The sequence below is a fragment of the Zingiber officinale genome, chromosome 2A (assembly GCF_018446385.1).
Source record: "Zingiber officinale cultivar Zhangliang chromosome 2A, Zo_v1.1, whole genome shotgun sequence".
Lineage (NCBI taxonomy): Eukaryota > Viridiplantae > Streptophyta > Magnoliopsida > Zingiberales > Zingiberaceae > Zingiber > Zingiber officinale.
In genome coordinates, this window is record NC_055988.1 from 27269841 (window position 1) to 27341929 (window position 72089).

Sequence of the window (72089 nt, forward strand, 5' to 3'; positions counted from 1 at the left end):
GTCTTGGGTATATCACCCTCTTTAACTCTCACTTGGTGATATCCCGATCTGAGGTCAATTTTAGAGAACATTGTTGCTCCCTTTAGCTGATCGAACAGGTCATCTATCCTGGGAAGAGGATACCTGTTCTTAATCGTGACCTGGTTTAATGCCCGGTAGTCTATACACAGGCGCATGCTCTCGTCCTTCTTCTTCACGAACAATACAGGCGCTCCCCATGGTGAGTGACTAGAGCGTATGAAGCTCTTGTCAAGCAGCTCCTGTAGTTGCTCCTGAAGTTCCTTCAGTTCTACTGGAGCCATGCGGTAGGGTGCTTTGGAGATGGGATTTGTACCGGGGACGAGTTCTATCTCAAATTCAATCTCCCTGTCTGGTGCTAGGCCTGGTAACTCCTCAGGGAAAACTGCTGGATAGTCACATACAACTCGGACCTCTTCTAGCTTTTGGTCCTTGTCCTGACTGATATTGACTACATGCGCTAAGAACCCCGTACAGCCTGAACCCAATAGTTTTTGTATTTTCAAAGCTGAGAGAAACTTCTTAGTCTTTCTCTTTGGTTCTCCGATATACTCAAACTGTACTCCTGCTTCAGGTTGGAATACAACTTTCTATTTACGGCACTCTATAGAGGCACCGTACTTGATTAGAAAGTCCATTCCCAAGATGACGTCGTAGTCAGTCATATCTGTTGGGGTTGCAAGGTTGCAAACATAGTCCCACATTGAAAACACATGGAAAAGATCATGGGTTTATAAGAGAAAGATATCTTCATTGGCATGAGGCCTTTTGGGTAGAGCCCAAGAGCAAAACCATGAGGGCTTAGGCCCAAAGTGGATAATATCATGCTATTGTGGAGATATCTAAATTCTTTTCGATCCTACAATTGGTATCAGAGCCCGGATTGCCAGAAGGTTTAACCACTGACTGTGCACAAGAGCTATGGTCTGATTGAACCATGTGAGTACAATATTGACCTCGAACAAAGAAAGTGGGGGCTCCTATGTTCGGATCAAGAGGACCAGACATCAGGCAGAAAGTCCTAGTTGCGGCTAGGCAAGGAAGTCCTAGTAGGTCGGGTGGACCGAGGGGCAGGAAGTCCTAGTAGGTCGGGTAGACCGAGGGGCAGGAAGACCTGGTTGGTCGAGGATCGGATGTGGGAAGCCCGTGGTCCTTTGTTTGGGGGGGGATTGTTGGGGTTGCAAGGTTGCAAACATAGTCCCACATTGAAAACACATGGAAAAGATCATGGGTTTATAAGAGAAAGATATCTTCATTGGCATGAGGCCTTTTGGGTAGAGCCCAAGAGCAAAACCATGAGGGCTTAGGCCCAAAGTGGACAATATCATGCTATTGTGGAGATATCTAAATTCTTTTCGATCCTACAATATCTAGCACTATCAGATCACCAAAAAGCTCTCTGTCTGCTATAATGACTGGCACTGCTTGAAGCCAGTGCGTGGATGCCATGATTTCTTCTGACGATAGTGTCGTAAGAAATTGGCCACTAAGTGCTTCTGGAGGTATTGCTAACTTTTCGACGAATGTCCTGGATATATAAGAATGGATTGCCCCAGTATCGAATAAGACAGTTGCACTTTGCTGTAAAATACTGATCTGACCCGTGACAACTGTCGAGGCATTCGCTACGTCCTCTCTGGTGAGTAAGTAGATCCTCGCGTTCGTCGTGGCTGAGGGGGCTTCTAGTCTGCACTGACTGATGTGTGGTCCATCTATAGCAGCCTGCATCTGATGTAATTGTGTTGGGTTACCTCCATACTGAATCGGCTGTGGTGTAGGAGCACTGGTCTTGTTCGGGCATTGTTTAGCCATATGCCCCTCCTGGCCACATTCGAAGCATCCTCGTGTGCCCTTGCGACAAACTCCAGGGTGGAATTTCCCACAAGTGGAACACTTGGGATAGCTAGGTTGTTTACTAGTTGGTCCTCCTTTTGGGTAACTCCCTGATTTACGTTTGTGACCGGAGTTCCCTTTCCAGTTAGAGCTGTGGCCCTGGTGTTTCAGAGTACCTGAGCCTCCTTGGCCCTTAGACTCTGAAACGGCTTGCTTCTGCTGTTTGATGCTGTTCTGGTAATGCTCGGTGATCAGAGCACTACTTACCAGTTCTTCAGTAGTTTGTGGCCTATGAACGCCGCTGGCCACATTCATTGCTATTTCCGGCCTTAACATTTTAAGCATCAACCAGACTCGTTCTCTTTCAGTGCTGACTAATTCGGGGCATAGACGAGCCAGTCTGTTGAATTTCTTCACGACCTCCTCAACTGAAAGGTTGCCCTGACAAAATTCAGTGAACTCGTCATAGTGGCGGTTTGTGACCCGCATGTGAAAGAACTCTTCAAAGAATTCTCTCTCGAAGTCGGCCCATGTCATCTGGTTTACTGGGCGCTTCACTTTAATTCTCTCCCACCACATACGTGCATCTCCTGTCAGGCAGAAGGAGGCGCATTTCACCTTTTCATACTCTGGCCAGTCCAGAAGCTCCATCGTACTTTCCAGTGTTTTGAACCAGGCTTGGGCATCCCATGGTTCGCTAGTGCCTGAAAATATCTCTAGCTTGATTTTCTGCCACTGGATCAGATAAGCTTCTCTCCTTGCCCCTGCTGCTGGGGCTACTAGTACTGCAGGTTGGACTGGTGGAACCTCTATCACTACTGGGGTTGCTAAGTTAGGTTCTAGAGTGACAGTGGGAGTGTTCTGCTGATTAGCCCTTAGGGTGGCTATCTGCTGTTGTTGTTCAGCTAGTTGTTTCTGTAACTGAGTCACTACTGCTGCAAGGTCTGGGGGAGGCACTGAGCTGCCTGCCTCATGCTGGGGCTCAGTAGCTGGTGTCTTTCTAGCTAGGTGTCCTCGTACCATTTTCTAAGAAAATAATGGACATACATAACTAATAGCATCATAGGTACGTAACTACTATTATCATGTTAGATGTTGTCATATATAAACAAGCTTTAGTTATCGACAATCATGAAAGCAAACAAAACATAAATAAGGTGAGAGGTATTCTTACTTGGAAGCTGCAGGTTCAATGTTGATGTGTGTGTGAGGAAGTATGGAACTTGCTCTGATACCACTCTGTAACGACCCGCCTCCTACTGACTAAGCTGTAAGACCGGGGGTTACAATTGTTGTGCTAAACTTCACTATAAGGTGCGGAAAACTGAACTAATTTAAAACTCTATGCTATTTGCTATAAAATCTGAAATTTATATTCAGAACACATTTCTAAGGTTGTACACCTACTAAGAGGGCTCCTCAATCAATTAGCTGATCGACTCAATGGCGTTCTGTACGCGGGGACTTCTTCCAATCGATCGGCTGATCGATTGAGGACTGCTCAATCGATCGGCTAATCGATTGGGTTTCTGATTTCTACAGAAATCAGACCCGACCTCGTACAGAAACTTCAGAAATCCAACTACAAACACAACACTACCACTAGGCATGTCATTACTCATGATTAGCTATCTAACATCCAAACAATAAGCAATCTAAGCATAACTTTCATGATTCAAGACACTTAAGCATCTAAAGGTGCAGAAAAGTAACTAAAAACATAAATACTAAATCTTTTGGTGAGCTATTTCCCAAGAGTCTTTATTCCAAGTTCCTTCTTACACACATCTTTATCGCATTGTCCTCCAGCCTCCGCTAATCCATCTTCCCTTTACCTTTATCTGCAGTATAAGGAAAAAGGAAACTATAAGCTTGGGAGTTTAGTAAGAAACCATTTACCTCACAAAACATGCATTCGATAAGATCATGCTTTCAAAAGATGTTATTTGAAATACATGCTGAAAATGTTAAAACATGGCATATGGACAATTAGATCATGCTAAACAATTACTGAACAAAAGGCTACTCATTGTATCAACAAGCTAACTAAATCGATACATAAACTAGGCTATGTGTTATAACACTAAGACAATAAGGAAAACTAAGCTGAAGCTAAGCTGTATTCACGTATTTGGTTGTGAAGTTTGAAAACTATTTTCATAAATAGATAAAAATACTAAACATGCTGCTGATGGGTCTGATAACTGTACTTGCTGTGCGTGCATCCCTAACTAGGCCCGAGGTAGCAAGTCCCGAATCTAGTAGGGTACTAGGTTATCTAAACCTAGGGACGACTATGGGAGTCCAACCCAAGGACAACTGAAGTCCAGTACAGTGTCACTGATAAAGTAAAATACTGTTTATAAACTGATTTATCATATCTTGCTTTTACTAGGTTATCTAAACCTAGAGTTAGGTTATTTGAACATAGAGGCGACTATGGGAGCCCACCCATTGGACCGTAGTCCTATATCACTGAAGCAAGGCTATATTTGCTAATTAAAATGCATCTAGGGCATTTAACTGAGCTATTAAAATGCTTACTGTAGCATTTAACTATTCTAGGCATTTTATCGAGCACTTGGTGTGCTCTAATTCTACATATGGCTAAACTGAGAACATAAATGCGAACTAAGGGCATAAAAACATACAATTAGCTACTTATACTGCAAGTGAGGGGTTACTTACATCCTGCGCTAGTTTTCTTACGAATATGATTGCTAGTTTTCTGGAGAAGAAGATCTTTTCGATGATCTTCTTACGTCTATACTTTCTTCTCGCGGAGAGGGATGTCCTCGTGCCAGAGTTGTCGTCGGAAGGTGTTCCTACGCTCCTAGAGATGAAACCCTAGGTCTCCTTGGCCTTGGGCATGAAGAGAGGGTGCGGGAGAAGAGATGGCGTCGGGTGAGGGTGAGGGGAAAAGAGAGTTGTCGTTTGGAAAATAATAACTCCTCTCTTAATTCCCTATTTATATTAAGTGCTTAACACCATCCAACTAAATCTTAAATAGAATTGTTCTCCTCTTCTTTCAGCACACCCCTGCTGGGGCCCCTTGGTTACTGGAGTCATCTATATGGCGTAAAGTCTAATAGGTCTAGGGTTTGATTCCCGCTTAGGCTATTTTACGATTTTATTTAATTTTGCTACTTTGGCTATTCTAAAAATTCCAGAAAAATATCCTAAAATTCCAGAAAAATAATAGAATATTTCTAAAATAACTTTGAGAATTTTCCTGGCGTTACATGGAGTCTTCAAGTGAGTCATCATCTAGTGATGATGAGGTAATTTCTCCCAAGTTTGATAAGATGTATGTCACCATTGCAATGCTTAACCAATGCACTAGCTAAATCAAAAGGGAAGGCTAAAAAATTACAAAATGAATTGAAATCACTTATGGATGAAATTGTGTCATGTGAAATTTGCATGCTTCATGTAAATGACAAAAATAATTTTGATGATCTTAAAAAGGAAAATGCATCTTTGATATTACAAGTTGATGATCTTAGAGGTGTGCTAGAAAAATTTACTTCAAGCTCAAAATATTTAGACATGATTCTAGGAGCTCAAAGGGGTGTGTACAACAAAGCGGGATTAGGTTTTAAATCACAACATAAGGAAGTTAAATTCATGTCTCTAATTAGTAGAAATCATGATTCAAGGACTAAGTTTGTTCAAGCTTGGGTACCCAAGCAATTTGTTATTGATGCTACCGGACCCAAAGTTTGGGTACCAAAACATTTGGTTCATCGTGTTTAAACAGGCATGCACCAAGGGGGAGCATCCAACAACATGGTTTGTAGATAGTGGATGCTCTAAGCATATGACGGGGGACTCTTCAAAATTTTCATCATTTAGATACAAAGGTAAAGGTACCATTTCTTTTGATAATAGTGGTGAATTAAAAGTTATAGGAATAGGAGATATTAGAATTTTTGAAAAATTTGTTATAAAAAAATGTGTTATTAGTGAAAGGCATGGTCTTTAATCTTTTAAGTGTTAGTCAACTATGTGATTCGGGTTATGGAGTTGAGTTCAATTCATCTCAATGCCTAATCAAGCATAGTGAACTAAACACCAATATTCTCATAGGCCATAGAAGAGAAAATATTTATCAAATTGAACTATTTGGTGCTACTAATGTGTTTGCTAAGTGTCTCATGTCTAAAGAGGAGGAGACTTGGCTTTGGCATCGGAGACTTGCTCACACCAACATAAGGAATATCAAAAGACTTTCAAAGAAGGAGTTGGTGCAAGGATTGCCAAAGTTAAAGTTTCAAAAAGACAAAATGTGTTATGCATGTCAAATGGGTAACCAAACCAAAGCTACTCATAAAGGTATAAAAACATTATAAGTAGCTCAAGTGCTTTGGAGCTCATTCACATGGATTTATTTGGTAGTAGATATTGCTCTGTGATTGTGGATGATTATAGTAGATATACATGGGTATTTTTCTTGAAACATAAGGATCAAACTCTAGATACTTTGATTATTTTTTGTAATAGAGTAGAAAATGAAAAGAATCATAAGATAAACAAGATAAGAAGTGATCATGGAGGTGAATTTGAAAATGATAGATTCACAAGTTTTTGTATGGAAAAAGGTTATAAACATGAATTTTCTACCCCTACGACTCCTTAACAAAATGGAGTTGTTGAGAGGAAAAATAGGGTTTTGCAAGAGGTCGCTCAGAGCATGTTAAATGAATATTCACTTCATAGTTTCCTATGGGCCGAAGTAATTAATACGGCATGTTATGTGCAAAATCGAACATTAATACATAGGTTTCTAGGAAAAACACCTCATGAGTTGTGGTTTGGTAAACCACCTACAATTAAGTATCTTAGAGTGTTTGGATGTAAGGTCTATATTCTAAACACCAAAGATCATTTGGGGAAGTTCTCCGCTAAGGCGGATGAGGGCATTCTTGTAGGTTACTCAAGTCATAGCAAGGCGTATCGAATTTACAACAAAAGATCTAAAATAGTTGAAGAATCATTAAATGTTGTATTTGAAGAGAATCCTTCTTTGAATCATATAAGAGCAACCGATGAAGAATTACAATTTGAGTTAGAGAAATTAACACTAAACAAAGAAAATGATCAAGGGGGAGAAAATCAAGAGAGTGATTGTGAGAAAAATGAAACTTTGCCATTTAAACCTGAAAGTGTAATAAATCAATAATCAAGACCTACTAGGATTCATGTAAATCATCCCTTAGATCAAGTAGTAGGAGACATTACTCAAGGTGTGAGAACTCGATCTTACTTTAGAAATGAAGGAAGTCAAGTAGCCCTAATATCCCAAATAGAGCCAAAGATTGTTGATGATGCCTTGTTTGATCCGGATTGGATTTTAGCAATGCAGGATGAACTATCTCAATTTGAGAGAAGTCAAGTTTGGGATTTAGTTCCTAGGCCTACCAACAAATCAATTATTGATACAAAATGGGTTTTTAGAAACAAACTTGATGATAAGGGAATAGTTGTGAGAAACAAAGCTAGATTAGTTGCTAGGGGTTTCAATCAAGTAGAAGGATTAGATTATGATGAAACTTATGCACCCGTAGCAAGATTGGAGTCTATTAGAATGATGTTGACCTTTGCCGCCCACAAGGGGTTCAAGTTGTATCAAATGGATGTGAAATCAGCATTTTTAAATGGTGCTATAAAAGAAGAAGTATATGTTGAGCAACCGCCGGGGTTTGAAAATTTGGAGTGCCCAAATCATGTATATAAACTTAAAAATGCCTTATATGGGCTAAAACAAGCTCCCCGAGCTTGGTATGAATGATTGTCAACATTTCTAGTATCAAAAGGGTTTTATAGAGGAAAAATTGATCCCACTTTATTCTTAAAAATAGTGGTAATGATATGTTTGTTGCCCAAGTATATGTCGATGACATTATTTGTGGTTCCACAAATAAAGATTTTTTAAATGAATTCATCAATCACATGGAGAGTGAGTTTGAAATGAGTTTAGTTGGCGAGTTGACATTTTTCCTAGGGTTACAAATTAAGCAAACAAAAGAGTGCATTTACATTCATCAATCTAAATATGTCAAAGAGCTATTTAAGAAATTTGGAATGGAAAATGCAAAGGAAATATCTACTCCCATGGCCACTAGTACTAGATTGGATAAAGACATTGAGGGGAAAGAAGTTGACTCCAAGGTGTATCGTAGTGTTATAGGAAGTCTTCTCTATCTCACGGTTAGTAGACCCGATATACTTTTTGTCGTAGGTATATGTGCAAGGTATCAATCTTGTGCCAAGGAATCACATTTGAGTGTCGTTAAGCGAATTCTCCGATATCTTAAGGGAACTCAAAATGTTGGCCTTTGGTATTCTAGAACCAAAACTTTTGACCTAGTGAGCTATACCGATTCCGATTATGCTGGATGTAAATTGGATCACAAAAGTACTAGTGATAGTTATCAATTTCTAGGATCCTCCCTAGTAAGTTGGTCAAGTAGAAAACAACATTGTGTAGCTCTCTCCACAACCGAAGCGGAATATATTGCCATGGGAGAGTGTGTATCACAATTATTGTGGATGACTCATACTCTAGAGGACTATAAACTTACCTACAACAATGTTCAAGTTCTTTGTGATAATGTGAGTACCATCAACTTGACCAAAAATCCCGTCCATCATTCAAGAACGAAACACATAGAAGTTAAACATCATTTTATCCGTGATCATGTAACTCGAGGTGACATCATTTTAAATTATGTTGAGTCAAAATCTAACTTAGCCGATATCTTCACTAAACCTCTTCCCGAAGTTGAATTTAGTTTTCTTAGAAAGGAATTGGGAATGTGTTGTATTGATTAAATCACATCCTCCATGATCACCTCATAGGTAAAGCTCTTTAAGTTTTCCTCATCTTAGTTTTGCCTCTCACAAAAACATAGGATTGTCCTCTTGATATGATTTAGATGGGGGTGAGAGGTTAGGGGCATTTCTCTTGGTCATAATGTTTGTTATGATGTATTATTTTGGTCAAGACAAGTGGTTTTCATATGAAATATTCATTTGTCCAATCATAGGGAAAGCTAGTGTACAATCCATGTGCATTTAGCCAAAGATTATGATTGGAAATTTCTATTTTGAAATACATATCAAACTCATTTTTGAAAAATCCTATTCAAGGATGTGTTTGGATAAGCGTTACTCGTGTGTTGTTAAATATGAACTTATAAAAATCATTGGCGATTTAGATAAGTCCCAATTAGGTGTCAATCCTCGGCCACAGACATAAGTTTCGTCAATATTTATTTTTCCCTGATCATAATCAACGTTTGTAGTGCTCACCTATCATTTCACAATTTTTGCCCTAGTGTAAAATTGTTCGTGCATTTCTCAAATTCACTCTGAATGTATTCAGATCTGCAGCAGAACTCCCAATCGATTGGTCAATCGATTGGGACGCTGTTGTTTCTCCCACAGAACGTCGCTGAATCGATCACTGGATCGATTCAGCATGTATCAATCGATCGGCCAATCGATCGGCTCGATCCATTGGTTTCCTTCCAATCGATCGGCTCGATCGATTCACTTGTTCTCTGGATCGCACAGAATCTTCGTGAATCGATCGATCAATCGATCCACTTGATCTCAATCGATCGAGCGATCGATCGGGAAGTTCAAAATTTGACTTAAAAGACCCTATTGACCTAGGTCTCCTCACACTTCAACTTTTCCCTCTCTCGACTCAGCCCGTGCCCTAAGGCGATTCCTCCGGCGACACACCCACCCTCTTAGGCCATCAACTCCAACGGTTTTCTCTAGCACCGAGTGCCATTTTTCCTCTCCCATTTCCGCTCTTCTCCTCTCAGCGAACAAGGCTCACGGTCCTTGGCTCCCTTGTGTCCTCGTCGCAGACCTCACGATGCGGATTCAAAACCCTAGGTAAATCCTTCACTGCTTCTTTCCTTTTTCTCTCTAATCTTTGCCTTTATGATCTAAATATGGCTAATCTTCCTGTGTTTTTTTGGTGCATCTCATTCTTGCATCATGTGCACGGCATCACCTTCGTTGCATATTGTTGCATTGTGTTGTTTCTATTCTTGTGCATTTTCTTTCCATCCTCATCCTTTAGGAAGAAACAGAAGGTTGGAGAGTCCGGTGAGGGTTCCTCCCGTCCTCAGCCTCCTACTGATCAGCATTTTCCAAATGCTGCCTTGCAACAAGCCTTTAACCGAAACACTTTCAAGTTGATTCCCCCACGTTCCATTGATCGCAAATTCTATCACGACTCCTGCTTTGAAGTGTTTTCTTTAATAGAGCATTATCACCTTTCCTCCGTTGTATATTGTGAATGCAGTGTCAATCCCGGGCTTGTCTTCGAATTCTATAACAACTTGCATACCTCGGATGGCGTTCTTTATCGCACTCGTGTTACCAAGCGCAACTTGGATTTTTATTATCAGATTCTTCAGGAGTTTTTAGGGTGTCGGCCGTCGACGGATGATTTCGTATTTTATCCTACCCTGCCAGAGCTCTTGCCTCCGCCATTCGAGCATATCACCATTGATTCCATGCATCATGCTCTTTTTGGTCGTCCCCGTCCAGATGGTCCACTTGCGCATATCACCACTTTCTCATCTCTTGAATTATCTGCACTGGACAATGCCCTATTCAAAGTCATTATTAATTGTCTTCTGCCTATCGTCTCTCGTGCTTTGGCCCTCCTCCGACCCTCTCACATGTTCTTACTGTTCGCCATACGGCAACGCCTTGATGTAAACATTGCCTTGAACATCTTTCACTGCATCATTCATTTCACTTAGCCTGTGTAGCAGACAGTTCATATGCCTTTTGGCAACATCATTACCGATTGGTTAGAGTCCATGCATGTAAATGTCTCCCGAGGGAAGCTACAACATATGACAGCTTCGTATTCCTGCATCTCTGCACGATCTTTCACAAGGACCGGTATTGAGGCTAGGCCGGATGGCGTCAGATGGATTGACCGATGTGCTCTTGGTGAGGGACCACGAGCTCGACCTCGGGGGGCAGGACAGGCGCCGGCTCCAGAGGCTGTTGATCCTCCGGCGGATGTTGAGGCACCTGCTTCTCCAGATCCTGCTGTGGCTGCTCAGATTCAGATGCTTGAGGAGACTGTGGACACTCGCCTTGAGGAGTTGTCCATGGCTGTTGCTGAGATGCGCACTGAGATTGCCACTCTGCGGACAAGTGTTGAGTCTTTGACTGAGCTGGTGCGCTCTTGGATATCAGGCCGCTCTCCTCAGCCCCCTCCTCCGGCAGAGGATGTGCCTCCTGGTCCTGCTGATTCTTCCAGGAGTCATGTTGCTCTTGCTGATGCTGCTGCTCCTTCTGATTCTTCTGAGGGCACCATGATTGAGTTTTATGTTCCCCTATGATTTTTGGTTTCCACTTTTTGTATGTTTTTGTTGTTTGCCTCTTAGACTCTAGTGTGCCTTTTTGGTACTCTTTTGAGTGTGTATCTATGTTATGACTTGTCGGTTGGACATTTGTGTTATGACACTACTTGTTTTAGTCTATGGTATGCATGATTCCTCTATGTTGCTTTGGTTGAGGAGGAGTATCCCTCCAGTATATTGTCCTTGCTTCATGCACCCATTAAGGGGGAGTGGTTCTAGTTGCTTTTTAATATTTGGCAAAGGAGGAGATATATGTTGAAGTTTATGCTTAATTTAATTAAAAATTTAAAAATGAAATTCAAGCTTACTGCTTATGTTCATGATTACTGCTTATGCTTAATTCAGATGAATTTCATGTGTGGTTGAAGTTACTAGTTACCATTCCATTATTATTATGGTGTGCTGAAAATTAGCCTAAACTTAAATAGATTGTCAAACATCAAAAAGGGAGAGATTGTTGGTGCAATCATGCCCTGGAAGTTTCAATGTGTTGATAATTGTTTAAGTTTAGGTTAATACGTTGGATCTAACATGCATTGTGAGTTTGCAGGAGAAGTCCTTACAGATCGGAAGACCGGATGTAAGGCAAGAGAAGTCCAAGAAAGTCGAGGACTGGATGCTTGGCAGAAAAAGTCCTTGCAGGTCAGAAGACCGGATGCAAGGCAAGAGAAGTCCAAGAAGGTCGAGGACCGGATTCTTGGCAAGAGAATCTCCTGCAGGTCAGAAGGTTGGGTGTGTGTTGACTCACTTATTAGAAATCGATTGGTAAATCGATTTAGACACGGTTGTGAGGCAGAATGCCTCTAAATCGATCGGTCGATCGATCGGGAAGTTTCTGCGCGAAGCACAGAATGCTTCTGGATCGATCAGCCGATCGATTGGTGTAAACCAATCGATCGGGCGATCGATTCATGAAGCTTCTGTGCGAAGCACAGAATCCTCCTGAATCAATCAGCCGATCGATTGAACTTACTCAATCGATCGACCGATCGATTCACAGAGCATTGCGATTCTACAATTCCACAAACGTGTGTCTAAATCGATTTAAGCACTGCCCCAATCAATTGAAGATCAAACGAACTAATCTACACCGTTGATCTTAACGTGATGGCTTCCAATGGATACTTGTGAATCGATTGGAATATAAACTCAATCGATTCACGACGGCGTCGATGTGAGAAACGACTAATTTTCACGACGTTTAAAAAGCTGGAAGAAAGAGGAACAACTTTATCCGAGAAAAATACACTGTTCTATTGCCCTTGTGTGATCAATCTCTGAAGTGCTCAAGACCTCTCAAGGGTTTGAATCTCAAGCTCTCCATCTCGCCACGTTTTCAAGTCTCACGTTGCAAGGAAGAAGGACTTCAAGTTTGTAATCCCTCTTTTATTCTTTATTGTAGTGGGTGTGATCTTTTTACTTTGGAGAGGGAGAGTTGTAAGTCTTGTAAGGTTTCTCCACCTTCGATGTTATTCCGAGAAGGAGAAGTTTGATAGTGGAGGGGTGACGGTGGTGTGGATCCTTGGACTAGTCACCTCCTTGAGGAGGTGGATACCAAGTAAATACAAGAGTTAGCATTGATTCCCAATTTCCGCTGCTCAAAATCAAGTCGATAAACAAAACGAAGTGAGTCATTCACCCCCCCCCCCCCCCTCTAGCTCAACCGATCCTAACATTGCGCTCCCCCACTTATGATTTGGGGTAGGAGGATAGGTGTACTCCGACAGCATCCCGTCCACTCGGTCACTCATCAGGAGCAGTGACGGCAGAGTGCACGGTTGTCATAGCCCTACCCACTCGGTCTCACCATCGTGTGTGAGATGGCTGACTGGCGTCAGGGGTGACCAGGACACGTCATTGGCATCATATGCATGATGCATTTATTGTTTGTGTTTGTTACACTTTATTTGCTGCATATTGGATGGATGCATATGATTAACATGCATACAGGGATATGTATTTTCGGTCTAACGACCTTGTTATCCTGATAGGAGGTCCTGGTGAGTACAGTTTCTCCCTTATCTTCAATTGTGCATTGTTTCATTACTTCTGGAGACTGTACACATATTTATTACTGTTGGTTATTATTTACTATACATGTCAACTAGGTATCCGCTGAGTGTTGGACTCACCCCCCGTTATTACCATTTCAGGTTGAGGCTATCCGGAGGAGTTCTAGTCGCTAGTTTCCCCTCCAGGTTGCGAGGATTCTCGTTTTGGATCTTCTCCTTGGTCTTCTTATTATGTTATCGTCTACGTTTTCAGACTTGTACCTTTTGGCACTTGGATCTTATATAATCCCTGATCATCGATGGGTTTTCGTTTGGATGTATGCTGGTGATTTGAGTTTTATGGGTGTAGTTGAGTAGGATATTTGAAATGATTTCTTTATCGTTGCTTTAGTTTGGTTATTATTATTAAACTACGTAGGTGCTTGCTTATTTTCTTTATTGTATTGTTCTGGTCGTGTTGACCGAGGTATATGTGGCCCTGCGGGCATTGTAGGAAGTTTCATATTGTCACCCGTACAGGGGAAATGCTGCCGAAATTTCTTCTGGCAGGGACTACCTGGGGCATGATATCATCGGTCAACTCATGACCAGCAATTTTAAGCTCCTGAATCATATTCGACATCTCCCTGAGGTGTTGCACTATTGAAATATTTGGACGCTTAATGTAGCTATCAAACTTAATCGTTAACTGTCAAAGTTTGCTCAGACTTCCTCCACTGTATTTCTCCTTAAGGGTTACTCAGACTGCTTGAGTCGTAAGATACGACTGATATTCAAAAACTAGGTCATCCACCATTGAACTAATCAATATTCCCTTAGCAGTGGAGTCCTTCTTCTTCCACGCCTTATATGCATTAAGATCTCATCTGTTCTGTGTAGTGGGATCTATAGGTCTTCCATAACCTGTTTTATAGCCTCAAGAACTTCTTTTTCCTCAAGAACATATTATATCTTGAGTTGCCAGATTTTGTAGTTATCCTAATATAATTTCTCTCTATTATTGAGTTTAGTTATGATGTTTTTATTTGTCATGATCTAACATAAATAAACATATTATTTAGTGTTCAGTGCAATTCATATGCATGCAATTTATTATTGACTCAATATTAACTTGAGTTGGTTTACAAAATCAAGTGATAACTACGTTTCCACTCATCATTTGTATGGTCCAATCAAATCAATATTGATGATCAATACTATTACATACATCCCAACTGATCCGGTAGTAAGAGTGGGCCCCCCCTTTCTTGCAAAGTCAACGCCAAGGGGAAGTCACCGGAACAGCCGCCCACCCAGAGGAGAGTGTGGTCCGACCGGACGGACGGCCGTAGACGGTCGGTCCGATTGGACTACCGGTCGGCCGATGGAATCGAGTACCCGGAGAGGTCCGGCCGGCTCGCACTTATAGTTGGGAGGCACCCTGTCAAATCGGGGTTCCGACGCTCAGTTAAAAAGGTCATGGACCGAGCTGACCTTTTGACCGACCGCAGTCATAAAGCACCCCTGTTTGTTAGTCTCCACAAAGCACAAGTAAACCACTGCGGATGTCCGGTCGGATGTTTAGGTATCTGTCCACTCGGACTACAAGTTTGGAGCAAAGGAAAAGGCCAGAGGATTTCTTTCTTTAACAACCTGTAGGTTTCACGTGTGTGCCATGCTCCAAATCTTGTGACAGGGGATTCTGTTGTCCCATCGAGGGCATGCTTTGACTGTAGCGATATGGGTCAGGTAAACTTTCTGACAGCCGCGTACCTAGGAAAGGACAGGTAAGCTTTCTGACAGCCGCATACCTAGGATAGGACAGAGGACACTTATGCACCTTGGTACGCGTGCCCAAACCTTTCACAGCTCTATATAAAGAACCTCAGGTTTCATCGACGAGGGATTCGGGGTACGTACTCTGAGACTTTGGGAGCCACCTTGTTCATCGTAATTTACCTGACTTGAGCGTCGGAGGGTCGTCGCCGGGAACCCCCTTCCCGGCCCGACTTCTGTGCAGGTTAGCCGGAGCATCGCGCCACCAGTCGGAGATCTACATCAGCGAACCAGGGAGCGCCACGTGCCCAGCGTCTGTTGATTTCTGGTTCGAACAGGATCACCAACAAATGAACTAATCATCGTTCTATCATGATTTCTTTAATTAAATGAACTAATCATTTAATAAAATGAACTAATCATTTAATAAAATGAACTAATCATTGTTCATGTATCATGTAGAATAAACATATGAATGAATATATCATTCATATAAACATGTCGCATATTGTTAACATATAACAAACGGACGTGAACTAAATGGACTAATATTGTTCATACATAATAACAGTAACAATAATAGAACTCTTACAAATTAGATAGGCTGACACCACTTTCATTAGGATAGACACTAGTGCAGTGGCCAATATAATCCCCTTCAACTTGGACTCATTTGAGGCAATCTCAGATAGACCAACTTCAATATTTTAATTTGATCTATCATCGAAACTTCTTCAGAATCCTCTTTAGATTCTTCAGGATCCTTCTCTGGACCTTTTTCAAATTCTCAGGATCTTCCTCTAGGAACTCATGGTGAAGTAGCTCCACACACAACTATGCATATAAGGTTCTCCCTTCAGAGAGCCTCCATATCTGATGTGCTACCACCTTAGGATTCTCCAGCGGTGAACGAATCAACGCCCAAATCCTGTAATTATCCAGGATTGGAAACTCTTCTTATTCGAGTTTCCAGGACTGGTAATCATCCATGCCATCTTTAAATTGAAATTAAATAAGTTAGTACAAAACCAACTTAATTTAATTTATATAGGCATAGAACCAACATTATTAATGAAGAAAAACAAATCTTCTTGATTTTCAGGAGTCTAAATAGACTGATCCATTTGATCAGTTGATTGGGAATCCAGATCCTGAGCTTTGTCCAATGTTCTCATTAGAACTAATCTAACTAGACTAGGATTTCTTACCTATGTTCTGTTAATTTAAACTTATTTAAGTTAATTTCAGACTTATTGATCAAACTCAGGTCAATTTGATCAAACCAATGTCTATTGAATTAAGTCTGACTCATTAGAACAAATCTAATTTTTTTGATCAAATCTGACACAATAAAATTAATCTGGTCATATTTGATCATCCCAACTTACGTAATTAAAAATCACCCCAATTAATTCAATAATAAATTGAACTGGTTAAACCAACAAATGATTTGAACTAGATCTAGGTATCATTGAATCAAACTGATATGCTTAAATCAACTAATGATTTAAAAATAGATCTGGGTTTGATTAGATAAGTTGGCCTAGTTTAATTTTTTAATTAATTAAACCCTAAATTTAATCAAATATGTATTTATTAATTAATAATACATTTCTATATACATTTAATTAATAAATATATTTAATTAAATTGTAATCTTTACGTGTTTTGAGCAGAATTTGATCTTTTCTTTTCTTTTTTAATAAAATCAAAATTTTCTCAACACACAACAATATTTTGACCGTGCTTTAATCGATTACACCAATCGACTACACAATTTTACTATACTTCATCAGTTTAATCGATTACACAAATTTCAAGTTAATTAAGATACATTTTAATCGATTCGTTTAATCGATTAAACTTCTTATTCTCTTCTCTGTCGCAATCGCGACACTCACTTCTTCTGCCGCGACGAACGTGATTGTCGTTGTCTTCGATTGTCAACCTCCCGACGTGGTCGCTGGCACATTCCGACCACGGAAGCCAATAGCTAGCAACCTCTTGGGGCTCGACAACTGTTGGACCCCGTGGTAGTTTTGATGTGATCAACCAAGTTGGTTAGGTCCTGCTGTGTTTGATCCCTGTGTCTGAGTGTGCAGGAGCTTAGGAACACAGGAAGTCGAGCGGAAGACGCAGCTAACGAGAAGGACGGCACGGGAAGGGAGCCGACGGGCTCGGTGCGTCCGAAGGACGAGAGAGCTGCGGAAGAGTACTCCGGTGGGCGTGAAGAGCGTGCGCGGCATTCGAGGGCCGTTAAGTCGGGACGGAAGGCTGCTCGAGGAAGGCCGGAAATTGGGTTCGGGTGAGCCATATTTCGGTTGGCCGAAATCACGCAAACAAACGGAGCTTCGGAAGATAAAGTGAAGAAGAAAAGGAGTCAAAAGAGGCTGGAAGTTACTGTAGCAGAAATTACTATAGCAGAAATTACTGTAGCAGAAATTACTGTAGCAGGAACCTTGAAGGCACCTTAAACACATTGAAGGAGCCTTAAACACATTGAAGGCACATTAAATGGATTGTTTAAGGCGCCTTGAGCAGGCCAGTTTGACCGTTTGCACTGCGGATAAAGTTTTATCCGCAGATCGAGTTGGAGGCGCCTTGAACCCTGTTGGAGGCGCCTTGGACTCTCGGGATAAGATTTCCAGGGCCTATACAAAGGCCCCTGGAGCTAGGAATTCAATAACAACTCAAGCAATCAACTGTGTAGTGTTTCCTAGCAATAGTTCTGAGCTTCCAAAGTGTAAAAGGCTTCTCCGCCTTCAGAGAAGGAGAATTTTTCTACTGCGCTTTTTCTACTGCCCTAGATTAACAACCTTCTTGGTTGTAACCAGGTTAAAATCCTGATCTTCTCTGTATTTCTTTATTTAGTTTTTATTGCTTTATTAATTTATCACTATTGCACTAATTGAGTTGAAAGTACGAGGAGGGTATAGTTTAATTTTTGTTTTCAGCAATTCACCCCCCTCTTGTCGGCCTCCGCTGCACCAACAGGTAGATCGCAACCCAATCGCGATCTTGCTTGACGACGGCGTCAGAGAGATTTTCATTTCGACGAAGAGAAGTGATTCATGCTTAGGCATCGCTCTGATACTATTGTTGATAGTTCTAAAGTATGAAAAAACACTAAACACTTATAGCGATCTCCCGCAGATTTGCAATCGACGCCGACAAGACTTGCTAACGAAAAAACGATCACAGAATTGGAAAGCTCTTAATGGCTCACAAACCAAATCCCTCTTGCGAGATTGGACAAACCAATCTTGAATGTTCTTCTTTGTCCATTTACAATCTTGTTCACATGGTCGAACCTTGCACAGAGACCTTTTCAATATGGGACGAACCCTTTCTTGAACCTCGCATACAGCAAACCCCCTCACACACAACAAGCTCCCTCTTCCTTTTTCTCTTGTGTTCCTCATCCCGTTAGATTGCTTGGACGACCTTATATAGGTGTACAAAGTCTCTTCCCCTTCCTTCATTTATGGAGGAAGGTGATTGGATTGGAAGAGGAAGAGGAAGGGGCACCTTCTCATCTTCCTAACTCCAACACTCCTCCCATTTTTTTGTGTCAAAACTCTCTCATAGCTTACATGTATGATATGTCCAGGAGTTACCTTGCTAAATTTCTAGTCCATTAGGATTTCGATTCTTGCCAAGTGTCTAGTTCAGTTGTCTGTTGATCCATTGGGATTTTCATTATCTAGTATTTGATCACCTGATCTACTATGATTTTTCTACTATTTGGTATCTAGTCATCTAACTTTTCAAGTTTTCCACTCCTGGTCATCTGATCCATTAGGATTTTTTTTTTTACTAAGTATTTGATCACTTGATCTATCAAAATTTTTTTTTTTTGTCAAATTTTCTGCACCTACATACTTAACACACACATCATATCACGTATTACATTCTTACTTTAAGCTTCCTTGTCATACATCAAAATATATATTTAATGTGATGTTCTATGTACCACACTGCTCACACACTGCTCACCCATATCTCGTAGAATATCCAACAAAATATATATTTAATGTGATGTTCTATGTACCACACTGCTCACCCATATCTCCTAGAATATCCAACAGAAGAAAGACACTCTCTAAGTACATTGGATCTATCATACACATCTGGGTCGAGCTGACCTTTGGGCATGGCAGGTGAAGGCTTCTAACTCTTCCCTTGTCAAGCGTCTACTGCAAGCTCGGAACACCATATTTCAGATCAGGCATAGTGAAGCAGGCTATTTCCTTGTCTGATGTCACTAAGATGAAGTATTGATTATGTCATGTATGATGTACCACCCAAACATATGCAGTTAGATGCATGACATCCTAACCAGTTGTATATTTCTCGTAATGCACCAATACAATTTACTTATAAAAAAAACAAAACAAGAGTGAACATAAACGAAGAACATATAGACCCAGATGAGATGAGGATGTAGAAAGATGTTAAAACAACATTTAATCCCTCGACAAGGAAAGGAAAGTACGAGCTTATAATATCTCGACACAAGAAACCACTAGCCCTCCAAATGCAAAACAAGAAAGGTGAACATCAATCCACTCAACTAAGAAATTAGATAATCAGTGATTACCGAAGAGGCAACCTTTATTCTTTCGCGTGACGTGAATTCATAGAAGGTCCGATAGTGCGTAGCAAGTGCTCGGGCTTCTCGTATACTTCAAAGAAGAAATTCGTAGACAGAAAAGTGGGAAGGGGACTGGCTTCTGATCTCTGGGAAAGGAGACCAGTCGACAACCTCAGATAGAGGAAGCCGAGCCTAACTAAACTAAGGTATTTGCCTAACTAAGTCGAGTGTCGGGTAAGCTAGGAAATGCCTAACTAAGCTATGTTCGCGAGGGACTTTAAAGGGAGGAAATGCTAACCTTTCAGGTGAGCTTCTTTGAAGCGAAGGGCTAGAATCAAAGAGGAGAGAGGTGACCATTAGAGTAGGTAGGATTCCCAATTCCAATAGTTGTGGGATCCTTTTTAATCAGTGAATGACCACCTAAAGGCATCCGTAGTCGTAAATTTTTTATAAAGATTTATACTTCATCACATCATCGTTATATAAGTAGTTAAAAATCTCACTCTTTTTAAAACATCTCTTCATTATTAGAAACGTCTCCAATAATTTTTTTTACTGCCCTGTCAATTTATTTATTTTTATTTACATTTTTTACTTATCTTTATTTATAATTTCATGTACTATATAATATTAATCAATGTTTAAATTTAATAGCTATAATTATATTAATATTTTAAATTTTATACATTTACTTATATAATAATAATAATAATAATTCAATATAAATAAATAAATATTTAATAAAAATATAAATAAACAAAAAATAAATAAATATTAAAAAGGGTGGCGGACCCTTGCTACCTCCTTACCCTCATGCGGCGATCAAGAGGGAGAGCATAAACCTTCTTTGCAGTGTTTTTTTAAATATACTCCTCCAAAAAAAAAAAATGTTACTGGTGCCCTAAACCCACCATCTATTTATAGTGGAGCTCGCAAGTTGTTCGTGGCATTGCACCATGAACTCTCACCTTCATTTCCTCCAACTTAATATATTAATGACTTTGAGTCATTCACTCTTGGTGCAAAATATGGAATATCCATAAGGGTCAAATGAGAATGGTAAAGTGAATTGCCCATGAAGATACTCGACTATATGATGCATAGTATAGTCGTTCATGTCTTTCATATATTTTTATCTAGTATATAATGAATAGATCAATCCTCTAGATCCGAAGACGAGGTTCCTGAATTGCAGTTGATTAGACTGCCCAAGAAAGCTCGCTGTGGAACTTCTATTGATATTACCCGGCTTAGAAATACACTTTAAAGCATCGACAATCCAAGATCTGCAATGAATGCTCATTCGTTAACTCTAAAGTCCGGAAAAATATCATTATTTGCAAATATGTGTAACACATGTCCTCTTTATAATGCATCAACAAGAGCAAACGTAGTCAACCGAATCAGCTTAGCCTTAAGAAGATGGGCAAGAAGAATACTATGAGAGGTGTACCTAGTAATACTACATGGGCTAGTCTTATCTTGCCCTTTGTTCCAGGGTCTCCCTCGGTGCCTTCTCTAATTTGAGACGGTTGATACCAATTCCTCCACATCAGCAGATAAAATAGGCATCTTCATCTCAGATGAGAATTCACACTTTATCAAAGATTCAACGAAAGACTAGACTGCGTCAATAACCAGAATCCCCCATGATTTTGTTTAGAATTTGAATCAGACGACAATCGGATGAGCTGTTACTGGTATTGATGAAGAGACAACTACGATACCCTTATCTTATCGTACATGTCCAAGAGAACGATCCCTCACATGACGCTGACGAACGACCGTCACTGAGCCGGCAGTACTTCGGTACTTGAACCTCTGCACACACTCAAACAAGTACACGGAACGTTAGAGACTAGACGTCAGGGAAAAAGTCTCCGACGCAGACCCTCCGATGCTTAAGTCAAGTACTTTTTCCTCGGAAGTACAGTGTACGAAGGAAAAAAAAATTGTAGAAGACAAATGCAAATGTGCGAGAGAACGTACCTGCTCAAGGGAGAGAACCTCCCTTTATATATGACCGTGCGTACCTCTGGAGCCGGACCGATGTCAGGAAATGTCAAGTATCAGGATATATATCGTGATAGAGGACGCGTGACACCCTCCCATGGACTAGAAGAAGATTCCATTCGCAGATGACCACAAACCATTGGAATATTCCCTAACATACAACAATTATTCTTTAACAGACGGTTATAATTCTCTAACCTTGTTGTTGCATAGCGCCTTTTATCTCGTCCGGGTATGATTATGGGCAGCTCGAGATAATCTGTCAAGTATAACACATAACCCGTCTTGATTAAAAGGACGAGCTGTGGCAAGAGCCTTATCTTCTCTTTTGGATTGCTTGAGTTGACCAAGAGTTAACCTATTGAGAGCACCAGGCTTAGATATGACTGAGCTGAGAAAACCCGACCACTCGAAGCAAGTCAGACATTACCCCGATTGCACATCATGTCTCAAATCTGAGATCCTGATCTATAAACACCCAACTGAAAATCATGCGACTGATGACGTTAGACGGTCCCACTTCTTCTCTCCCTAACTGTTAACTGTCACATTCTCTTGACTGTTGACCGCAACATCCCCTTGACTTCTGACTGTCACATCTCCTTGATTTTTAACTGTTATATCCTCTTAACTTCTGACTACCTAACTTTATCAAATCCCACCGTTGTGCACCGTATCACCCCATATCTCTTAGCGGAGTGAAAACAGCTGGAAATTCAAAAGGCACACGTGGAAAAGAAACCATTTATTGCTACTTAATTTGCAGGAAAACCCAAAACTTGCCTGCTGGAACGGAACTCAAAATGGCCGAAGCGAAGGAATAGAATTCGAAAAAGAACTCATATTTGTGTTATCGCATATGCACTGCAAGAAGAGAGAGTTGTGAGGAAGAGGGGTATGGATGTAGGAAGATATTGAAGCAACAACCATGCGGACGTAGGAAGATATTAAAGCAATGACCAAGTCCCTCAAAGTTGGCAAGGGACAAACGACGAGTGTTTTGCCCGATAACCCAGACCCAAGCACCAATAGCAGTGAAAGACAATGTCAAGGATGGGGCTCACCAAGGCAGTGGAAGCGAATTCAAACCCACTCAGATATCAATCATAGACGCTTATCCCTACCTCAAGATCAATGTGGAGAATGAGAGTTGTCCAGCGACGATGGCTCGAAGAAAACTGAGGAAATACGTTGGTAAAAACTTTAATCCTCAGAGAAACATCAACCTGACATAAGAAACAACAGATTAAAGAACGAAGAAATTATTTAGATGTCAGGAAATATTAACAATTCCCACCACTAGAGATCTCCGAATAGACAACTGCATCATATTATTAGTTCAACTGGCATATAAATAAAATACTTCAAAAAGACGGCAGTAATGAACGTTGCAACCAAATAACAGGAATTTTGACAAAGATTTGCACAAAAACTTAAACTCTTTCAGCTTCATATCCAACCGAGTCATGCCTCTAAGTGAGGGTATTTGGTTTACACACCAAAGTACCTAAATGTTAACAGCCATGTTCTGGAACATTTATTATTCACGACTACCATTACTACTACTAGATGGAGGAACTCTCTCTCACTTAGTTTTAGCCATATGACGGATCAGGTCGATGACACGTGAGCTGCAATAAAAATACATTTACATTACAATCTGAAACTCCAATAGGTACAAACTTTGTACAGCTGAGTGGAGGATGGATTTTACCTGTATCCCCATTCATTGTCATACCAAGAAATCATTTTGACAAAATTTTCGTTCAGAGCAATCCCAGCCTTGGCATCAAAAATGCTTGATCTAAAATTGAACAAATCAAGATGATTTTCAAGTATGTTTCTGGGATTATATCAGAATATAGGGGCATAGGAGAAGCCGAACACTTCATTTTCAGAATGCAATAAAGTACCTGCTATCGCCTATGAAGTCAGTGGAGACCAAATCCTCTTCTACATAACCCAAGATGCCCTTGAGTTTCCCCTCAGATTCTTCCCTGTGTACGATCATGTGAAATTGATGACTAATAGCAAATCCGCAATGAAAATGTGAATGAGAGTATGCATGATAAGCTAAACTTGGTGGGGGAAAGCAGAAAGTAAATAAAAAGTAAATATGGAAAGAACTTTTGAGTGTTAACATGTGGTGAGAACTACATGAACAATCCCAACTGACTGGACAAATAATTACAACTGGAAATAATAAAACTTACTTGATAGCAGTCTTTATCTGGTCATAGGAAGCGTTTTTCTCAAGCCTAACAGTGAGATCGACAACAGAAACATTTACAGTAGGAACACGGAAGGCCATACCAGTCAACTTTCCATTCAGAGCAGGTAGCACTTTACCTACAGCCTGCATATAGAGTATTGAAGAACACATTATATTTCACAAATCAAGCAAAATTTGGAAAACAAAAATCTCCTAGAATTATCTCATTAACATGACAGCCCCTAATGAAGGCAAGCAAATCAGAAAACATAATAATCTCAATAGTTTCACCAACCAAACTAAATATAGCAAATCAAAGATGACAATTACCAAGTAATTTAAAATTCCATCAAATCAAATTCTTTCCTATCTGCATCAAGTAATCATATAAACCAAGAAGTTATTTTTTCAAGGAACAAAATTACTTTTGATTCTGCTAAACAAATGATGTAATAACCCATGTAATTTTATGATACCTTTTGAAAAAACATCAGAAATTTTGGTTTTGCTTGATAAAAGAAAGAACCATGAATGAGTTATCGCTACGTTTACTTGGAAGAACGATTATAGGATGAACTCCCTTCCTCTCACTCTCTCCCTTTTATCTGTTAACCCAAGTAACACGAAGCTGGATAACAGAATTCCTTCCCTGTTTGATAATTGGTTTGTAAAATATGAGTTGGAATAGAATAAGTCCAAATGAAAACAATCATATAATATCCTACTGTTTTTATTTTTCAAAAGGAACATGCCGAAGAACTGATGAAGCAATGGAAAGGAAGAATCTGAAATTGGGACTTCAGAAATTTTGAGTTTGAATTACCTTACTATCGCTGCAATTTACTGCAAAAAATAAAGGTTAAATGACCAAGTCTAAATACTACAACTCTAGCTTCAAACATGATGATATCCAAGCAATTGGGGACCTGAAGAGGACTTAAATCACAAGTTCTCTCAGTAGTAAACAGAATTTCAGAATAAATTATCCTGGCAGCAAACCACCAAGAAGTATTTGGCAATACATAGTTCAAGGTATCAAGACTTAGGAAAAAACCAGAGCCCCTGAAAATAAAGTATATTGAAGGAACAAAACCAATACTAACAGAAATATATGAAACTGTAGTCATGTATAACTTAGGCATACCGCTTGACATTCATGGATATTCTAAGTGAACAGCATATCATGAAACATCTAAAAAACCAACTTTTTAGTAATGTGCCAACAACCAAGTACACAAAATGCACAGGGGCCAAGGCACAGATTCATTAAAATGAATAAAGCCTTTGTGAATGCAAAGGAGATAAGCAGAATACCAAATGACTAATTGTTAAGTGCATTATTTCAGGCACACACAAACAAAATAGACATACATATATAGATGGATATAAATAGATAGACAGAAAGAGTAAATATTGGTATGCTTAAAAGTATGCATATGGAACATGCTCATGGGGCATAAGCAGAACACGTGCATACGCTACAATAAAATACCTTTGCAGCACCAGTGCTACTAGGAATGATGTTAAAGCTTGCAGCTCGTCCACCTCTCCAGTCCTTGCTAGATGGTCCATCCACAGTTTTCTGAGTGGCTGAAGGAAACAAAATAGCTTAAAATCACATGGGAAAGATTATCCAAAAATGATGTGATTTTAAACTTGAAAGACACATTACCAGTGATGGAATGCACAGTCGTCATCAAACCTTCCACAATTCCAAATCTATCATGAATGACCTATCGTATCAAAGAAATCAATCACCTGTCACCAATTTCATCACAAAGCTAAAATGCTCCGTCTCAAGTTTAACAACCTTTGCAAGAGGGGCAAGGCAGTTGGTGGTGCAGCTAGCATTGGAGACAATATTGATGTCAGATGTGTATGTATGCTCATTCACTCCCACCACAAACATAGGTGCATCCTTGCTTGGAGCAGAAATGATGACTTTCTTGGCACCACCCTGGTATTCAGAAAAATAAGGATTCTTATCCTTGTCCTCCAATGTCATTTATATATGTCATCAACAGCAATAATGTCTAAACAACCTTCCAATATACCATAGGCTTGAATTTTATCAAAATCATCCAGCTGTCTTATAAAAATAATGAGACATTGAACAAGATTATTACTATGGACAGCAACATGCAGAATATCATTACAGGCAAAAAAAAATTCTATGCAGCTAACAAATATGAAGTCAATATTTAGATTTGTCACCTTCGAAAAGACAAAATCAACAACACCTTCATATGCTAGCACCAACATATGAACTTGTGCTTCAAACTGCTTCACAAAATCAGATTTTTCGACACGTACCTTCTTATGTCATAAATTTTTTGAGTCAATGCAATTCATATATTTTCATTCACAGTTTTAAGGAACTTCGAGGCCAGTGAATCCACATGTAATGGTCAGGAGATTTGGGTCTCTAATCCGACCATGACTCAAGAATCAATAGGAACAAAAATGTGAAATGGTGGGAAGCAAAAAATTCTAGAATAAAGTTCCTAAAATTGAATGTATATTAGTTGCAAGAAGTATGTATTTTTGTAACTAAAGTGACCAACCTGATCACTAATTACGTTAAATCCACATGCACAAGCATCAGACACAAACAACATAAAACTAGTCCGTAACATTAATCTCATTCCTTGATTTGCAAAACTAGATTCCTCTTCATCAATGCAAGAAGATCCAGTGGAGAAATGCAACCTGCGATGCAGTAATTCTCACCTACCTTTAAGTGAGCAGCAGCCTTGTCCTTGTCCGTGAAGACACCAGTCGACTCCACAACGAACTCAGCTCCAGTCTCGGCCCAAGGAATCTCCTCAGGGTTTCTAAACACAAACCACAATCTCTGTAAACAACTTTCACCAAAATTGAAACATGGAAAGCAGCTTCTTCTATCAGTATGACACAGATAACATGAGTTTAAAGACCTGATGCCAAAGACAGTAACTTCTTCCTCTCCAAAAAGAAGGGTCTTGGAATCCTTCACTTTTATCTCATGATGCTTCCATTGTCCATGCACGGTATCATATTTAAACATGTATGTCTACAATTCATTAGCCACGGTATAGTGTCAGATTCAAGATTCAAGGGAAAACTAATCATATAGTTAATCATAAAGTAGCAACAATAGGGCACGAACCCACTCTGCACGAATGCTTAAAAAAATATCAAATCAAGCCACCAAAACCGAAACCAAAGAACTAAACTAATACGCACACTACAAGCAGAGTACCATGTAGTCTGTTGTGATGAACGGATCATTGACGGCGACGAGCTCCACATCATCGCTCTGAAGCGCGACTCTAGCGACCAACCTCCCAATTCTTCCGAAACCTAAAAGGTGGTACCAAAACAAAAGTAAAGGCCAGCGGAACCGCGATCGAGGTCTTGACTCACAGGAAATCATACAGAAACTAAGGAGGAGGCCTACCGTTGATGCCGATCTTGATCTTAGCTGCAACAAAAACCACCAAACGAAAACAAAAGAGGAAACCAGGAGTCAAAATCGAGATCACAGAAACATAAAAGAGATGAAGAGCAAAGGGGATCGAAGGCGTACCCATGGCAGCGAAACGAAAAGGGCTTGTGAAAGGGCACGAGACGGCAGCGTCAGCGAGGGAGCTATGCGTCCGCCCATTAGAAGGAGTCCACTACCGAAAAGAAGGTTCTGGACCATTCTAACGGTCACACTGTAACTAAAAGTGAACCGTCTACGTGTTTGTATGTAATTGGTTGCAGCCATCGAAGTCGACCGACGTGGATAGCTCACGAGATACACACGGGAGCAAAAGCGTGGTATGTTATAAAGATACGGTACTGTTTAAGTAAATAAAAAAATGTATAAAATAAATTAGGTATTTTAAAATTGTACAAACTGCTTGCGTTTTGCTGGGTGACAAATGTTACTGCATGCACTTCATCAAATAGAAAGTTGTTAGGAAAGCGACAAACGCTTTGAATAAGCGAAGACAATTACTTTTTATAAATAGGGTAACAAAATTAAAGAAATATTTTTTTATTGAAATCGTTAAAAAAAAATATATTAATTTTTTATTTATTATAAAAAACAAAATCCTATTTACATTTTTTTCCCGAAACTATTTATATTATATTAAAGCAATGATTAAGTTCCCTCAATGAAGCTAAAGGTTGCATAGGCGAAATTCTTTTTCCGAATTTGATATAAAATTTGATATCAGGAAAATATGAAAGAACTATGGTATCTTACATCTGACTTTGAATATTTAATTAAATAATATATATAAGAAAAAAATTTAAAACTTATTAACTATTTTTTTTATGCTAAAAATAGATTATTGAGATGTTTAATTTATTTTGTATTATATTTTTTTTAACTGGTCCGTCTAAAAATAAATATAAATTGTCTTGTCTAAAAATAAATATAAAATGTTTCATTTATTTAGTACTATCATTTTTTTTTTTAATATGATGTTAATTTTAATATATTTTTATTAAATAATAATAGTTGGATAGAAAAAAATATATTAATATAGAAGATATCAAATTCTTTAATATTAATGGATATATAATTGAATATCCAATAGATATTGATACAAAGAATATAAATTCCAATCAAATCCGATCCATTATCATCAATCCCCGCCACTGTTGATCCACAAATAGACAACTAAGTAGTATTAGCGATTCCAGATCCACGAATAGACAACTAAGTCATATTAGCAATTCCACTGGCGTAGAAATAAAATAAACTTCAAAAAGATGCAGTAATGAACGTTGCAACCAAATAACATGAATTTTGGCAAAGATTTACACAAAAACTTAACTCTTTCAGCTTCATATCCAACCGAGTCATGCCTCTAGTGAGGGCATTTGGTTTACACACCAAAGTACCTAAATGTTAACAGCCATGTTCTGGAACATTTATTATTCACGACTACCATTACTACTACTAGATGGAGGATCTCTCTCTCTCTCTCTCTCACACACTTAGGCTATGTTTACTCAAGAGTGTGGATGAGAAAAGGAAAGGAATCAACTATGGAAAATTATCTTTGGAGGAAGAGAAAAGAAATGATGAAGAAATCTTTTCCTTTGCACACTTGTTTACCTTGATAGAGGAAGATGAATACTTATGATGTAATTTTGTAAATCAAAAAGGGTGCATGCGTCATTTTTTTTGGTACATAGTGTAATTTTATGAGTTAAAAAGACTACATGCGTCATTTTTTTTTTTTGTATATGGTGTAATTTTGTGAATGCAAAAGGGGTACATGCGTCATTTTTTTTTCCATCCGCTGCTTTCCGTTCGATTTTGAGGTGATCGATTTTGGCTCAAAAATTATCTGCAGATGGATTGCGTTACTTTTCCTTCGGAAAATTTTAATGAAGTAAACGACGGAAACTTTTCCACTGTGGAAACTTTTCCTTAATTTTACTTTCCACTCTCCCAAGTAAACATAGCCTTAGTTTTAGCCATATGACGGATCAGGTCGATGACACGTGAGCTGCAATAAAAATAAATTTACATTACAATCTGAAACTCCAATAGGTACAAACTTTGTACAGCTGAGTGGAGGATGGATTTTACCTGTATCCCCATTCATTGTCATACCAAGAAACAAGTTTGACAAAATTTTCGTTCAGAGCAATCCCAGCCTTGGCATCAAAAATGCTTGATCTAAAAATGAACAAATCAAGACGATTTTCAAGTGTGTTTCTGGGATTATATTATATCAGAATATAAGATGCATAGAAGAAGCCGAACACTTCATTTACAGAATGCAATAAAATACCTGCTATCGCCTATGAAGTCAGTGGAGACCAAATCCTCTTCTACATAACCCAAGATTCCCTTGAGTTTCCCCTCAGATTCTTCCCTGTGTACGATCTTGTGAAATTGATGACTAATATAAAATGTGATTGAGAGTATGCATGATAAGCTAAACTTGGTGGGGAAAATGCAGAAAGTTAATAATAAGTAAATATGGAAAGAACTTTTGAGTGTTAACATGTGGTGAGAACTACATGCACAATCTATCTCACAATCCCAACTGACTGGACAAATAATTACAACAACTGGGAATAATACACTTTACTTGATAGCAGTCTTTATCTGGTCATAGGAAGCATTTTTCTCAAGCCTAACAGTACGATCGACAACAAAAACATTTACAGTAGGAATGCGGAAGGCCATACCAATCAACTTTCCATTCAGAGCATGTAGTACTTTACCTACAGCCTTCACAAATCAAGCAAAATTTGGAAAACAATAACCTCCTAGAATAATCTCATTTAAATGACAACCCCTAGTCTCCTCGGATGGGTCTAGTGACTAGCGCATGAGGTGTTATCAACATGAGATCTAGGTTCAAATTTCGACAAAATCGAGATAAATGTCTCCTTTATGTGCTAGTCACTATTCTAAAGGCTAGTAGCCACCCGTAATTTATCTCCTCTGTATTGATCCTGGGATGAATGTATTCGTTTTTTTGCCACCATTTAAATGACAACCGCTAATGAAGGCAAGCAAATCAGAAAACATAATAAACTCAATAGTTTCACCAACAAAAATTAAATATAGTAAATCAAAGATGACAAATTACCAAATAATTCAAATTCTTTTCCAACCGTTAGAATTTAAAATTCCATCAAATCAAAATTCTTCCCTATCAGCATCAAGTAATCATATATAGGCCAAGAAGTTATTTTTCAAGGAACAAAAGTATTTTTGATTCTACTAAAGAAATGAAGTAATACCCCACGTAATGTTATGATACCTTTTAAAAGAACATCAGAAATTATCGTTTTCCTTGAATAAAGAAAGAACCATGAATGAGTTATCACTAGATTTACTTGGATGGATGATTATAGGAATGAACTCCCTTCCTCTTGTTGGAAATTGGACTATAAACAAATAAATAAATTACTTGTATTATATTCACATTTTCAACACTTCCTTCCCACCAATTAGTATAATACAAGTAATTTATTTACTTATTTATAGTCCAATTTCCAACAATTGGTATCAGAACTGAACAATCAGGGATTATTCTGGGTGGAGTTATCTTGAATCGTGAGGGCGACCTTCAAGTAGTAGGAGTCAAGAAGCTCGACAACAAAAACTATAACACATGGACAACATGTATGAAGTCCTATCTACAAAGTCAGAATCTTTGGGAGGTTGTCGGTGGTAGTGAAGTCATGCAACCAACAGAATATGCCAATGATATCTTGCGAAAATGGAGGATCAAGCAGGTAAAGCAATGTTTACTTTAAAAATCACAATTGAAGAAGAAATGTTAAAGCATATCCGAGATGCCCAAAACACCAAAGGAAAGTATGGGATACCTTGGCTACACTCTTTTCAAAAAAGATGATGCAAGATTGCAACTCCTAGAGAATGAGCTACTAGCAATAGGGCAACGTGACAAAATGATTGCACAATACTTTCATAAGGTAAAGTCGATATGTCACGAAATTTCAAAATTAGATCCAACAGCTCCTATTAGAAACCAGGATATAGAGAATAATTATCCATGATTTTAAACCAGAATATCGAGGATTTGTTGCTGCTATACAAGGATGGCCAACACAACCATCACTTCTTGTGTTTAAAAATTTTCTTGTAGGCCAAGAAGCTATGGCTAAGCAAATGGGAGAAGTCTCACTAAAGGGTGAGGAGGAAGCGCTCTACATCGGTAAAAGTAAGGGTAGCTTCAACCGACACACTGGTGATGGATCTAAAAAGGATGATGGCAAAGTGAAGAGCTATCAAGGGAATGAAGTCCATCATCCAAGGAGAGACCCAAAGAATCACGTCAAAAATAGAAAGTTTATTGACGAGTGTTACAACTTCGGGAAGGTGGGTCGCATGGCAAAAGATTACTGGGCCAAGAAAAAGTTTGTTCAGCGTAATACTGCTACCTCTAATTCTAAGGAAAATAGCGAAGATGACTAGGATATCGAAGCCTTGTTCGCTGCAAAGAAAAATGAAGTAGCTTTCACAACAATGTCAGACAAGATTGACTATAAAAATGACTAGATCATAGATTCAGGCTGCTCAAATCACATAACAAGTGACAAAGACAAATTACAAAACTTGTACGAATACAAGGGAGCTCGTATGGTGGTGACAGCCAACAACTCAAGGTTACTAATAGCTTACATTGGTAAGACAATAATTGCACCCCAATATAATTCTAACCAAGTGTCACTTCAAGATGTCTATCATGCCCTAGGAATGAAGAAAAATTTGTTATCTATGGCTCAATTAACATCATCAGGCCATTATGTTCGGTTTGGTCCTCAAAATGTAAAGGTATATCGAAATCTCAAAATATCAGAAACACTGACAATGGAGGGGCAACGACTAGAGTCGTTCTACGTGATGTCAGCAGAGTCTGCATATGTAGACAAGCCAAAGAAAAGTGAAACATCATATATATAGCATATGAGGTGAGGTCATGCTAACTATTCCAAGTTAAACATGATGATGAAGAAGTCGATGCTTAAGGGGATTTCTCAACTAGACATACGAACAAACATGGTATGTACGGGATGCCAATATGGCAAAGCACACCAATTACCATATCGAGAGTCAAAGGTTAAAGCAAAGGAACCATTAGAGTTAGTCCACTCTGATGTATTCGGGCCCGTTAAGCAACCATCAATTGGTGGTATGCTGTACATGGTGATATTCATTGATGACTTTTCAAGGCATGTCTAGATCTTATTTATGAAAAAAAGATCTAATATATTTTCCAAATTTAAAGAGTTCAAACAATCAATCGAAGGAGAATTGGGAACGAAGATCTGTTGTCCACGCACAGACAACAGGGGAGAATATAGCTCTAAGAGAGTTCTCTCAATACTTAAGAGAAAGTTGAATATACCATCAGTACACATGTGCCAACACACTATAGCAAAATGGTGTAGCGAAAAGGAAGAATTGACATCTTGCAGAAATTTGTCAAAGTATGTTACATGACAAGAATGTACCTGGATGGTTTTGGGCTGAAGCAATGAGGACAGCAGCCTTTGTTATTAACAAACTTCCTCAACCAAGGTTAGAATTCATTTCATCCTATGAGAAATTATGGAACATAAAACCTACAGTTAGCTACTTCCGAGTATTTGGTTGTGTATGTTATATATTTGTTTTTGATCACTTACTAACCAAGTTCGACAAGAAAGTTATTAGATGTATCTTTGTGGGATACGACAGCCAAAGAAAGGGATGAAAATGTTGTGATCCAACAAGCAGAAGATGTTACACTTCACGAAATATAGTGTTCGATGAAGCATCTTCTTGGTGGACCCCAGTTAAGGAGGTGTTGTTAGATTCTAAAGACCTCGAAGACAAATTGCAACAAAAAGATGAGAGAGCATATTGTTCAACTTCAACCAAGTTTAGATGAATTAGGAGATCCAAATGGCAATGATATTGAGCAAAGAGTGGCTTAGGGTCCTTCGCAAACCGGCATAAATCAACAACTAAATGAAGAAGAGATGCCTAGTGAAATGGAAGAATTAACTCCACAATCTCAACTTCTAAGGTCAATAAGAACATGAAGGCCACGTCCAAAATATGTCAATGCAACCATAGTTGAAGAAGCAACATAGCCTGAGATGTTTGAAGAAACATCGCAAAGTCCTGAGTGGTTAATAACTATGAAAGAAGAGATTGATGCATTGCAGCAAAATCAAACTTGGGATCTCATACCAAAACCAAGAGATGTGAAGCCCATTTCTTGCAAGTGGGTTTTCAAAATAAAGCGTCGTCCAGATGGGGCAGTCGAGATATACAAGGCACAATTGGTAGCCCGTGGCTTCTCTAAACAGTATGAATTAGACTATGATGAAACATTTAGTCCAGTAGTGAAACTTACAACTGTATGAATCTTACTTGCTCTTGCAGCCAACAAAGGTTGGAATCTATGCAGATGGATGTGAAGAATGCTTTTCTTCATGGAGAATTGGATCGGAAAATTTATATGAACCAACCAATAGGTTTTCAGAACCAGCATCATCCAGAATATGTGTGTAAGCTATGGAAAGCACTCTACGGATTGAAACAAGTACCTAGGGTATGATATGGTAAGATTGCTGAATTTCTAATCCAAAGTGGTTATTTAGTAACATCTACAGATTCCAACCTATTTATCCAAAACTATAAAGGAAAGTTAGCTATCGTGCTAGTATATGTGGATGACCTAATCATAACAGGCAATGACAAAGAAGAAATTCTTCAAACAAAGGAGAATTTATCAGTCTAATTTCAAATGAAAGAACTTAGACAACTTAACCACTTTCTTGGTTTAGAGATTGATCGCACAGAAAATGGAATATTTCTTTGTCAACAAAAATATTCCAAAGACTTGTTGAAAAGGTTTGGAATGCTCGAATGCAAGTCGATCTCGACACCTATGGAACCAAATGTCAGAATATGTGCAGAAGAAGGGACAAGCTTAGAAGATGCAACTATGTATCAACAATTGGTAAGCAGTCTCATCTACTTAACCTAACTCAACCTGATATTTCCTATGCAGTCAGTGTGATAAGTCGGTACATGCAAAATCCAAAGAAGCCTCATTTGGAAGTAGTTCGACGAATACTAAGATATGTAAAAAAGTACAATTGATTATGATCTTTTGTACAAAAGAAATGAAGACTGCAAGTTAGTTGGTTACAGCGATGCTGACTATGCAGGAAATTATGATACCAGAAGATCAACAACTGTTATGTATTCAAGCTTGGTTCTGGAACGATTTCTTGGTGCAGCAAGAGACAACCAACTGTATCATTGTCAACTACTAAAGCTAAGTATCGAGCAGTAGTAATGGCAGCTTAAGAGAGCACATGGTTAATACAACTAATTAATAATCTACATCAACTAGTAGATTATGTAGTTCCAGTATATTGTGACAATCAATTTTGGCGGGAAATCCGATCTTTCATGCAAGAACTAAGCATGCTACAACGCATTATCATTTTATCAAAGAAAAAGTTCTACAAGAAGAAATTGAGATGAGACAACCCAGTACAGATGATCAAATTGCGGACGTGTTCACAAAAGGCTTGAGCATCAACAAATTCAAAATGTTCTGTTATCAACTTAGCACAGTACAAAGGGTTGATGTTGAGAGGGAGTGCTAAAGATCAATATCAACCCATTAACGGATAAGAATAAAAACATATGGATGAGAGTAATTTTCTCATTCAATGGATATGATTTAATAGATAGAAATTAGAATGTGTGGTTGGGAGTATTTCTCTCATTCAATGGATATGATTTAATAGATAGAAATTAGAATGTGAGGTTGCTAGTATTTCTCTCATTCAATGGATAGGAATAAAATTTTTTTGTGGATAGAATTTAGTTTTCTAATCAACTATGTATTTTGCATGGTGAGTACTATAAATACTTCCCTCTGCATTCATGTTTAATTATCCAACGAAAAATAAAAGTGTAGAGTCTTCATCTCTTCATCTTGAAAGTTGTTCTTCATTTTCCTTTTTTTTTCTCTCTAAAATTGTGAGTGATCCTCAAAAGTATTGCAATGTCTTTGTAGTGTGAATATAATACAAATAATTTATTTACTTGTTTATAATCCAATTTCCAAGACCTCTTAAGTCTCACTCTCTCCCTTTTACCTTTTAACCCAAGTAACACGAATCACAGAATTCCCTCCTTATTTGACAATTGGTTTATAAAACACGAGTTGGAATAGAATAAGTCCAAATGAAGGCAATCATATAATATCCTACTGTTTTTATTTTTCAAAAGGAACATGCTGACATAAATGTGGAATCGCCACATCAGTGACCCCCCTAGAGCCGGTCCCACGAATATGGAGGGAGGAAAGGAACATGCTGACATGAACTGATGAGTGATGAAGCAATGGAAAGGAAGAATCTGAAATTGGCCAAGTCCAAATGCTACAATGGATATTCTAAGTGAACAGCATGTCAAATTAATGAAACATCTAAAAAAAATAACTTTTTAGTAATGCGACATGCAACAACTAAGAAATACACAAAATGCACAAGGTCCAAGGCACATATTCATTAAAATGAATAAAGCCTTTGTGAATGCAAAGGAGATCAGCAGAATAATAAATGACTAACTGTTAAGTGCATTATTTCAGGCACACACATACAATATAGACATACATATATAGATAGATATAGATATAAATATATAGACAGAAAGAGTAAATATTGGTATGCTTAAAAGTATGTATATGGCACATGCCCATGGTGAATAAGAAGAACACATGCATATGCTACAATAAAATACCTTTACAACACCAGTGCTACTAGGAATGATGTTAAAGCTTGCAGCTCGTCCTCTTCTCCAGTCCTTGCTAGATGGTCCATCAACAGTTTTCTGAGTGGCTGAAGGAAACAAAGTAACTTAAATCACATGGCAATTATTATAGGAAAAATATGTGAATTTAAACTTGAAAGACACATTACCAGTGATGGAATGCACAGTAGTCATCAAACCTTCCATAATTCCAAATCTATCATGGATGACCTATCGTATCAAAGAAATCCATCACCTATCAACAATTTCATCACAAAGCTAAAATGCTCCGTCTCAAGTCTAACATGTAGTTAGTTACCTTTGCAAGAGGGGCAAGGCAGTTGGTGGTTCAGCCAGCATTGGAGACAATATTGATGTCAGATGTGTATGTATGCTCATTCACTCCCACCACAAACATAGGTGCATCCTTGCTTGGAGCAGAAATGATGACTTTCTTGGCACCACTCTGTTATTCAGAAAAATATGGATTCTTATCCTTATCTTCCAATGTCATTTGTATATGTCATCTACAACAATAATGTCTAAACAACCTTCCCATATACCATATAGGCTTGAATTTTATAAAATCATTCAGCTGTCTTATAAAAATAGTGAGATATTGAACAAAATTATTAGTATGGACTGCAACAAGCAGAATATTATTACAGACAAAAATTTTTGTCGAGAATATAGATTATTTAGGAAAACTTTGAGGTGTAAATTATGCTAGCTAGCTGTCTTGATTATTTTTAGCAAGCTTTAATTAGTTTTAATTAGCATTAATTAGCATTAATTATTCTTAATTGTTGTAAATCATTGAGCTGTAATTATGTTGTAAATTATTATAAATACAATCTCAATAGGAGAGATCATTATGCCCTCAAGTCATCTCTTTCAAGTTGGTATCAGAGCCATCCTTCCCTGTCCAGAAATTTCTTAAGCCAAAGTCATGTCTGAACACTCCAGCGAATCCACCACCATTCCTCAGTCCTCCTCACATCCCGCCCAGATAACCACCATCAAGCTGAACGGCGACAACTTCTTACGGTGGTCGCAATCAGTGAAGATGTATATTCGGGGCCGAGGAATGATGGGCTATTTAACGGGTGAAAAGAAAACTCCATCGGAAAATGACCCAATGTATGCTACATGGGATGCCGAAAATTCCATGGAAATGACATGGCTCGTAAATTCCATGGAAGAGGAGATTGGCGCAAATTATATGTGTTTCCCTAAGGCATATGAATTATGGGAAAACATAAATCAGATGTACTCTGATTTGGGGAATCAGTCCCAAATCTTTGAGTTGACTCTCAAACTTGGTGAATTGCGGCAAGGAGAAGAACCGGTCACCAAGTATTTCAACTCCTTGAAGAGGATCTGGCAGGACCTTGATCTTTTTGATGCATATGAGTGGAAGAATGTTGAAGATGGACAGTGCCACAAGAAAACAGTGGAAGGCAGTCGTATCTTCAAATTTTTGGCTGGCCTCAATGTTGAGTTCGATGAGGTAAGAGGAAGAATCATTGGTAGGAGACCACTACCATCCCTCGGTGAAGTCTTCTCCGAAGTTAGAAGGGAGGAGAGCCGGAGGAATGTTATGCTTGGCAAAAAAGGACCTACGACTATCATTTAAGGTTCAGCCCTTACCTCTACAGGCTCAAACATACGCAGAGGCACTGCCAATCTACGTAAACCAGAAGAAAAGTCAGTTCTGTGGTGCGACTTTTGCAACAAGCCACGTCACACCCGAGAAACTTGCTGGAAAATTCATGGCAAACCTGCCACCTTTAAAAGCAAATCAGGTGAAAAAAATGGACGTATCTTTCCCACTGCGAATAGGCAATGACTACTGCCAGCACCATCACAAAAGAGCATCTGGAGCAACTTCTAGCACTGTTAACTTCAAACCCATCATCCAGTACTCCTAATGTTTCTGTGGCGCATACAGGTAACGAAATAATTGCCTTTCCATGTGGTTTCGGAATTTCTGCTCCATGGATAATTGATTCTGGAGCATCTGATCATATGACCAATTCCTTGAAATTGTTAAAACTATACTCACCCTGTCTTGAAAATAAAAAGGTTAAGATTGCAGATGGAAGTTTTTCACCTATTGCCAGAAAAGGTTCAGTCCAAATTTCTGAGAATATAGATCTTAAGTCTGTTCTCTATGTACCTAAACTTACATGCAATCTTCTTTCAGTCAATAAATTATCCAAAGACTCTAACTGTCATGTAGTTTTTTGTGACTCTCATTGTACCTTTCAGGACCGGAGCTCGGGGAAGACGATTGGCAGTGCTAAAATGGTGAATGGTCTTTACTACTTTGAGGACATTTTACCTAGTAAGGAAATTGTGCAAAGACTTAGTAGTATTAGTTCTCTTTCTGTTTATGATCAAATAAGGGTATGGCATTGCCGTTTAGGTCACCCTAGTTTTTTCATATATGAAACATTTATTCTCTGATTTGTTTAAAAATATGAACCCCTTAGATTTTCAATGCGAAAGTTGTACTCTTGCAAAAAGTCCTCGTAAAACATATGTCTCTAGACCTTACCTTGAATCAAAGCCTTTTTACTTATTCCACAGTGATGTGTGGGGACCCTCAAAGGTAACTACATCATCAGGACAAAAATGGTTTGTAAGCTTTACCGATGACCATACTCGACTCTGTTGGGTTTTTTTGATGAGAAACAAGAATGAGGTTGAGAAATTTTTTAAAGAATTCTACAATTTGATTGAAAACCAATTTCAAACAAAAATAAGTATTTTGAGAACAGATAATGGTACAAAATATTTCAATCAATCTATAGAAATATTTGAGGGAAAAAGACATCTTACATCAATCAACATGTCCTGATACTCCAGAACAAAATGGAGTCTCTGAAAGAAAAAATAGGCACTTACTTGAAGTTGCTAGGGCCATAATGTTTTACATGAATATTCCAAAGTACTTGTGGGGAGATGCAATTCTAACAGCAACTTATTTAATTAATAGGATGCCTACTAGAGTTTTAAACTACATCACGCCGTTGCAATGTCTGAAAAAATACTTCCCTGAATCTCGCATCAATTCTGATTTACCCCTTAAAGTATTTGGTTGCACCGCTTATGTACACATACCTAAGAGATCACGGTCAAAATTAGATCCTAGGGCAGAAAAATGTGTTTTTATAGGCTATGCTGCAAATCGCAAAGGCTACAAATTTTTTTGTCCTCTAAAAAAACGGTTCTTTATAACAATGGATGCCACTTTCATGGAAACCAAACCATATTTTACGAAAAATTTGATTCAGGGGGAGAATCTAAGGGAACCAAATTTTTGGGAGATAACTAGAACTCTTCCAAATTTGGTTATTGACCAACCTCAAAAATCTCAAAATGAAAATAATGGGGAGTCCGAACCCATAATTGTTAACCATGAAATTGGTCTATCAGAAAAGGAAATACTTCGAATGGAAAAAAAACTGAAATATCCTTGAACCTTTGGTTTATTCTAGGAGAAATGTCCTTGGAAGAAGTAGAGATGAATTAACCATTCCAGCACAAGCCTCATTGGAAGCCCCGGGCGAAGGAACACTGAATACTCCAAGTACCTCTTTTTCCCCTAACTTACATGAAAACTCCACTTTACCTATTATTCTTGAGTCTACTAGTCCAACCTCAATTGTTCCACAAGAAAATGACCCTGACAACCTTAACCTCCCCATTGCTTTTCGAAAAGGAACCCGAACCTGTACCAAACATCCCATTGCCAGATACATAACCCATGATCATTTATCCGAATCACATAAGGCATTTACTATTAATATTTCAAAACTTGTTGTACCTAGAAATATTCAGGAAGCACTGGAGGACAAGGATTGGAGATTAGCAGTGTTTGAAGAAATGAATGCCTTACAGAGAAATGGTACTTGGGAAATTGTTGAAGCACCTAAGGATCAAAAGATAGTAGGGTGCAGATGGCTCTTCACTATAAAGAGTAAACCAGATGGGAGTGTAGAGAAATATAAGACAAGGCTTGTAGCAAAAGGCTTTACACAGACATATGGAATAGATTACCAGGAAACATTTGCTTCTGTCGCAAAAATTAACTCAATTCGAGTTCTTCTGTCACTTGCGATCAATCTCAAATGGCCCTTATATCACCTGGATGTTAAAAATGCCTTCCTAAATGGAGATCTAGATGAAGAAGTACTTATGAGCCTCCCTCCAGGTTTTGAAAGAAAGTTCGGAGTCGGAAAGGTGTGTAAACTGAAGAAGGCCTTGTATAGTCTAAAGCAATCCCCAAGGGCATGGTTTGAATGCTTTGGCAAAGCTGTGAAGCGACTTGGTTATGTTCAAAGTCAAGCTGATCACACCATGTTTTACAAACACTCAAAGGAAGGTAAAACAGCTGTGCTTATTGTATATGTTGATGATATTATCCTAACAGGGAGTGACTACAAGGAACTTGAAGAACTTAAAGGAAAGCTTGCAAAAGAATTTGAAATCAAGGACTTGGGAGTGTTAAAATACTTTCTTAGCATGGAGTTTGCAAGGTCCAAAGAAGGTATATTTGTCAACCAACGAAAATATGTCCTTGACTTGCTGACCGAAACTGGTATGCTGGGATGTAAGCCAGCTGAGACGCCTATGGAGCCTTACGTCAAACTACAACCAGCAGCGACAGAATCAGTAAAGGAAAGGGAGCGCTATCAAAGACTTGTCGGGAGACTGATTTATCTATCACACACTCGGCCTGATATAGCATTTTCAGTAAGTGTAGTTAGCCAATTCATGCACTCGCCTAGGTCTGAACACTTCGATGCTGTGTATCGGATCCTAAGGTATCTAAAGAGAACACCCGGTAAAGGACTTCTGTTTAAAACCCGGGGACATCTACAAGTTGAAGCTTACACTGATGCTGACTGGGCAGGAAGTCTAACTGATAGAAGGTCTACTTCAGGATATTGCTCGTTTGTGGGTGGTAATTTGGTCACTTGGCGTAGCAAGAAACAAAATGGGGTAGCTCGAAGCAACGCAGAGGTTGAGTTTAGAGCCTTAGCTCATGGAATATGTGAAGTTTTGTGGATCAAGAGACTATTATTGGAATTGAAGATATCAGAGTTGGCGCCAATAAAGATGCACTGTGACAACAGAGCAGCAATTTTAATTGCACACAATCCAGTACTTCATGATCGCACAAAGCATGTGGAAGTCGACAAGCACTTCATCAAAGAAAAAATAGACAATCATGTGATTAGTGTGGACTATATTCCCACCATTGAACAGGTTGCTGATCTACTTACAAAAGGGCTACACAAGAGACAGTTTGAATGTCTAGTAAGCAAGCTGGGTATGGAAGATATCTTTAAACCATCTTGAGGGGGAGTGTCGAGAATATAGATTATTTAGGAAAGCTCTGAGGTGTAAATTATGCTAGCTAGCTGTCTTGATTATTTTTAACAAGCTTTAATTAGCTTTAATTAGCATTAATTAGCATTAATTATTCTTAATTGCTGTAAATCATTGAGCTATAATTATATTGTAAATTATTATAAATACAATTTCAATAGGAGAGATTATTATGCCCTCAAGTCATCTCTTTCAAGTGCTATGCAATCTAACAAATATGAAGCCAATATTTAGATTTGTCACCTTTGAAAAGACAAAATCAACAACACACCTTCACATGCTAGCACCGATATATAAACTTGTGCTTCAAACTGCTTAACAAAATCAGATTATCCACACGTGACACGTACCCTCTTATGTTGTACATTTTTTGAGTCAATGCAATTCATATGTTTTCATTCACAGTGTTACGGAACTTCCAGGCCAATGAATCCACATGAAATGATGGGAAGTAACAAGATCTAGAATGAAGTTCCAAAAATCATATGTATATTAGTTGCACGAAGTATGTATTTTTGTAACTAAAGTGACCCACGTGTAAGGATGTAAATGAGTCAAGCTACTCGTGAGCTATTCGAATCTTGATTCGATAAAAGCTCGTTTGAGCTCATTTAATTAGGCTCGTTAAGATAAACAAATCAAGCTCAAGCTTCACAATATTCGGCTCGTTAGCTCGTGAACATGTTCGTTAAGCTCATGAATCAATTTTTAAATAAAAAAATAATAGTTTAGATATTGAATTTATAAATTTTACACTCTACTTATGAAAAACATAGATAAATATATTAAATTTATTTATTAGAATAAAATTATAAATTTTAACAAGAATATTATATTTTTTAAATATATAATTTAATTTTTAATGAATATTTAAATTTATAATTTATATTTATTAAGCTCGTTTAGGCTCGATAAAAACTCGAATAAGCTCATGAGCCATGAATATATTCGTTAAATAAAGCTCGAGCTCGGCTCGATTATAAACGAGTCAAACTCAAACATCCAAGAGTTCGGTTTGACTTGGCTCGATTACACCCCTACCCACGCGATCACTAATTATATTAAGAAGCATCAGAGGCAAACAACATAAAACTATTTTATTAGTCCATGATAGTAAATCTCATTCCTTGATTTGCAAAACCAGACTCCTCTTCATCAGTGCAAGAAGATCCAGTAGAGAAAAGCAAGTTGCGATGTAGATCCAGTAGAGAAAAGCAAGTTGCGATGTAGTAACTGTCACATACCTTTAAGTGAGCAGCAACCCTGTCCTTGTCCGTGAAAACACCAGTCGACTCCACAACAAACTCAGCTCCGGTCTCACCCCAAGGAATTTCCTCAGGGTTTCTAAACACAGACCACAATCTCTGTAAACAACATTCACCAAAATTACAACATGGAAAGCAGCTTCTTCTATCAGTATCACAGATAACATCAGTTTAAACACCTGATGTCAAAGACAGTAACTTCTTTCTCTCTGAAAAGAAGGGTATTGGAATCCTTCACTTTTATCTCATGATGCTTCCATTGTCCATGCATGGTATCATATTTAAACATGTATGATACGGTGCATGAGAAGGGAGTCAGGCGGATGACGTGACCAAAAGTCAAGCCCATGAAATGATCAGAAGTCTAGCCCCTGTGGAGGTCAGAAGTCAAGCTTGCATGACCATGGTCAGAAGTCAAACTTGCGTGGCCAGGGTCAGAGTCTTAGCTGACGGGGCAGTCAAAGGATAGGATTGTAAGTTGGACAAGATCCAACCTCGATAGCAATCAAGGGCAAGGCCCACAGGACAGGTACAGTTAAGGATTGGGCCCACAGGTCAGGCAAAGGTGCGGAAGGAGGGGCCTCCGACGCAATACAGACCTGGCGTACAGGTCGGGACATACGAGCCACGGATAACAGAGAGCAGAAACAGGTCGAAATACAGACCTGGCGTACAGGTCGGGACATACAAGCCATGGATAACAGAGAACAAAAATAGGTTGGAATACAGACTTGGCGTACAGGTCGAGACATACGAGCCATGAATAAAAGAGAACAGAAGCCGGTCGGAATATAGACCGGGCGTACAGGTCAGGACGTACAAGCCATAGAAAATAGTAGACAAAAGTAGGTCGGAATATAGACCTGACATACCGGTCTGGATGTACAAACCATGGAGTACGAAGGATAGAAGTAGGTCGGTTTACAGACCTGGCTTACAGGTCGGGAGGTACAAATCATGGATTATGGACAGAAGCAGGTCGATTAACAGACCTGGCGTACAGGTCGGGACATACGAGTCATGGATAACAGAGGACCGAAGTAGGTCGGTATATAGACCTGGCGTATACTTACCGAGGATACAGGTCGGGACTTACATCCTCACGGCATGGAATAAAGGGATCAAAGAGTACAGGTCGGAACTCAAGATTAGCGGAAGTAGACCGATGCACACAGGTCAGGATTTAGAGCCTTGTGGCTCAGGATACTTGGATCGATAAAATGTACAGGTCGGGATGTGTTAGCCAAGGATACAGGTCAGGATTTATATCCCCATGGTCCAAGATAAGCAAAGTTGGAGGCAGACATACAAGTCGGGTTAGATGAAGTCAGACGTATAGCTTGGGAGTAGGGATAAACAGAACCGAACTAAGGTACACAGGGCGCGATGCGTAATGCCAATAAGAGGCAAGATCGGTCGGGGTCTGCAATATGAGATGCATAGGACAAGGTTAGAAGCACAGGTCTGAAGGCGATATCAAAACGGGGTTAGCAAGTGTAAAGACCTAGCGTAGCAATCATGAGCGAAGGATGTCAGGCACTACAGGACAAGCAAGCAAGGGAATCGTAACTGCCTGCCAGAGAATAATCAGAGTGTCAGGGAATATGCTAACAGTTGGGGCTCATTACCCCTTTCGGTTCTGCCGCCGGCCTATGAGAAGGTGACGTGTGTCATTCACAGCTAGACAAAATCTGACAACCGACATTCCCTGACACCCGCCAGACCCCAGAAACATCCGTTACAGTATAAAAAGAGATGTTTTATCCCTTATGCAGGTACACTCACTCGTCATTTCTTACTCGTCTTTACTTCTCGTCCTTTCTCTGTGCTTCTGGGGAAAAAGTACCTGACTTGAGCGTCGGAGGGCCTGACCCGAGAACTTTTTCCCTAGTTTCTGGTCTCTAACGACTCGTGGGCTCGTCTGAGTGTGTGCGGAGTCCTCGCGTCATCATCCTGATCATCCTCCTTTGTCACCTGCCCGTGTGAACTCTTCCGGAGGACACCAGATATATCGGACTCCGCAACGACTTTCCGTCAACCCCCGGTACATCGAGATCAGCCTTCATCCAACTCAGCTTCCGGACGGGATCAATGTATGTCTACAATTCATTCGTCGCGGTATTAGTGTCAGATTCAAGATTCAAGATTCAAAGAAAAAATAATCCCACTCTACACGGATGCTTAAAAAAACTTCATGGAACTAAGAAGTTCTAATCAAATCTAACATCGCAGATCCCTTGACCAAGGCTTTGGCACAGAGGAAGCATGATGGTCACACTAGGTCATTGGGGCTTAGAGCCTACACTGATTGACACTAGTGTTAGTGGGAGATTGTTAGTTAGAGCCCTAGAGCCAATCATTTGATGATTGTATTATGGACTTGTTGTATCATATTTTTATATAAATAAAGGCATTTTGTTTTGGTTATTATACTTACTTGTATTGGTGCCAAATAAACTAAGTATAATAGCGTCCTTGAGTAGAAGGTTCTCACCTATATCAATCGGTTAGTTAAACAAATAGTGAGATGATATAGGGAGCACTACTCTTAATCATTCCTAGTCGAGTATTAATATTCAGGGACAATGTTAATGCAATAAGACTGGCATGTAGGTCAACTCGATGACTTGATCTCACAAGTCATGGATATAGAGATATCAAGTTGACACATGAGTATGCATTGGAGAATGTATACTGAATGACCCGCTATAAGAAAGTATCATGGATCGTTATATGAGTGTCATATACTTTCTCATGTGGCTATTAGTATGACTACTAGTCCTTAGACCTGAAGTCACCATGAATCCCTACATAAGGAGTTATGTATTTTGGTTTCGCCAAATGTCACCCGTAACTGGGTGGACTATAAAGGCGATTACTAGGTATGTAACGAATTATGCAGAGGGATGTGAGTGACGTAGATGAGATCTATCCCTCCTATATGACGGGAGCGACATCGATATTCTTGATAGAGTGAGACCACAAAGTGCATGATCATGCCCAAATGAGTCAATATAAGATATTGAGCTCATTTGATTTAGTGAGTCTACTTGGAGTTCAAGATTTAGATTGATTAGAAGATGACACGGTCTATGCCTCACATTGATCAATCTAGATGTCTAGGATAGAAGGACACTTGTCATATATTGTGAGGTTGTTAGTTAGAGCCCTAGAGCCAATCATTTGATGATTGTATGGACTCATGCATATCATATTCTTGTATATTAATAAAGGCATTTGTTTGGTTATTATACTTATTTATATTAGTGCCAAATAGACTAAGTATAATAGCGTCCTTGAGTAGAAGGTTCATACCTATATCAATCGATTAGTTGAATCGATAGTGAGATGATATAGGGAACACTACTCTAAATCATTCCTAGTCGAGTATTAGCATTCAGGGACAATGTTAATACAATAAGACTAGCATGTAGGTCAGCTCGATGACTTGATCTCACAAGTCATGGATATAGAGATATCAAGCTGACACATGGGTATGCATTAGAGAATGTATATTGAATGACCCGCCATGAGAAAGTATCATGGATCGTTATATGAGTGTCATATACTTTCTCATGTGGCTATTAGTATGACTATTAGTCCTTAGACCTGAAGTCACCATGGATCCCTACATAAGGAGTTATGTACTTTAGTTTCGTCAAACGTCACCCGTAACTGGGTGGACTATAAAGGCGATTACTGGGTATATAATGAATTATGTAGAGGGATGTGAGTGATGTAGATGGGATCTATCCCTCCCATATGACGGAAGCGACATCGGTATTCTTGATAGAGTGAGACCACTAAGTGCATGGCCATGCCCAAATGAGTCAACATTAGATGTTGAGCTCATTTGATCGAGTGAGTCTACTTGGAGTTCAAGATTTAGATTGATTAGAGGATGACACGGTCTATGACTCACATTGATCAATCTAGATGTCTAGGATAGAAGGACACTTGTCATTATTTTGTGAGTAGTCACAATTGGTAGTCACAAGGTGATGTCGGATCTCGACATTCTTATAACTTGGGTAGTAATGATGTGTTGCTAGATACCGCTCATTACTTATGCTCCTAAATGGGTTTAGGGCATTGCCAACGTTACAAGAACCTATAGGGTCACACACTTAGGACAATTAGGTGGAGATTAGGTTCATATGATGAACCAAGAGGATTAGATTCATTTGATGAATCAAATTGGATTAAGAGTAATCCTAATTGGGCTAACTTGAGTTCGACTCAAGTTGATTCATGTGTTAAATGAGTCTAATTTAGATTTTGACTCATTGAATCAATTTAATTTAATGAATTAGATTCATTATATTAAGTTGGCTCGAATCAAATGGTTGGATTAGATCCACCATGGTAGAGATGGAGTCAAGTTTGACTTGACTTGAGAAGGAAGACCAAAGGTCAATTTTGACTTGACCTTTTTGCCACCTCATTGGTGAGTTGGCATTAGGTGGACCAATAATGATGTTCCACATCATCATGGGTGCCACCTCATGGAAGTAACAAAGCCACTCTCTTAATGGTTTCATATTAATTGCAATTAATGCAATTAATATGATTTTATGGTTTCATATTAATTGCAATTAATGCAATTAATGTGAATTTTGAAATGTGGCCGGCCACTTGGTTTTTGGGTGAAAAAATTCATTTTTCATTCACTTGTGTGCATCTTCCTCCTTCTCCCTCTCAAGCTCTCCCTCTCCCTCTCCTCCCTTAGCCGAACCACATAGGTGCTAGCACACCTTGGTTTTTGGTCATCTCCATCTAGTGTGTCCGTGTGGATACTTCTAGAGGACCGGCGCTTGACGGTCTTGAGATCCGGCATCATTTGGACGAGCGGGAACGCGAAGGGCATCGCATCAAGGGTAAACACTTTTTCCTCATAGATCTAAGTAGTAGATCAGTTTTTGAACTCGTACAAGAAATATTTTTTCGAATTTTTATACGAATCTTTGCACGGATCTACGACTTTGGGTCCTTCGGGGTTTCCGCGAAGCAAAAAAGCGATTTTCGCGGCTCGAAGAACCCAACAAAGGAGTCACAATTAGTAGTCACAAGGTGATGTTGGATCTCAACATTCTTGTAACTTGGATAGTAATGATGTGTTGCTAGATACCGCTCATTACTTATGCTCCTAAATGAGTTTAGGGGCATTGCCAACGTTACAAGAACCTATAGGGTCACACACTAAGGACAATTAGATGGAGATTAGGTTCATATGATGAACCAAGAAGATTAGATTCATGTGATGAATCAAATTGGATTAAGAGTAATCCTAATTAGGCTAATTGAGTTAGACTCAAGTTGATTCATGTGTTCAATGAGTCTAATTTAGATTATGACTCATTGAATCAATTTAATTAAATGAATTAGATTCATTATATTAAATTGGCTTGAATTAAATGGTTGGATTAGATCAACCATGAGAGAGATTAAGTCAAGTTTGACTTGACTTGAGAGGAAGAGGAAGAGGAAGAGTCAAGTTTGACTTGACTTTAGGCCACATCATTTGTGACTTGACATTAAGTGGCCAATGATGATGTGCCACATCATCATAGTTAACACAAGAGTGTGCCACCTAATGGAAGTTACATCTTCTCCTTTGCTTTAATGTGGCCGGCCACATTAATGAGAGGAGTTACACTTGATGTGGCCGGCCACACAAAATGAATGGGGAATGAATTTTTTATTAAATTGATTCATTCAACTCTTCTTCCTCCTTGAGTTCTTGAATCTCTCCCTCTCCTCCTACCTTGGCCGAACCCTACTAAGGTGCTAGCACACTTTAGTTTGGTTTTTCTCCCTCTTTGTTTGTGTGGATACGCATAGAGAGTTGTCTACCTTGACAACTTGAGATCCGACACCTTGGACGAGCGGGATTCGTGAAAGGCACACATCAAGGGTAAAACTCACACTCTAATGTAGATCTAGAGTTTATAAACTCGTACTCGTAGTTTTTCGAAAGTTTTATTCTTCGCACGGATCCGGTTGCGGGGTTTCGGGGTTTCCGCGGCCCGAAAAATCCAACAGTTATCACTTAGAAAAGCAAAATAAAAATATATAAAGTCATTGTTGTAGTAGAAGCTAACAACTAGCTTCTACAATTGTAGAAACTAATTGTTAGTTTTTATATGATTGAATGATCAGATAATGTAAGAGTATTTTGAGTATGTCATGTTAAATAGGATGCCCATTTAAATTATCCGTGAATGGAAAATAAGTACTCTTTTACCATTCCAATCACTACAAAAAAACCCCCTTAATTTATGGACGAAATTTTAAGGCAAAAAAATAGTCATCCCAAATCTGCAACATATTTAGCGATGAAAAAAAATTCGTCGCTAATTGACAATAAAATTGGCAATGAAATAAAAATGTCGCAACACAACGACAAATAATATTCCGTCACAGATTTCGTTGCCAATCAACATCGAAATTTGAAATTTGTTGTAATATTTGTAGACTCTACAACGAAAATAGAGTTCATCGTAGAAGTTTGCGACATTATGTAGCCAATGTCACGATGAAACCCTGGATTCACAACAAATTGGCAACGAATCCATAGATTTATCGCAGATTGGCAAAAAATTAAAAATAAAAATAAATGTGTCCGAAATCCGGCATATGGACCTCGAAGGTCAGAATAACATAAAACTAGTTTCTATATATTTGTATCGATCTTTTGATGATATAAATAATCTCAAATATCAATTCCACCCAATATAGTTAGATTAGTGATTTTTGACACTCATTCATGTTAAAAAATTACAAATCTCAATATACTAGTTGGAATTGATATTTGAGGTCATTTATATCATCAGGAGATCAATAAAAAAACATAGAAACTTGTTTCATATCATTCCAAGTTCTCTAGGTCTATTTGCCAGATTTAGGACACATTTATTTTTTAAAAATTACAAATTTGCGACAACTATCTAGATTTGTCGCCAATTAGCAACGAATCCCTAGATTCATCGTAAATTAGCAACGAATCTAGAGATTTATCGTAAATGTATAATTTTTTAAAAATATAAATAAATTGGTACAAAATCTTATATATAGACATAGAGATCTTAAAATAACATAAAACAGTTCCTATGTTTTTGTATTGATCTCCTAATGACATAAATGACCTTAAACATGAATTTCACCTAATATATTGAGATCAAAGATTGTTTAATATCAAAATGGCTTTAACATTTTCAAACAATAACTTTTTTCACAAAGTTATTGGATTTATAAAGTTCATCTAATTATTTAACTATAAAAAAATATATTGGGTGGAATTGATATTTAAGGTCATTTGTATCATAAAGAAATCGATACTGTTAGGACCGATGTGCCCGCTAGAGGGGGGTGAATAGCGGCTCACCCAAATCGTTCGCTTCCTACATTGTTAGCTTGCACAGCAGAATAATACAAAAATAAACAAGCTAAACAAAATACAAGACAAGAAAGAATGCAAACCAAGCTACACGATCATTTACGTGGTTCGGAGATAAAGCTCCTACTCCACGGCGTGTCCGTAAGGTGGACGATCCCTATCCGTCGGTGGATTACTCCCCAGAAGACCTCCGGCTAGCTCAAACTCCTTGTGGGTGGAGAAACCTCACCACAAACTCACCAAGATCTCTTGGACACAAGGAAAACTCTTGAGCACTTATAGACTACTAATTAGACCTTAACCAAGTCTAATTTCGTCAACCCAAACCAAGCTCCCAAGCTTTGGTTTTATAGCCTGCGGGTTGAAAACCCCGCCTACCAGTCGACTGCCCTCTGTGGAAATTTGACCGTTACACCCCAACGGCTCGATTTCACACATTCTGTTCGCTACCAGTCGACTGCCCCAGTCGACTGCACCAGTCGACTGCTAAAACATGCAGTCGACTGCTACAGTACTGCTACAGTAACGCTACAGTGCTGCTACAGCAACGCTACAGTGCTGCTACAGTAACCCTAATTTTGGATTTTACCCCGAGTACATTCACTCAGCACTCGTTCTCGCCCGACCAACCTAGACCTAGCCTTCTAGCCTCCTCCATCAGCCTTGCGTCCCTCAGATGCCTCCCCATCCTTCACGTCTTGCCTTCTGGAGCTTCCATCGGCCTTGTCATTGTTGTCGGGTCTTCCTTTGCCAAGAGGTCGCGCCTCCGGGACTTCATCCATTGCCAAGTCACACTTGGACTTACGTTGCCAAGACTACATGCTTGGACTTACACCGCCAAGACTCATCCTTGGACTTTCCTCCTTTGCCAAGATCACACTTGGACTTACGTTGCCAAGACTACATGCTTGGACTTACACCGCCAAGACTCATCCTTGGACTTTCCTCCTTTGCCAAGATCACACTTGGACTTACGTTGCCAAGACTACATGCTTGAACTTACATTGCCAAGACTCACCCTTGGACTTTCCTTGTTGTACCTGTATCCTGCACACTCACAATGCATATCAAATACAACAATAAACCTAACTTAAACCTTTGCCCAAACATCAAACCTAGGGTCACTAGATTGCTCCAACAATCTCCCCCTTTTTGATGTTTGGCAAACCGTTTAAGTTAGGGAAACAATATATCAATAATAATGCAAATAAACATGCAATCTACACATGCATAAATCATGGAACCTAATCCTAGACTCCCCCTTCACCTAAGCTCCCCCTTGAGTTAGGATTTATTGCAAAGGTAAACTTCTCCCCTTTTGCTAATAAATGAGCAATTGCTCCCCCTTCACCTAAGCTCCCCCTTGAGCTAGGATTTCTTGCAAAGGTATGTAAGTTTCTCACTTAAACCTAAACTTCTCCCCCTTTGCCATACATCAAAAAAAACTCCAACAATATCCCAATTATTGGAGTCTTTGACCTTTAATGACCATAAACATCATGTATTAATCCCCCATAAGATTACATATATGTTCACCACTCTTTTGGTCATTTTCTAATGCTTGAAAAATATTTTCAGACCGTATCAGTCGACTGCTATAAGTACCAGTCGACTGCCATCGTCAAAATGAGCTTACAGAGATATTCTGTGCTCATGAACAGTGTTACCAGTCGACTGGTAACTGTACCAGTCGACTAGTACACTATTCATGAAAAAATCAGCCTTTTCTGGCCAACATCAGAAATGCGCCAGAAATTCCACAGACCTCCAAAAATCCCAAAATTTTGTGGAGAGGTCTATTATATCAATATCTACTTGGGAAAAATATATATAAAAATATATCTATCACTAATCCTAAGATTAACACAAAACACAAAACTAGCTAAAAAGTTCAATTGAACCTTGACCTAAAGTCCTAGTTTTGGCTTCCTCTTGATGTATTTGCCCATACTAAACCATAATGCATCACTAGCATTAGTTTATATGGCATCTATATATCAAAAACTAATTTTCATGCAATATGAACCCAATTCATATTTCTATGCATGAAACTCAACTCAATTGTGCCAACCCACTATGTTAGAGATTTAAGTCCGTCTCCTAACCACTTGGCACATTTGATAACCCATCTACCATGGGTCCCAAAGGCTCTTCCTAACCTTAGGAATCTTAACCTTAGTCACCTCCCTTGGTGACTCATCCACTATAGCTAGGTCACTTCGATGCACCTCGGGTGACACTTGGCCTACTAAACTCACCTTCTTAACCTTAGACACCTTGTCTTTGATTAATTTCTTCTTGTCCTTAATCTTGGACACCTCATCCTTGCTATAATTATATGCTACCCTAGTATATTCCTTCTTATTGGCCTTGGATGACTATCCCTTGTCCTTGGCAACACCTCCCATACCAATGTCATGTGCTACCTTAACATTTGACGTCCTTTTGGTCTTGGAAAAGATTTTTATGTTTTAAAGGAGTAACTCCCCCTAAAAACATGGTTAAACTTCTATCATTGCACCAATAATGACTTGGTGTTCCTAAATAATTAGGAAAGCCAAAACTTGAAGTTTTGAGGTTAAAAATTCAATAATGAAACTAAGCTCAACCGAAACTTTACTTTGGTTTTTCTTAACCAAACCATACTTGTTTTCATCATGAAAACTCATGTAGACATTATTTAGAGTATACTTTATCAAGGAAAAATAGTTTTCTATGAAAATACTTCCTATTTTCAAAGATTGACACAAATTTGAAAACTCTTGAAAATTTCAATATTTTCTCCTAGTTTGTGTTTAACTTTCCAATGATGATTACTATCAAAAGATAGTCTTCACCAAAATTTTTCAAAAGTATTTTGAAATCATTTTTAAAACCAATATCCAACCACGTTCTTTGGGCTCAATGCACATGACTTGTACATTAGCTTTCCCAATGATTGGAAGACACATAACTATGTGTTTTGATGAACCTAAAACTCAACAAGATGCACTAGATCAACATCTTGAGTTTAGTTCACCATCTTAACATCTCACTTGTATCTAACGTGTATTAAAACACATACAAGTCACCTTATAGTTCTTTGTGAGATGTATATTTGGTCTTGCCCTAAACTAAGGGATCATGCATCTCTATCTAGGCATTGTAAAAATCATGATCATCCATCTAGGATGCCACTTGATATAATCCCTCTTGTTGGGATATTTACCATTTATAATAGATGCCATTTGTCCTTAAATAACAAGGGAATTAAAGTAATGCATGATGTTACATGGCATACATCAAAATAAGTAATTTTCAAAATGAAAAGCAAGCTATAGCTACATGATGTATGTATGACATGACATGGTATTTTTATATTTTTCATAATAAAATATGAATGCTAAATATAAATATGATGTCATGACATATGATAGGCAAACAAAACATGGCAAGTTAGCATAAATAAAATTTACCTAGATTACCTATCTAAGTATTCTTAACCCTAGCTAACTCAAAATTTAACCCTAAATTGCCCATGATTTTCCATGAAAATGCCAAAACCTAATTTTGACATTTATTTTTTCCTTTCTAAATTTGTGCCATTTTAACTTAAACAAATTTCTCAAAGTATGGTACATTTTACTCTTTCCAAGAGTAAATGAAATCAAATTAAAACTTAGATTTGCCTTTTACCTTTTAAGAAAATATCAAAACCCCAACTTGGCATTTCTTATCATTTTCTAAATGTGTCAATTTAAATTAAGTTCAAAACATCAAAGTTTGACACATTTCACTCTTCCAAAGAGTGAACATCTTACATTATGACCTAGATTTGTCTTTAATTACTCTAAGAAGATACCAAAATCCCAATTTGGTATTTCTTATGTTTTTCCACATTGCGCCAATTTAATTCAAACATAATTCCTTAAGATTTGCCACATGTTACTCTTTTCCAAGAGTGACAATTTGGATTAAGGTTTACATTTCCCTTAATTCCATAAGAAAATGTCGAATTCCAAATTTGGCATTACTTTTGCTTCTCTCTAGTGTGTCAATTTAAATTAGATTTAACTCCTCAAATTTTGACACATTTTACTCTTTCAAAGAGTAACACTTATCATCCTTTTCATTTTCAAAGGTTAACAATCACCTTGAAAATGCTCTCAAGTGTCAACTTTCCCAAGGTTGGGTTAACTACCTTTCCAATTGGAGTTGACACTCTCTAAACCCATCTAGGGTGTAGAGAATATGTTCCTAGGAACCCAATACCTATTGGTGCTCCTTGGATGCTTTAGGTACTCACTAGGGATGACTTCCCTAGATACCTTCCTAAGGACCTTTCTTGGCTTCTTAGAAGCCTTGGTCACTTCCACTAGGTCACTTCTAGGGTTAACTCCCTTTGTAACCTTATTTGTGACTTTATTAGGCCTTTTTGGAGCCTTAGTCACATTAGTCTTGCCAAAAATACTCTTAGGGATTCCTTCCCTAGTATCTTTAACTTGACCTCTAAACCTAGGGTTGGTCCCATAACTATATGGAACCCTATGAAAGGAAGTCACATCCTTCTTGGCTTTAGGTTTGTATCCCAAACCTCTATAGCCATTGGATGGCTCTTGTCTAGCTTTTCTTAGGTTATGCTCATTTTGACCCTTAAGAATATTTTCCATTCTTGTTAAGGTCCTTTCTAAATTATCAAGTCTTGTCCTCAAGACTTGATTTTCACCCCATAAATCCCTAGATTTTGGTTTTTCATTGAATCCTTGAGCATTTCTATTTTTAGGCATATATCTAAAATCCTTGGTGTTATTGCCTAAGTTGTTATTTACCTTCCTAACCTTAGGTGTGGCAAATCTAGCATGAGGAGGAATATATTTATCCTTAAGGTTATCATGCCTCCTATTCTCATGATAAATAACATTAAGATGATAAGAGTTGTTTCTAGCATGCTTTTTATCATGTGTCAACGGAATGAATTCATTAAATGATACCTTGGTTTTTACATTGGAAGCTCCCTTCTTCTCCCACTTCTTCAAGTACGCCAATTTCATGAGCTCTCCTTTCCTTGGGCACTTTGTGTGGTAGTGACCCCACTCACCACATGTAAAGCACCTAATGTGCTTCTTCTCCTTCTTCTTCTTCTTATAACTCACATTAGTTTCTAAATTAACTTTAGTGAGTTTAGGGTTTACCTCCTTTACCTTCTTGAGTGAAGGACACCTACTCTTGTAGTGCCCCATCTTACCACACTCAAAACATTTGATGCGGTCCTTTGTGCTCTTCTTGGTAGTTGAGGTGGAGGGTTGAGCTTCCAAGATCTCCTCTTCCTCAGATTTCTCTTCTTCCTCTTCACTTGAAGATGTGGATGATTCCACTTCTTCCTCCCTTGAAGATGTGGATGATACCTCCTCATCTTCCTTCTCCTCCTCGAATGTTGAACTTATGTCAACATTCGATTGGTCCTTCTCTTCTTGGACCAATGAGCCCTTCTCCTTGGGCTTCTCCTCTTCTTGGATTTGTGTAGGGTTCTCATGATGGACAATGATCTTTTTCCAAAGATCACATGCACTTGTGTATTCACCTACACTCAAAAGGATGTTAGAAGGTAATATATTTAACAAGATTTTTGTTACCTTCTTATCGGCCTCCGCTTGTTCCCGTTGCTCTTCGGTCCAATGCCGAGGTCGGAGGCGTTTACCCTTCTTGTCCGTAGGAGCTTCAAATGGGTCACTCAAGACAACCCATTGGTTCCAATTCATTTGGAACCATGTCTCCAACCGCTTCCTCCAATAATTGAAGTCTTCTTTGTCGTACGGAGGTGGAATTCGGATATCCCATCCGAGCGGTCCTTCGGACTCCATCTTCTTCTTCCTCTAGCTTCTTGCTCTCTTGGCGGTTAGTCCGTAGAAGAGCGCCCTCGCTCTGATACCAATTGTTAGGACCGATGTGCCCGCTAGAGGGGGGTGAATAGCGGCTCACCCAAATCGTTCGCTTCCTACGTTGTTAGCTTGCACAGCGGAATAATACAAAAATAAACAAGCTAAACAAAATACAAGACAAGAAAGAATGCAAACCAAGCTACACGATCATTTACGTGGTTCGGAGATAAAGCTCCTACTCCACGGCGTGTCTGTAAGGTGGACGATCCCTATCCGTCAGTGGATTACTCCCCGGAAGACCTCCGGCTAGCTCAAACTCCTTGTGGGTGGAGAAACCTCACCACAAACTCACCAAGACCTCTTGGACACAAGGAAAACTCTTGAGCACTTGTAGACTACTAATTAGATCTTAACCAAGTCTAATTTCGTCAACCCAAACCAAGCTCCCAAGCTTTGGTTTTATAGCCTGCGGGTTGAAAACCCCGCCTACCAGTCGACTGCTAAAACATGCAGTCGACTGCCCTCTGTGGAAATTTGACCGTTACACCCCAACGGTTCGATTTCACACATTCTGTTCGCTACCAGTCGACTGCCCCAGTCGACTGCTAAAACATGCAGTCGACTGCTACAGTAACGCTACAGTACTGCTACAGTAACACTGCAGTACTGCTACAGCAACGCTACAGTGCTGCTACAGTAACCCTAATTTTGGATTTTACCCCGAGTACATTCACTCAGCACTCGTTCTCGCCCGACCAACCTAGACCTAGCCTTCTAGCCTCCTCCATCAGCCTTGCGTCCCTCAGATGCCTCCCCATCCTTCACGTCTTGCCTTCTGGAGCTTCCATCGGCCTTGTCATTGTTGTCGGGTCTTCCTTTGCCAAGAGGTCGCGCCTCCGGGATTTCATCCATTGCCAAGTCACACTTGGACTTACGTTGCCAAGACTACATGCTTGGACTTACACCGCCAAGACTCATCCTTGGACTTTCCTCCTTTGCCAAGATCACACTTGGACTTACGTTGCCAAGACTACATGCTTGGACTTACACCGCCAAGACTCATCCTTGGACTTTCCTCCTTTGCCAAGATCACACTTGGACTTACGTTGCCAAGACTACATGCTTGAACTTACATTGCCAAGACTCACCCTTGGACTTTCCTTGTTGTACCTGTATCCTGCACACTCACAATGCATATCAAATACAACAATAAACCTAACTTAAACCTTTGCCCAAACATCAAAACCTAGGGTCACTAGATTGCTCCAACAGATACAAACACATAAAAACTGAATTTATGTCATTCCGAGATCTCTAGATCCATCTGCCAGATTTTGGACACATTTTGTTTTTCAAAAAATACCAATTTGCGATGAATATCTAGATGGATCTAGAGATCTCAAAATGATAAGAAACTAATTTTATGTGTTTATATCAATCTCCTAATGACATAAATGACCTTAAATATCAATTCCACCCAATATATCGAAATTAGTGATTTTTGGAATTAGAATTAGATTTTTTTTACACTCATTCATATTAAAAAATTATGGATCTCAATATATTGAATGAAATTAATATTTGAGGTCATTTATATTATCAGGAGATCGATACAAACATATAAAAACTTATTTCATGTCATTTCAAGCTCTCTAGGTCTATCTGTCGAATTTAGGATGCATTTATTTTTATATTTAAAAAATTATAAATTTGTGACAAATCCATGAATTCATCACCAATTGGTGACGTGACGAATCTAGAGATTTGTTGCAAATTTATAATTTTTAAAAATACAAATAAATACATACAAAATTTGGTAGATAAACCTAAAGATCTCAGAATGATATGAAACCAGTTCCTATATGTTCGTATCAATCTCCTGATAACATAAATACCCTCAAACATGAATTTCATTCAATATAGTGAGATTGATGATTGTTTAATATCAAAATGACTTTAACATTTTAAACAATAACTTTTTTCATTAAGTCATTGGATTTACAAAGTCTATCTAATTGATTTACTAAACATATATTATCAACATATAGATAATAATAGATGCGGAGACTATCGGTTCTACACATACAAGGTCTACATCTAACAATCGAAATCCAATAATTCTAAGTTAGATCACTTTAATGGGTTCGGTTTGTACTCATATACACAACTTACAATTAAGCCCACCAATTACAGATAATAACCAACACATTTCTCTAAAAGGCAAGAAGGATGAATCAAACACCGACACTTCCCTCGACAATGACGAAACATAATTTATGGTATGAAAATTTAAGAAATTTTTTAGATCTAATAAATTTGATCAAGTGTAGGCCAATAAAATAAGAGCAAGGAAGATAAGATGCTATAACTGTAATGAAGAGGGGCACATCAAGGATGACTGCCCAAAACTGAAGAAGAAGGACAACAAGAAAGGACCAAACACAAGAAAGCATAAATTCCTAAAGGCGACTTGGGACGGGTCGCCATCAGAATCTGATTTGGAGGAATACGTTGGACTTGCACTGATAGCAAGTCACTAGGAGGAGAACATAGATCGGGGGGAGGGGGGGGGGGAGGCTCTATAGAAGAAAGTTACAGCGAGGAGGAAGAAACAAACTTTAGAGCGGATTTAATAAGTGAGGTATGTTTATTACCTCCTAACCAATTATATTTAGGTATTAAATCTATGACTATATCATTATAAAAGCTAAAATCTAAAAATACTAATTTTTAAAAAGATGTTTTTGAATTAAAAATAATCTTAGCGAATACATGCCCTTTAGAAATGTATAATAAACAAAAGGAAGAAAATAAAAATTGAATGATCAAATTAAAAAATTAAAAAAATCTGAATGTGTTAATCCAAATACTTTAAGAAATTATAGAAGTCAAAATTAGTACTTTAAACTTCATAAGGGTCAAATCAAAAAAATATTGTAAAAATATAACCTAAGAAATTTCTTTTTAACTAGTAGGTAAAAATTTATTTTGGGTCTCAAAATCTTACTTAGTATAAATAAATTATTATGCATGTATTTTATTTTTCTTACAAAATTAATTTTATATACTTACTTTCCATAATTTTTGCTGGAATTTTTGTCCTACATTGCAACAATATATAATCTGTTCATATATATTTTTTTAGATTTATTCATCAATTAAATAATTTTCGTTTAATTCTTGATTGAAAAATTATATTTTAAAATTTAAAATTTTTTGGAGACTTATTTTGGAAAATCTGTTTTTCTTTTTTACAACTACAGTTATATTTTGACCATAAAGGAAAATTAGCTAATTTTTTAAGGATAAAAATACTATTTTTTTAAATATTTATTTTTAAAAATGAATGTTATGTGCTTAAAATATTTTTAGTATGAGTTTTTCTTACAATTTCTTAATCCAAATTTTTTGTGATAATGAAAAAGACTGTTATCTATCTAATTTTTTTTTAAAACAAAATATGATAAATAATAAATTTTCTATAGATTATTTATCGAAAAAATTATATTTTAAACTAACAAATCTCATAAACTTATTTTTAAAAAATAAGAATGATTATGGGTATAAGTTTGATAGGAATGGAATGAGAATGAGAATGGAACGAGACTCACCTAATTATATAGATTTAGTTGATTCCTATAAATTTAAAAGTTATTTCTAAATTATTATTTTCAAATTCACAATCTAAATATTATCTTTTCCTATTATTACATTTCTTTATTTTCAAATCAATTAATCAAACACCCCCTCACATATCAAAATCTTCGGTAATCTCACCGATCCAATGCCAGTCATTAATGTTTAATCCATCCGCCGTCCTATCCAATTCCCGCAGACATATGTCGATATCGCTCTCACGTCTCCACTCATCTCCGTGGGTGATGTGAATTGTACGTTTTAATTTGCTTACACCATCACATTGGATCCGAAATTATACAAGCTAGTTCCTGCTCCTCTCATGGCGCCGCGTATGCGGTTGTTCTCACGGTGCTTTTTCTTATTCGACTTTTATTTTGCTGGGCCCAGTATGGTTACAACACTTGCAATACAAACAAATTTCCATCAGAAAAATCCGATACATGTATGATTTCGCAGTGCAATGTCAAAACAAATAAACTATCGAAAAAACCATTACATGAAGATGTCAAGAAACAGGAAATTGCAGGAAGTTATTAAATTTTTATTGGCAAGACATCGGGTAGTCTAATAATGGCGAGTGTCCAAAGTATTAGCTTTGGTAGAAGGTATAAAGGTCACATAAAAAAGTGGGGCTCATAAGTGTACTAGAGTTCATGAATTATCAAGGAGAACACCACTATTCAGCTTATGGATCATCTTTCCAATACAAATGGTTATACTGCCAGATTGGGCTAATTAATGTCAAGCTTTCTAATTAATTTAACACTTCAGAAAAAGTGATTCCCCAATCATATGAATGAACAAAATTCAAGATAATGGTTTTCTATCGTATCAAGGCAAGTAACTATTATAATTCCATTGTTTCAAGATAGGAAACAGAGCAATGATCCGAAATCCATTCCTACAACTCAGGCGTAGAAATGTTTGGTTCCAAAATATCCATGATCTCATAATTTCATAGTTTAAAACATAGTTTATTTAAAATTATAGAATTTAAACATGTGAAGAAACTGTTGGCAAAAAGTTGAATGGAAACACGACGTATGTGCGGGTTTCAGTTCCACAAAGAAAGAGAAGTTTTTCGGCTGATTCGGAACAAATGGGGTGAAAATCCAGGGTCCGGATGACATCAACCCGAGAGGTCTTTTTGTGAACCCTATTGCTCGTAAAAATCGATCAGGACACGATATGTCCGCAAAAGATAACTTGTTGACTAGCATGCAAGCCAAGGCCAAGGTTGCCAACTTGCCTGCACGCCACGTTGTGGCTTGCAGGGCATGCATACAAGCCACAACGTGGCTTGCTTGTTGGCAAGCATGCAAGCCAACTTGTTGGCAAGCACGCAAGCCACCAGCCACGTTGAACAGACAGGTCTATATAAGACCATTGAGAGGACTGAAGAGGACACAGAAAGAGCTCAAGTGAGCTTTGTGTTGTGTGAGAAGAGCACGCTTACATTCCTCCTTGAATCCCCATGTTTTCTTCCCTTCTGTTGTGCACTTCTATTGCTCAACAGAAATAGTGATAGCTTTCAGATATAGTTTAGATCGTCACGACTGTTAAAGTGTATACTGAAAGCCTAAGCTTTTATAAACATTTATTTTGAATAAAGAATCACATTTGGTCAAATTGTCTACATGTGTTTGTAGTTGTTCAATTAATTTATATTATAGATAACATAGTATGTGGTGTCACATACAGAAGATGATGTTATCAGTACCTTATAAATTATAAACAGTAACTCACGACCAAAATGGAAGGGAACAAATCATTGGAAGGTCGTAGTGTAATTAGGAATTAGTTTATGTTAACTATATAGTTACACTAGTACACTTAGAGTGTATTGAGTAGGACCATTAGAGGTCGTTTCTTTTATACTGACTTTATAAAGGAACAAAGACCTCAGTTATTGTGGAAGTGTGTGCTCTTAATCCTAATATAATAACAAGCACATATATTTGATATTTATTTCTTTAATTTATCAATGGGTGAGATTTAGTTCGATAAATCAATAAGCCCGATAAGTTTGGAAATGATATCACTTATAGTGTGTGTTGTTGATTATAAAAGGAAACTGTGACCTAGTGATCTAGGTTGATAATGTCCCCAAGATGAGCTCATAAGGATTGTCATGTTAAACCCTGCAGGTGAACTTAGTCCGACATGACGATAAGGTTGAGTGGTACTATTTTTGGACTAAGATATTAATTAAATGAGTTGTTAGTAACTCACTTAATTAGTGGACATTCGACATCTTAAACACAGGGAGACTAACACACTCATAATAAGAAGGGGCCCAAAAATGTAATTTGGGATTGGTGCGGTAGTTCAATAATAGTTCTCTAGTGGAATGAATTATTATTGATAAAATTAAGTTGTGTGTTCGGGGCGAACACGGGATGCTTAATTTTATCGGGAGATCAAAACCAATTTCTCCTCTCGGTCCCTATCGTAGTCTCTTATTTATAGAGTACTATACCCACCTATACCCACCTTCATACCCATGATGTAGGGGGTGGCCAAGCTAGCTTGAGGATCAAGCTAGGACCGGCCAAGCCTTGGTTCATGGGTGGCCGACCCTAGCTTGAACCCAAGCTTAGGTGGTCGGCCCCCATTAAATTAAAAAGAATTTTAATTTTAAAATTTTCTTATGTGAAAGATATAATTTATTGGAGAGATTAAAAATTAAAATATCTCTTTTAAAAGGATCTACAAAAGATTAAAGAAAGAGATTATATATCTTTCCTATTTGTAGATTGGAAAGATATTTTATTTTTTCTTTATAAATTATTCACATGTTGAATAATTAAAATTATAGAAATTTTTTTTTATCAACCATGAAGGGATTTTAAAGGAAAATTTTATTTTTTAAAATTTTCAAAGACAAATAAGGAATTTTAATTGTTGATTGAAATAGCCTTGTTTGCTCTTAATGATGTGGCCGGCCATGACATGAAGGAATAGGAAATTTTGTTTAATTTTTCTTAATTAATTCATGTCAAGGAAAGTTAAGGAAATTTTATTGTAATTAAATTTCCTTATTTGCAAAAGCTAAAGATTATAAAAGAGGGGGTTGGGGTGCCTTCATGACACACAACTTTTATTATTCTTCTCTCTCTTTTTCTTCCTTGGTGTGGCCGGCCCCTTCAAGATCTCTCTTCTCCTTGTTGTGGCCGAACCTCCTCTTCCTCTAGGAGATCAAGTGGTGGCCGATTTCTAGCTTGGAGAAGGAGAGAAAGCTTTCATCCCTTGGAGCTTGGCTGGTTGTTTCTCTTCTTCCTTGGAGGTGCACTTGATTTGGCCGAACCTTGTAAGGAGGAGAAGAAGGTGCTTTGCTGGTTTCTCATCTCGGAAGACCGTTACCCACATAACGTCCAAGGTTAGAAGAGGAATATGGTAGAAGACCTAGAGGTTTTTGCTTGCAAAAGAAAAGGTATACTAGTATTTAATTTCCGCATCATACTAGTTTTATCTTCATGTAAAAATACCAAATACAAGAGGCATGCGATTCTAGTATTTCGAATTTATTTTCGATGTTGTGTTCTTTGTTTTTCTTTTCCTTGTGATTTGATTATTCTTTTCGCTTGACCTAAAGTTATTTAAGGAAATTAAATATTAGCTTTCCTTAAAAGGCTTTGTCTAGGCGGTGGTGGTTGTTCTCATATCCAAGAAGGCCATGTGCCTCGCCATGCAGTCCTGGAAGTCAATTTTGGAAATTAATATTTAATGGAATTAATAACCTAGGTGATTTGGATCGAACGTGCTAAGTTCCGCAGGAGATCCAAGTCTAAACCTAAAAGAACAAATAGATTAAACTTTGGATCAAACGTGTTAAGTTCCGCAGACGATCCAAGTTTAATTTAAAAGAACACATGGTAGCTAGGAAAAGGTTCAGACCTTTGTACAAAATTTTTATGCAGTTGATTTTCCGAGTAGCAACCAACAATTGGTATCAGAGCTAGGGTTTTGCCTCTATGTATTTGGTATTAGTTTAATTATGCGCATGTCATACATATTTTAGGCAGGTTAATAGTAGGATGTGCTAACTTTGTGGATACAGGATCCAACTATTATGGCTTATAGTTTTTATGTGTGTGATTGGACCCTTGGACATGTCAAGGGCATTTATTGTGTGTGCATGATTGTATTATAAAATACAGCAGGAGCTGTATTTAGTTTTATTAGGATTTTATTTTTGATCTAGTTACATGTACATTCCTTTTATGGAATATAGGATCGATGAATGTAAATTTTATTTTATGTTCGATCTAGTTTACATGTACATTCCTTCGAGAAATATAGGATCGAAAAATATAAAATTCTATTTATGTCGCGGATTGAATCTTGCAAGGCGTGGAAGCTTTTGAGGACCAGAGGCGCAGCGGAACAAGGAGCAAGATGGATGCGACATCTAGACCCGGTGGCGGTGGCCAAAGATGGCAGTAGCTAGGGTTGACGACACACGGAGGACAACAATAGATAAAAGTCATAATAGTTGAAAATTAGTTTTTCTATTTATTGCTTTTTATGCTGTGACTGTGTGTGCTTGTTAGTATGCATGTTAAGTAGGCTAGCATAGTCAAGATTCCTCATTTTTAAATAACTAAGTGGGAGAGGGATTTTAAATAAATTCCACGGTCTCCATTACTGGTTTGTAAGTGATGCAGACAAGCTTGCGCGTTAGCTCTGAGTGCCTTCCTCCATATCGGATGAGCTTGTTTGAGGATCACTAGAACAAACTTCCATTTTGGATGACTATAGGAAGTTAATTAAGAGCGTGTGATCTTCCCCATCGGAAGGGGCACAATCTTATTAATGGACTTAGTGTCAAGTAATGGTATACACTTAGGCACGTCTAATAGTATCCTCCCCATCGGAGTCACTGCTATTATTCGTGGGACCAAAGGAAACCAACTATTAATTTTATTTGTCAAAAAGTTAGGTTGACAAGATAATAAAATTAATGGGTTAAACCCTCCTTTTACAAATGTTGAATTTGTATACGTTCACACTATCGTGGCATACAAATGTTGGAGTGTATACTGAAAGCCTAAGCTTTGTAAACATTCATTATGAATAAAGAATCACATTTGGTCAAATTGTCTACATTTAGTTGTAGTTGTTCAATTAATTTATACTGTAGATAACATAGTTTGTGGTGCCACATACAGAAGATGATGTTATCAGTACCTTATAAATTATAAACAGTAGCTCACGACCAAAATGGAAAGGAACAAATCATTAGAAGGTCGTAGTGTAATTAGGTATCAGTTTATCTTGACTGTATAATTACACTAGTACACTTAGAGTGTAATGAGTAGGACCATTTGAGGTCGTTTCTTTTATACTGACTTTATAAAGAAATAAAGATTTCGGTTATTATGGAAGTGTGTGCTCTTAATCCTAATATAATAACAAGCACATATATTTGATATTTATTTCTTTAATTTATCAATGGGTGATATTTAGTTCGATGAATCAATAAACCCGATAAGTTGGGAAATGGTATCACTTATAGTGTGTGTTGTTGATTATAGAAGGAAACTGTGTCCTAGAGATACTAGGTTGATAATGTCCTCAAGATGAGCTCATAAGGATTGTCATGTTAAACCCTGCAGGTGGACTTAGTCCGACATGATGATAAGGTTGAGTGGTACTACTCTTGGACTAAGATATTAATTAAATGAGTTGTCAGTAACTCACTTAATTAGTGGGCATTCGATATCTTAAACACAGGGAGACTAACACACTCATAATAAGGAGCCCAAAAATGTAATTTGGGATTGGTGCGGTAGTTCAATAATAGTTCTCTAGTGGAATGAATTATTATTGATAAAATTAAGTTGTGTGTTCGGGGCAAACACGGGATGCTTAATTTTATCGGGAGACCAAAACCAATTCCTCCTCTCGGTCCCTATCGTAGCCTCTTATTTATAGAGTTCTATACCCACCTATACCCACTTTCTATACCCACCTAATAGGGGTCGGCCAAGCTAGCTTGGGAACCAAGCTAGGGCCGGCCTAAGCATAAATTGGTGTGACCGGCCCTAGCTTGAACCCAAGCTAGAGGAGCCGGCCATATTAAATTAAAAAGGATTTTAATTTTAATTTTTATTATGTGGAAGATATAATTTATTAAAGAGAATTAAAATTAAAATATCTCTCTTGTAAAAGATCTACAAAAGATTAAAGAAAGAGATTAGATCTCTTTCCTTATTTGTAGATTGGTGAGATATTTTATTTTCTCTTTAAAAATTATTCACATGTGTTGGTACGGGAAGCATCCGACGATCGAACTCATGTTTTGATAATGGCAAAGAATTCAAAGTTAAGACGTTTTGTATTCTAACAAGTCTACTTGAGGATTTCAGGAAAGTCCTAGCTGCGGTTAGGCAAAGGGAAAAACCCTAGGGGGTGGTAACTCTAGGTCATAGGGGGTGGTAACCCTATGCGGAAAGTCTTGGCAGGTCGATGGCTTCAGGCAAAAGTTCTAGGGGGTGGTAACCCTAGGTGGAAAGTCTTGGTGTCGCGAACCAGGTGAAAGACTGGACTAGCCGGGAAGCGGATGTCCAGCAGAAAGTCCGGAAGCGTCGAGTGGTGAGCAAAAGTCCAGTCGATCTGGAGGATCGTACTGGCAACAGATAAATCTCCTGAGTGGAGTAGGTGAGGACGCGCTCCCCGTAGAGGGAACAGTAGGCGTCGGGTCGACCTAGGGTTTCCGGTTGGAAATCCAAAGTCAGACCCGGACAGTCCGGAGACTGTCTTAAACATTCTTTATTTTCTATACTATTATTTTGTACTACCTTTGTGTTGCAGGATGTTGTTTGGGCTAACATATCTTGCAGGTACAAAATAACGAAGATTTTTTTTTCGGATGAACAGTGTCCGAGGCGCCTCCATGGGGCTTGGAGGCGCCTCGGGTTCTAAATCCTGAGCTGGCGCGAGGAGCAGGCTTAAGGCGCCTTGGAGGGGTTTAAGGCGCCTTAGACATCTTGGAGGCGCCTTGAATGAGTTTAAGGCGCCTTCAGGTCGCGGCAGTCAAAGGATTATCCCAGCGAGCAGAACGGGATAAAATTCAGGCTTAAGGCGCCTTGAAAGGGTTTAAGGCGCCTTGAACACTGTTTATAAAGGGGGTTCGACCAGCAGCTCAAACCAACGAGTTCCAAGTCTTCTTTACTCAGCGTGCTCCTCCGAAAGACTCCCGGAAGTGCTGCTACAAGTCTACAATGGCCCAGAGCTCCAAGATTCCTCTTTTTCATCGTCGGTATAGATTTCTTTTATCGCATCTCTTGTAATACTTAGTCTGTAATAATCGAGCTTATAGTTGTTGCCCATCGGAAGCGATCAAGGATCGCGGGCCTTCGAGTAGGAGTCACCTTAGGCTCCGAACGAAGTAAAATCGACCTGTGTTCTTGTGTGCTTGCTTTTATTCTGCTGCTTTATTTACTCTAACGCTGTTTGTGATTCCGATATGTGCGAAATAGCCACGAGCGCTATTCACCCCCCCTCTAGCGCGATCTCGATCCAACAATTGGTATCAGAGCGGGGTTGTTTTTGAACTGGTGCAACCACCATTCAAAACAATTTTTTTTTCGTGGTATTTTGTTTCGGAGTCACCTAGAAATTAGCTAATTAGCTAAAGTTCTAATTCCTTTTTAATCAATGTTGCTCAAAGTTGGTCAATACAACTTGAGCTCGTTGTTTTTTTTTCTTCATCCAGCACTACTAATCCAAGACTCAGTTATGGAACAGATCTTTTTGTTTTTTTGTTTGTTTAGGTCTAAAATGACTCAACAAGAAGGATACAGTACTGTTCGTCCCCCACTATTTTCCGGAGAAGACTTCGGATATTGGAAGGGGCGAATGGAGACATATCTGAAGATCCAATTCGACACCTGGATGATAGTCAAGACAGGACTTAAACTACCAACTGATACAGACGGTAAGCCTACATCCTGTGAGAACTGGGAGCCAGCCTTCATCAAAAAGGTGGAAACCGACGCCAAAGCTACCTACACCATCCAGTGCGGTCTTACCAAGGAGGAGCTCAACAGAGTCGGTCCCTTTTCAACCGCAAAAGAACTCTGGGAAAAGCTGATCGAACTTCACGAGGGCACCACGGACACAAAAGTAAGTAAAAGAGATCTACTATTTAATAAGTTGTATAATTTAAAAATGCAGGAAGGTGAGACGGCGAGCCATCTACACGCGCGCATCCAGGACATTCTCAACTCTCTTTATGCAATTAGACAGAGAGTCGAAAACCGGGACGTCATAAGGTACGCATTAAATTCGTTTCCAAGGAGTACATTGTGGGCATCAATGGTAGATGCCTACAAGGTCTCCAAAGACTTAGCTTCTTTAAAGTTAGACGAGTTATTTTCTGAGTTTGAACTTCATGAACAAACTAATGCACAGCCATCCGAGAAGGGTATTGCTTTGGTTGCAGGTACGAGTCGAACTCGGGAATCAAGAGTACGACGAAAAATTGAATCGGAATCAGAAGACGAACCCGACTCAGAAGATTCAGAAGACGAACTGACCAGCGAACTCGTGAACCTCATGAAGAGGCTCTACAAGAAGAAGAAAGGCTTCAACAAGAAAGATCTGAAGAAGGCAGTTCAATTCAAGGAGGCCCAACCTAGTCCGAATATAAAATTTGAAGTTACCTGTTATGGGTGCAACCAGAAAGGACATATCAAAGCCAACTGTCCCAACCAAAAGGAGGCCAAAAAGCAAAGAAAAAAGAAGGCCCTGAAAGCAACGTGGGACGAATCTTCTTCGGAGGACGACGACGACGAACTCGATCAGACGAGTTTGCTCGCATTGATGGCCCGAGACCAGATCATCGAGAGCGAGAGCGAGTCAGAAGCCGAGTCCGAACAAAGCCACGGATCCGCATCCGTTTCAGAAGGGCCAGACTCCACTGTAAGTATTCCAAGGCTTAATAATTTAGTTAATTACTTACTTCGCAAACTAGCTAAGTCAAACCTTAGGATTAAATCACTTCTAAAGGAAGTAGCTGTCCTTAAAGAAGTGACAAACACTAATTCCTTACCTGATCAAGTTCAAACTGGAAATTCAACTCAAGTTCAAAAATTTGAGGAAGAAAATGCTAGTTTGAAAAATCAGGTAAAAGATTTAAAAAATACTTTAGAACGGTTTTCTCTGGGTTCCAAGAATTTGGACCTAATTCTTGGGACACAAAGAGCCGTCTACAACAAAACTGGGCTGAGATATAAAAGTAAAAAAGAAATATAGATCTTATTTATCCTTAATAAACAAACAAAGTAGTAAATCAGTCCAAACATGGGTCCCCAAGTCCAAATTGATCAATCAAATTGGACTTGGCCAATACTGGGTTTCGAATGATCAAATACACTACCTCGATAGACCATATCGAGGCCATGATCCAGGGGGAGCCAAAAGAAAAACGATCTTAAAAGTTTAAAATTAAAAATTCAAAATTAAATTATAAATTCAAAATTCTAAATTCAAAAATCAAATTAAAAATTTGAAATTAAATTATAAATTCAAAATTCAAAATCAAATTAAAAATTCGAAATTAAATTATAAAGTCCAAATTCTAAATGCAAAATCAAATTAAAAATTCGAAATTAAATTATAAATTCAAAATTCAAAATTCAAAATCAAATTAAGATTCGAAATTAAATTCAAAATTTAAAAATCAAAATAAAAAATAGATGGTGGATCCAAACTAGCTGGCACCTCCAACTGAACTACCCGACAGGGTAACTGAACCTAATTTACCCGAAATGAGTAAAACAAGAGTAGATTACCCGACAGGGTAATTAAGGCTAGTTTAAACGGGCTAAGTTTAACTTGAACCACAGTACCAGTGAAATTTTTGGATGATAGTACGTTAGGGAAACTTGAGCATCGCATGTCTAGGAAGATATGACTTCGACCTGGTGCATTTGGCCAAGTGAAACTGACCGAAGCTACCCTTAAATGGATCCTAACTAGTTAGACCAAGGATTAGTATTAAGTTCAATGGGTAGGACTATTTGGAAAACCTCGAAGGCATGGTTACTTTAATGAGCTCCGTGTGACTCACCATAGCCCAGAAGTTTATCCAAAGAATGCTTACTTGTTGAAACCAAAGCTAAACCTGAATCTAACACAAAGTTAAACCAGACCCTTAAAATCAACAATAATTCATCTCACAACAATTATTGGATTCCCTGATTGACAATTTAGATCGGGTGAGATGACTAAGAAATTAAAATTGAGTTAATTAACAATTATTTTTAAAAATTATTTTTAACTGTTAAAAACTAAATTTCAAAAATTATTTTAAAAACTAAATTTCAAAAATTATTTCAAAAACTAAATTTAAAAAATTATTTTAAAAACTAAATTTCAAAAATTATTTCAAAAATTAAATTTAAAAAATTATTTAAAAAAAAACTAAATTTCAAAATTATTTCAAAAACTTAAATTTCAAAATTATTTTAAAAACTTACATTTCAAAATTATTTTCAAAAACTTAAAATTTCAAAATTATTTTAAAAACTTAAATTTCAAAATTATTTTCAAAAACTTAAATTTCAAAATCATTTTAAAAACTTAAATTTCAAAATTATTTTAAAAACTTAAATTTCAAAATCATTTTAAAAACTTAAATTTCAAAATTATTTCAAAAACTTAAATTTCAAAATCATTTTAAAAACTTAAATTTCAAAATTATTTTAAAAACTCAAAATTTCAAAATTATTTTAAAAACTTAAATTTCAAAATTATTAACTCAAAATTTCAAAATTATTTTAAAAACTTAAATTTCAAAATTATTTTAAAAACTTAAATTTCAAAATTATTTTAAAAAACTTAAATTTCAAAATTATTAAATTTATATATATATAAGGGGTAGGGCGCCTCCTGGAGGCGCCTCCCACAACTGGAAGGCGCCTTAAAGAGCGGCGGGAAAGTTCCCGCCGCATCACCTTAAGGCGCCTCGGATCGATCCGAGGTGCCTCCTAAACCTACTAAAGGCGCCTTAAACACGCTTAAGGCGCCTTCAGTTTTCCTCATTAGAAAACGAACAGAATCCTTCTGTTCGTTTTTCTGCCAACGCCGAGTATATCCTCCGCGTGCAGATTCGAGCAACCAAGGTGCCTTCATCCCATTTAATCTTCCCTCTACACCTGGAAATGCCTCCTAGGTATAATTTCAAGCCTTCCTGTTCATGTTCTACGTAATATTTCTGCTTATTTCTGTCAATTTTTACAAAATTGTTGAAAATAGGAAGCGCCGACACGTTGACCCTAATCCAGTTAGAATTCCATCAGCAGATATCAGATTTCCCACTATACATCTTAGGGATACCTTTGCTAATTATGTTTTTGAACCAATCAAACCTAGATATGTAAATAGGACCTTTTATACCCAGTTTTGTCAGCCATCTATCCAAATGATAGAGTACTATCAACTGGACCAATTGGTTTACTGCACTGATACAGTAAACCAGGAGTTATGTGCACAGTTTTATCACAACCTTGAGAGGGTTGATGATAATATATACTCCACTAGAGTTGCTGGCGTTGACATTGAGCTAACTCCCACCCTGCTACGCACCACCCTAGGACTTAGGGCTTCAGAGTCTACTTTCTTATGCTACCCCAGTAGGGACCTGCCATTTGGCGATCCTTATTCCCACATTACGTTAGATACTATCTACACGTATTTCTTTGGGGAAGAGAGACCTGCTGGCCTGACTGAGTTCAAGTCAGTCTCTCTTCGGGTTCAGGACTACATGATGTATAGGGTCCTGACAGCATGTATTTTGCCGATCTCATTTCGGGATGTCCCGAAGATGAGATCTTCACACTCATTTTTCTTGTACGCCCTGTGTCATCGATTTGACATCGATATAGCCTTGCATATGTTTCAGAACATTATCTGTGTATCTGGGACAGTCACCTCCAGGATAGTACACATGCCCTATTGTCATATTCTGACACGCTTCTTTTCGACTATAGAGGATATAGATGTGACCAGGGGAACAGTCATTCCTCTTACTATATATGACGAGCTAGGATCCCGTAGTTGTAGACTAGCCGGTGTTGATATCACAGCTGATGGAGTTCTAGCCTGGACAGGACGACCACAGCCAGCAGCTGCCCCTATCGCTCCAGCAGCCGAGGATATACCAGGCGAGGGAGAGGAGTGGGCTGATTTCTTAGCCGAGGCTCTTTTCTCAGATCCCTCCCCGTCTGCCAGACCATCCACCTCAGCTGGACCTTCGACATCTACATCACTCTCCGTCGAGGACCGACTTGCTCGACTCGAGGTCGAGTCCATCCAGACACGATGGATAGTTCTCTCTATTCGATCTGAGATGGCTGCCGGATTTACGTCCCTTCGTGACG

General features: G+C 38.3%; 1 protein-coding gene and 1 pseudogene across 1 annotated transcript; both read right to left on the reverse strand.

Annotated features, from left to right (window-relative positions):
* Window positions 1-23052: 23052 nt before the first annotated feature.
* LOC122040978 (glyceraldehyde-3-phosphate dehydrogenase 2, cytosolic-like) lies at window positions 23053-27531 on the reverse strand. The gene is made up of 12 exons (XM_042600475.1): window positions 27413-27531; window positions 27284-27307; window positions 27086-27186; window positions 26781-26896; window positions 26579-26678; window positions 25655-25801; window positions 25517-25577; window positions 25337-25434; window positions 23846-23988; window positions 23546-23629; window positions 23347-23436; window positions 23053-23263 (listed from the first exon to the last, which is right to left on the reverse strand). The coding sequence occupies exons 1-12, from the start codon at window positions 27414-27416 to the stop codon at window positions 23218-23220; spliced, it is 1014 nt and encodes a 337-aa protein (XP_042456409.1). The 5' UTR covers window positions 27417-27531; the 3' UTR covers window positions 23053-23217.
* A 1152-nt stretch (window positions 27532-28683) lies between these two features.
* Window positions 28684-43156, reverse strand: LOC122043604 (annotated as a pseudogene).
* Between the last annotated feature and the right edge of the window lie 28933 nt (window positions 43157-72089).

Bases quoted from the DNA above. Each gene is read 5' to 3' on its own strand.
- LOC122040978 (XM_042600475.1), bottom strand. The intron at 27,187-27,283 runs GTAGGCCTCCTC...ACCACCTTTTAG, and splicing joins GATCAAGATCGGCATCAACG to GTTTCGGAAGAATTGGGAGG. The intron at 26,897-27,085 runs GTACTCTGCTTG...AATGAATTGTAG, and splicing joins TCATCACAACAGACTACATG to ACATACATGTTTAAATATGA.